This window comes from Prunus persica, chromosome G2, assembly GCF_000346465.2.
Source record: "Prunus persica cultivar Lovell chromosome G2, Prunus_persica_NCBIv2, whole genome shotgun sequence".
Classification (NCBI taxonomy): domain Eukaryota; kingdom Viridiplantae; phylum Streptophyta; class Magnoliopsida; order Rosales; family Rosaceae; genus Prunus; species Prunus persica.
Genome location: NC_034010.1, coordinates 2767312 through 2838600, shown reverse-complemented (window position 1 = coordinate 2838600; position 71289 = coordinate 2767312). Strand labels below are relative to the sequence as shown.

At 35.9% G+C, this 71289-nt stretch overlaps 6 protein-coding genes across 15 annotated transcripts; 2 read left to right on the top strand and 4 right to left on the bottom strand.

Moving 5' to 3' along the window:
• On the bottom strand, positions 22465 to 23644 carry LOC109947220. 2 transcript variants are annotated; one of them, XR_002270183.1, is made up of 4 exons: positions 23435 to 23644; positions 23288 to 23357; positions 23006 to 23199; positions 22465 to 22666 (listed from the first exon to the last, which is right to left on the bottom strand). XR_002270183.1 is itself a non-coding variant. In XM_020557108.1 (3 exons), the coding sequence occupies exons 1-3, from the start codon at positions 23460 to 23462 to the stop codon at positions 22619 to 22621; spliced, it is 417 nt and encodes a 138-aa protein (XP_020412697.1). In that variant the 5' UTR covers positions 23463 to 23644; the 3' UTR covers positions 22465 to 22618. The 2 variants fall into 2 exon arrangements, 1 of the variants encoding a protein (XP_020412697.1); XM_020557108.1 differs by having other exon boundaries at positions 23288 to 23644.
• Positions 33737 to 45389, bottom strand: LOC18787501 (probable disease resistance protein At4g27220). 7 transcript variants are annotated; one of them, XM_020557103.1, is made up of 8 exons: positions 45152 to 45387; positions 45005 to 45074; positions 44772 to 44916; positions 43521 to 44023; positions 36841 to 39781; positions 35267 to 36130; positions 34370 to 34940; positions 33737 to 34028 (listed from the first exon to the last, which is right to left on the bottom strand). In XM_020557103.1, exons 5-7 carry the CDS (start codon positions 39697 to 39699, stop codon positions 34416 to 34418), a joined length of 4248 nt encoding a protein of 1415 aa, XP_020412692.1. In that variant the 5' UTR covers positions 39700 to 39781; positions 43521 to 44023; positions 44772 to 44916; positions 45005 to 45074; positions 45152 to 45387; the 3' UTR covers positions 33737 to 34028; positions 34370 to 34415. The 7 variants fall into 7 exon arrangements, with proteins under 7 accessions (XP_020412692.1, XP_020412693.1, XP_020412691.1 ...); XM_020557104.1 differs by having other exon boundaries at positions 43521 to 44016; XM_020557102.1 differs by having other exon boundaries at positions 43521 to 43603.
• LOC18787273 lies at positions 53790 to 55954 on the top strand. The gene is made up of 2 exons (XM_007220900.2): positions 53790 to 54228; positions 55507 to 55954. Exons 1-2 carry the CDS (start codon positions 53956 to 53958, stop codon positions 55618 to 55620), a joined length of 387 nt encoding a protein of 128 aa, XP_007220962.2. The 5' UTR covers positions 53790 to 53955; the 3' UTR covers positions 55621 to 55954.
• On the bottom strand, positions 56054 to 59334 carry LOC18784856 (pentatricopeptide repeat-containing protein At4g20740). Of its 2 annotated transcripts, none has more exons than XM_007220672.2 (3): positions 57071 to 59334; positions 56797 to 56907; positions 56054 to 56698 (listed from the first exon to the last, which is right to left on the bottom strand). In XM_007220672.2, exon 1 carries the CDS (start codon positions 59247 to 59249, stop codon positions 57084 to 57086), a length of 2166 nt encoding a protein of 721 aa, XP_007220734.1. In that variant the 5' UTR covers positions 59250 to 59334; the 3' UTR covers positions 56054 to 56698; positions 56797 to 56907; positions 57071 to 57083. The 2 variants fall into 2 exon arrangements, with proteins under 2 accessions (XP_007220734.1, XP_020412572.1); XM_020556983.1 differs by having other exon boundaries at positions 56054 to 56694.
• On the bottom strand, positions 61668 to 64464 carry LOC18786004 (bifunctional endo-1,4-beta-xylanase XylA). Its single transcript, XM_020556984.1, has 2 exons — positions 64250 to 64464; positions 61668 to 63053 (listed from the first exon to the last, which is right to left on the bottom strand). Exons 1-2 carry the CDS (start codon positions 64350 to 64352, stop codon positions 61993 to 61995), a joined length of 1164 nt encoding a protein of 387 aa, XP_020412573.1. The 5' UTR covers positions 64353 to 64464; the 3' UTR covers positions 61668 to 61992.
• Positions 67802 to 70767, top strand: LOC18785551 (protein IQ-DOMAIN 14). 2 transcript variants are annotated; one of them, XM_007219393.2, is made up of 6 exons: positions 67802 to 68308; positions 68454 to 68569; positions 68655 to 69008; positions 69355 to 69573; positions 69767 to 69898; positions 69992 to 70767. In XM_007219393.2, exons 2-6 carry the CDS (start codon positions 68498 to 68500, stop codon positions 70592 to 70594), a joined length of 1380 nt encoding a protein of 459 aa, XP_007219455.1. In that variant the 5' UTR covers positions 67802 to 68308; positions 68454 to 68497; the 3' UTR covers positions 70595 to 70767. The 2 variants fall into 2 exon arrangements, with proteins under 2 accessions (XP_007219455.1, XP_020414243.1); XM_020558654.1 differs by having other exon boundaries at positions 67805 to 68308; positions 68652 to 69008.

Sequence of the window (71289 nt, the reverse complement as noted above, 5' to 3'; positions counted from 1 at the left end):
TCTATCTAACTCTGTTTAAGAGATGCCAGATTCACCTATTTTAGTGACAATACATTAGGAATAATTGAGTCCAGTTTGTTTAATGGTCCAATTCATTTTGATTGTTATCTAGATATAACAGTAAGTCTCAGTGATCCCCACATATTAAAAACTCTGACTTTAAATATTAAAACTTCCAGGTACAAAGCCTTACCAGGAACCCAGCCTCTTGCCTTAGTTGATAGAATCTACTATAAAGTCACAGGAACCAATATGAATTTCCATGCCCTTAATAAAAGTCCCAAAGATCAAACTTTGCTAATTCAAAGTAGTAAAGCAAATGCCAACATAAGAGTTCCCCACACAATTAAATGGTCAGAAGTCACCCTTCCTTTAGATTGGACGCTAACAACTGAGAATCAACCTGCTCCTATTCAACATAGTTTAAATAATTTAGATTATATCCAGCAATACTTAGATGGCATAGTCAAAATTAATTTTGAAAATCAACCTCCTCAAAAATCCCCAGTTCAGTTACATCAACTTCCTACACCTAGTAAATCCCAGAGACATGCCCCTACTAGGCATTCCTTTACAGCATCCTCTTCTACTCTAAAACGAGACCTAGAGCTAGAAAAAACCCTAATTGATCTAAAGTTAGAATCTCTAAGGAAAACTTCCCAAGTCAACCAACCTTGTTGTGGTAAACAACCAGTCAAAGAAGAAGAAAAATTAGGTTCCCAAAATTCTCCCACACAAACTGATTTCGAAGTCGGTTCTTTCAATATAGATAATCAATTACGAACCCTTAATAGAAAATTCAAAATCAATTGGAAAAATTTAGATAGTCATCTCCATGCCCCAGAAAATTTGGAAAGACGAAACAAGTATCATACAACGTACCCTAGTAAAGAACAGTGACTACAAATCTTTAATGAATGGAAAGATTATATGCGAGCCGCTAAGTCAGAAATTTTTTATCTTGATTTTATTGAAAGTCGCTACATGTCCAAAGATTTGAAAACCCTAACACAAGAAAAATGGGAAAAAGAAGATAATACTGAAGTCTTAGCTTGTCACCCCCTGTAGAAACAATAATTATTAATCACAAAAAGCCCAAAATAGCAGCCAGTCCCCCGACCAAAATGATAGAAAATTAATTGAGCAAAATAAATATACAAACCAGAGTTTAATAGTCATTGAAAAACAATTAGATAAGATTGAAAGATTTTATGGATCACTCAAACTATACAAGAGTTCATCAGGGTAGTAGTCCTGAGAGAACTTTGAAACTGAGAAAAGTAAAATTTACTTCTGATTACAAATGAGGTCGAAGCCTCCTTAAAAAAACTAAGGCTACCAGACTGTTGGTAGCATTGGATGCTTGGAATCACGATATATATATATATAGAGGATTTTGAGTATCTTCATTTATTCATTAATTTCATTCATGCATAAGCTCTACCTGTTTTATTATCTGAGTCTTTATACTTATCTATGCTTAAGCCGTAAGTGTTGAAGAGTCAGTCTAAGTCTGCAATTCATCCAACCCAAGTGGCTAGTTTAAGATTTTTGAGTTGAAGTCTTCAGTTTCTTTTTCTATTAATTCATTGTTTTTCAGGTTTCCTGTCCTTTTCACTTTGGTCCAAACAGTAAGTCCTAGAGTCCAAACGATATGTCCTAGGTAGAGGCACGAGCGGTTGCAGCCTGAGCGGAGAGAGAGAGAGAGAGAATCACTAGGTTCCCTGTTACGTTGTGAGTTAGTATTAGAAGTTTCTGTTTATCTTCCTTCTTTAGAAGTCTGAACTCAGTACCTTGAGTAAAAATGAGTCGCTTATTTAGAACCAACTCTTATAACTCTAGTAGCTCTAGAACTAGTATCAGTCATCCTCCTGAGATAGTTAATGAAGAACAATTAGAATAGAATACTAGCAATGAGTTACATTTTAGAGATTTGAATATCCCTCAAATGGTAAAATGGTCAGAAGTCACCCTTCCCTTAGATTGGACCTTAACAAATGAAAGTCCACCAGTCCCAATTCAACATAGTCTAAACAATTTAGATTATATCCAACAATATCTAGATGGCACAATCAAAATTAATTTCGGAAACCAACCACAACAAAAGTCCTCAGTCCAGTTATAACAACTTCCCACACCTGGTCAATCCCAGAGACACGTCCCTGCTAGACACTCCTTTGCAGCCTCCTCCTTTACTCAAGAATGAGACCTTGAGTTAGAGAAAGCTTTAATTAATGTAAAATTAGAATCGTTGAGAAAATCATCCCAAGTTAGTCAACCCTATTATGGTAAAACACTAGTCAAAGAAGATACTAAATCCGAGTCCATTGAGTCACCCACACAAACTGACTTCGAAGGCGGTTTTCAAATTGATAAACAATTAAGAACCCTTAATAGAAAATTTGAGATTAATTGAAAAGAAAAATACCATACAACCTATCCTGACAAAATCAAAAGACAACAAATTTTTAATGAATGGAAACAATTTATGAGAACAGCTAAAGTTGAAATTTATTATCTTGATTTTGTAGAAAGCCGTTACATGACAAAAGAGTTAAAAACTTTAAATCAAGAAAAATCGGAAAAAGAAGACAAAACAGAAGTCTTAGCCAATCATCCCCCAGTTGAGACAATAGTTTTTCACCATAAAAAGTCAAAAATTGTGGCCAGTCCTTACAAAATTCATGACGAAGACAATAAGATGATTGTAGAACAAAACAATTACACCAACCAAAGTCTAGTTGTCATAGGAAAACAGTTAGATAAAATAGAAACAAAAGTCGACAAATTACTCCCTAATGAAGTCAAACCCAAATTACAAAAAGAAAAACCTTTAGTCAAATTTCAAGACTTAAAGTCAAGCCCAACCTTTAAGACAAAACCTACAATGAGAAAAATAGAAGAAATGCTTGAACGATTAACCCCCTGAGAAAGCCAAGAAATCCGGTGTTAAAGTCTTAGGATCCTCTGAGCTACCCTTCGCTTTAGTCAACTCCTCTGATTCTGAGTCAGTCACTAGTATGGAAACAGAAACTAGTAACATTTCAAAAATTGAAAATGCGTTTAAGAATTTGGAATTAGAAAATGATTTGAAGGTTAAAATATTAACTAATAGAATCAGTCCAACAAGTTTAACCAAAAATTGGTATCCCAGACCAACCCCTCTAGATATCCAATTTGAAGAACAAAACTCCCAGAGTCAGTTTTCCATTTCTTCAGGTAAGTTATATGAGTGGAATATAGATGGTCTATCTGAGCAAGAAATTCTTAATAAACTTCAACATATGTCTATGGTTGCCAATAGTTACAATACCAATCACAGTTTTAGACAGTCTGAAATTGTGCCTTTGTTAGAAATTGGTTTCACCGGAACCTTACGTTTTTGGTGGGATAAACATTTAACGGATGAGTCTAAGCAACAAATAATCCATGCAGTCAAACTTAATGAAGAAGGTCTTCCTATTTTCGACGAACAAGTAGGTCGAGGTATAGAAGATGGAGTCAATACCTTATTATACATAATAATTGAGCATTTCATTGGAACACCTAGTAACACCACTGCTAGAATTCATGATCAGCTTAGTAACCTTAGATGCCCTAAGTTATCTGATTTCCGTTGGTATAAAGATGTCTTCATCTCCAGAGTCATGATTAGAGATGATAGTAATCAACCATTTTGGAAAGAAAAATTCATTAATGGTCTCCCTAATTTGTTTGCACACAAAATACGCACAGTCCTTAGTAATGGTCAAGGTCATATAGATTGGGATAATTTAACCTATGGTAATATAATTAGCACAATTAATCAAGTCAGTATGAAAATGTGTGTATATATGAAAATCGAAAAACAAATTCAATCAGAAAAGAATTCAGCTAAGTATGAGTTAGGTTATTTCTGCGAACATTATGGTCTAATGTCCATTCCCCCATCTAGAAAAGCCAAGTCTAGTCACCATGACTGACAGTTTAGTAAGCGTCGTCATTATTCATGAAGAAATCAATCTTTCTCACAGAATAATGAGTTTTACAGTAAAAAGAGATTTCACCCCCATAAAAATTGGAAAAAGAGTCACGGAAAATATAAGAAAAGTCACCTTAAGAAAACTACCAACAAAAGAAAAGTTAAATGTTATAAATGTCAAAGTTTGGTCACTATGCTAATGAGTGTAAAGTAAATAACACAATCAAACAATTGAAAATCACGGATGAAGATAAAGAAAAGTTAATCAAAGTCTTTGAGTTAAGAAACTCAGAGTCTAGTGAAAACGAGACCATGGTTAGAACACTGAGTCACAGAGTTTAATTCCTCAGATTCCCAGATAAGTTCACCTAGAATTCAATTTGGTTGTCAAGATAATTGTTGTAAGTCTAAGTCAATTAATGTCCTTACTAAACAAGAAGAACAAGAAGAATTATTAATTGATTTAATAAGTAAAGTTGAAAACCCAGAGTTGAAATCTGAGTACTTAAAGAAATTAAGAAAAGTCATCAGTCAGGAAGAACCGAGTCCGTCTACCCCTCAAAAGATAAGTTTGAACACTACTTTAGAAAGATTCAACAAAAGAAAAGAAGTTACTTGACAAGATTTACACCTAGAAGTAAAATTACTCAAAAAAGAAATAGTGGAACTAAAACAGATAAGTCAAAAGTTACAGGTAGAAAACTATGAGATTAAACAGGATTTAATTAATCTAATGGAAAAATCTGAGTCTATGCCAGTTAGCCCTACAAATTCAGATGGTGAACCCTCCAATTAGGATCAAGCCGTCAATTTAATCAAACAAGTAAATTTTAGAAAATGGTATTCTAAAGTCAACATATTTATCCAAATTTTTGAGTTAAACACAATTGCCCTTTTTTATTCAGGAGCCGACCTCAATTGTATCCAAGAAGGTCTAATTCCTACTAAGTATTACAAAATATCAAAAGAGTCATTAAGCACAGCCTCAAGAAAGTCACTCCAGTTGAATTATGAGATTCCTAAAGCCCATATCTGTCAAGATAAAATTTGCTTTAAAACCTTATTCGTCTTAGTCAAAAATATTACTGATGAAGTCATCTTAGGATTACCCTTTATTGCCCTACTGTATCCTTTCCAGGTAGAATACAATGGAGTCATTTCTACCTATTTAGGAGAAAAGGTTAAGTTTGAATTCCTAAGTAAACCAGAGATACATAATTTAAAAGCCTTGCAAAAGAACGCAGTCACCAAAACAGTTAAAATAATTGAAAATAAAGATAAGCAATTAAGATTCCTCCAAGAAGAAGTCAAATTCAAAAGAATTGAGGAACAACTTAGTCTTGAGTCTTTGCAAACACAAATTCGCCAATTCAAAGAAAAATTAAAACAAGAAGTTTGTTCTAAGATACCCAATGCTTTATGGCATAGGAAACAACACGTTGTTAGTCTTCCTTATGTCAAATCCTTTAGTGAAAAGAATATCCTCACTAAAGCTAGACCAATTCAAATGAGTCAAGAATTAATGGAATTTTGTAAAATTAAAATATCAGAATTACTTGAGAAAGGAATAATTCGTAAGAGTAAGTCACCTTGGTCCTGCCCTGCTTTCTATGTCCAGAAAAGTACTGAGTTAGAACAGCCCCAAGATTAGTTATTAATTATAAGCCTCTTAATACAGTATTAGAATGGATCAAGTACCCAATACCCAATAAGAGAGATCTAATTAACAGGTTAGAAAAATCAGTCATTTTTCTAAATTTGATATGAAGAGTGGTTTTTGGCAAATCCAAATTCATGAGTCTGATAGATATAAAACTGCTTTTGTCACCCCATTTGGTCATTATGAGTGGAATGTCATGCCTTTCGGTCTTAAGAATGCGCCCAGTGAGTTTCAAAATATAATGAATGAGATATTTAATCCCTTAAGTCATTTCACTATAGATTATATTGATGATGTTCTTATCTTTTCTCAGTCGATAGAACAACATTGGAAACATTTGCATAAGTTTATGCAGATAGTCAAACAAAATGGTGTAGTTCTTTCTGCTAATAAAATTAAGTTGTTTCAAACTAATATCCGATTCCTTGGTTTTAATATCTGCTAGTCACAGATTAGTCTAATTGATCGAGTTATCCAATTTGCTGATAAATTCCTAGATCAAATCCTAGACAAAAGTAAACTCTAGAGATTTCTAGGATATCTAAATTATGTTTATGATTTTTACAAAAATTTGAGAAAACAATGTAAGCCTTTATTTGATCGCCTCCAGAGTAATCCTCCTCCTTGGTCACCCATTCATACAGAAATAGTCAAACAAATCAAGGTCCATATCAAAACACTCCCTTGTCTTGGCATTCCTTCAAAATAGTTGAAACTGATGCCTCTAATATTGGTTATGGAGGTATTCTCAAGCAAAGAGTTGATTCTAGTCAAATTGAGCAAATCATCCGATTCCATTCCGGTATTTGGACACAGTCACAAAGTAATTATAGTACTATTAAGAAAGAGATATTATCTATAGTATTATGCATTACTAAATTTCAAGATGATTTATTAAATCAAATTTTTTTAGTCCGAGTTGATTGTAAGTCTGCTGAGCATGTATTAGAAAAAAATGTTCAAAATATTGCATCCAAACAAATATTTGCACGATGGCAAGCTATTATAAGTATATTTAATTTTAATATTGAATATTTGAGAGGAAGTGAGAATTTTGTTCCTGATTTCCTTACTAGAGAATTTCTACAAGAAAAACAATGGCAGATAGAAGAAAAGATAAATAGAAAGAACAAGCCAGTCAATCCAGATCCAGTCAATGCAGTCAACCCCAGTCACTCAAAGTACTCCCCCCATCCATGAATCCACCCAAAACAGGGTCACCATCCCAGATCGTCCCTTACACGGGATGTTCCCCAATCTAAATAAGCAACAAATTCGCCACTTTAGGAGCCACAATAGGCCAAATTCGTCCCAGTTTCTAGTCTGCCGTAGTCTCTAGTCATGATTCTTTCTAAGACACCACCCAGTTTATTCCTCTAGTTGCCTCATACCAAAAGTCACCCCCTACGTGCTCAAGAGTAATAGTCATCTCTTTATCTTTGAGTCAAAATACAATGCTATTGCCAATCCAGTCACCATCGCCACGTCATACTTCCCTCATAATAGCCATTTTATTCCCGAAGCGCCTTTTAAGAATTTGAAATTCTACAAAGACATCCTTCATGAGACCCAGTCCATCACAATCAAACCAATCAGAGACCGTGAGAATCCACACATAATCCTCTACCATTCCTTATACATCCACCGAATCCTCAGTGAAAATGAATGGAGCAATCACCCTTGTGATATAAAAGTTCTTCAGTCAGAACTCCAATACAGTTACTATGATTACATTGAAGCTTGGTATTCCATCTCGCTTCATCAAACAGTCGATTTTAGTCACTCCTGATTCCTTAATTTTGACAATAAATTCAAGAGTCCTTTTCCCTTTTGGTTTCTTCACTGGTGGGAAAAACATGGTTCAGTTATTGATCTCCTTCCTCCACAAATGCAAGATCTAGTCAATTATTTCACCAATAAACACAAGTTTAATGAGTCTGAGTTATTCTTCCCTAATCTACTCCATTTCATTGCTAAATATAAAGTCCCCTGGATCTTAAAATGGTCCTACCAAGTCAATTGGGAATCGAGAGTCCTGTCTCGCCAATTTTCAATTCAATAGTGGGATAAATTCAAAATTGAGAGAATTGCAGATTATGTTTATTCAGACATTCCTCCAGTCAGGAATCCCCAGTCAGACAAAAAGTCATCTCCTGGTACTTCCCATTCTTCTCTCCCAATCGAGGGAAAATCTAAGTCTGAATTGCAGGAAACTGGTCGCCAATTAATGTTACAAGCCTCCCAAATGAATGAAGAAGATGATAGTGATTCTTCCTCAAAATCCTAGTCATCCACTTGTCAACCAAGAATGTCATCCAGTCAGAAGACTCCAATCCCCAAAATGCGGTGGAGTGATTATTACTCTTGACTCAATGATAAAGAGATGACTATTACTCTTGAGCATGTAGGGGGATGACTTTTGGTATGAGGCAATTGGAGGAGTAAACTCGGTGGTGTCTTGGAAAGGATCATGACTAGAGACTAGGGCAGATTGGAAACTGGGACGGATTTGGCCTATTGTGGCTCCTAAAGTGGCGAATCTGTTGCTTATTTGGATTGGAGAACATCCCGGATAAGGGATGATCTGGGATGGTAACTCTATTTTAGGTGGATTCATGGATGGAGGGAGTACTCTGAGTGATTGGGGTTGACTGAATTGAATGGATCTGGATTGACTGGCTTGTTCTTTCTATTTATGTTTTCTTCTGTCTGCCATTGTTTTTCCTGTAGAAATTCTCTAGTAAGGAAATCAGGAACAAAATTCTCACTTCCTCTCAAATATTCAATATTAAAATCAAATATTCTCAAAATAGCTTGCCATCGTGCAAAATTTGTTTGAATGCAATATTTTGAACATCTTTTTCTAATACATGCTTAGTAGACTTACAATCAACTCGGACTAAAAAATTTTGATTTAATAAATCATCTCGAAATTTAGTAATACATAATACTATAGATAATATCTCTTTCTTAATAGTACTATAATTACTTTGTGACTGTGTCCAAATACCGGAACGGAATCGGATGATTTGCTCAATTTGACTAGAATAAACTCTTTGCTTGAGAATACCTCCATAACCAATATTAGAGGCATCAGTTTCAACTATTTTGAAGGAATCAACTGAAGGAATGCCAAGACAATGGAGTGTTTTGACATGGACCTTGATTTGTTTGACTATTTCTGTATGAATGGGTGACAAAGGAGGAGGATTACTCTGGAGGTGATCAAATAAAGGCTTACATTGTTTTCTCAAATTTTTGTAAAAATCATAAACATAATTTAGATATCCTAGAAATCTCTAGAGTTTACTTTTGTCTAGGATTTGATCAGGGAATTTATCAGCAAACTGGATAACTCGATCAATTAGACTAATCTGTGACTGGTAGATATTAAAACCAAGGAATCAGATATTAGTTTGAAACAACTTAATTTTCTTAGCAGAAAGAACTAGACCATTTTGTTTGACTATCTGCAGAAACTTATGCAAATGTTTCCAATGTTGTTCTATCGACTGAGAAAAGATAAGAACATCATCAATATAAACTATAGAGAAATGACTTAAGGGATTAAATATCTCATTCATTATATTTTGAAATTCACTGGGCGCATTCTTAAGACCGAAAGGCATGACATTCCACTCATAATGACCAAATGGCGTGACAAAAGCAGTTTTATATCTATTAGACTCATGAATTTGGATTTGCCAAAAACCACTCTTCATATCAAATTTAGAAAAGATGACTGATTTTTCTAACATGTTAATTAGATCTCTCTTATTGGGTATTGGGTACCTGATCCATTCTAATACCGTATTAAGAGGCTTATAATTAATAATTAATCTTGGGGCACCGCGTTCTAACTCAGCATTTTTTTGGACATAGAAAACAGGGCAGGACTAGGGTGACTTACTCTTACGAATTATTCCTTTCTCAAGTAATTCTGAAATTTCAATTTTACAAAATTATATTAATTCTTGACTCATTTGAATTGGTCTGGCTTTAGTGGGGATATTCTTTTCACTAAAGGATTTGACATAAGGAAGACTAACAACATGTTGTTTCCTATGCCAGAAAGCATTGGGTATCTCAGAATAAACTTCTTGTTTAAAATTTTCTTCGAATTGGCGAATTTGTGTCTGCAAAGACTCAAGACTAAGTTGTTGCTCAATTCTTTTGAATTTGACTTCTTCCTGGAGGAATCTTAATTGCTTATCTTTATTTTCAATTATTTTAACTGTTTTGGTGACTGCGTTCTTTTGCAAGGCTTTTAAATTATGTAACTCTGGTTTACTTAGGAATTCAAACTTAACCTTTTCTCTTAAATGGGTAGAAATGACTCCATCGTATTCTACCTGGAAAAGATACAGTAGGGCAATAAAGGGTAATCCTAAGATGACTTCATCAGTAATATTTTTGACTAAGACGAATGAGGTTTTAAAGCAAATTTTATCTTGACATATATGGGCTTTAGGAATCTCATAATTCAACTTGATCCTGATTGGAGGGTTCACCATATGAATTTGTAGGGCTTACTGGCATAGACTCAGATTTTCCGATTAGATTAATTAAATCTTGTTTAATCTCATAGTTTTCTACCTGTAACTTTTGACTTATCTGTTTTAGTTCCACTATTTCTTTTTTGACTAATTTTACTTCTGGGTGTAAATCTTGTAAAGTAACTTCTTTTCTTTTGTTGAATCTTTCTAAAGTAGTGTTCAAACTTATCCTTTGAGGGGTAGACGGACTTGGTTCTTCCTGACTGATGTGTTTCCTTAATTTCTTAAGTACTCAGATTTCAACTCTGGGTTTTTAACTTTACTTTATTAAATCAATTAATAATTCTTCTTGTTCTTCTTGTTTAGTAAGGACATTAATTGACTTAGACTTACAACAATTATCTTGACAACCAAATTGAATTCTAGGTGAACTTATCTGGGAATCTGAGGAATTAAACTCTTTTGACTCAATGTTACTAACCATGGTCTCATTTTCACTAGACTTTGAGTTTCTTAACTCTAAGACTTTGACTAACTTTTCTTTATCTTCATCCATGATTTTCAATTGTTTGATTGTGTCTTTTACTTTACAATCATTAGCATAGTGACCAAACTTTTGACATTTATAACATTTAACTTTTCTTTTGTCGGTAGTTTTCTTAAAGTGACTTTTCATATCTTTTTCGTGACTCTTTTTCAATTTTTACGCGGGTAAAATCTCTTTTTACTGTAAAACTCATTATTCTCATTATTCTTCGGAAAGATTGATTTCTTCATGAATAATGACGATGCTTACTAAACTGTCGGTCATGGTGACTAGACTTGGCTTTTCTAGATGGGGGAACAGATATTAGACCATACTGTTCGCAGAAATTACCTAACTCATACTTAGCTGAATTCTTTTCTGACTGAATTTATTTTCCAATTTTCATATCTACACACATTTTCATACTGACTTGATTAATTGTGCTAATTATATTACCATAGGTTAAATTATCCCAATCTATATGACCTTGATCATTACTAAGGACTGTGCGTATTTTGTGTGCAAACAAATTAGGGAGACCATTAATGAATTTTTCTTTCCAAAATGGTTGATTACTATCATCTCTAATCATGACTCTGGAGATGAAGACATCTTTATACCAACGAAAATCAGATAACTTAGGGCATCTAAGGTTACGAAGCTAATCATGAATTCTAGCAGTGGTGTTACTAGGTGTTCCAATGAAATGCTCAATTATTGTGTATAATAAGGTATTGACTCCATCTTCTATACCTCAACCTACTTGTTCGTCGAAAATAGGAAGACCTTCTTCATTAAGTTTGACTACATGGATTATTTGTTGCTTAGACTCATCAGTTAAATGTTTATCCCACCAAGAACGTAAGGTTCCGGTGAAACTAGTCTCTAACAAAGGCATAATTTCAAACTGTCTAAAACTGTGATTGGTATTGTAACTATTGGCGACTATAGACATATGTTGAAGTTTATTAAGGATTTCTTGCTCAAATATACCATCAATATTCCATTCATATAATTTATCTGAAGAAACGGAAAACTGGCCCTGGGAGTTTCGTTTTTCAAACTGGATATCTGGGGGGGTTGGTCTGGGATACCAATTTTTGGTTAAGCTTGTGGGGTTGACTCTATTAGCTAGCCTTTTAACTTTTAAATCATTTTCTAATTCCAAATTTTTAAACGCATTTTCAATTTTTGAAATGTTACTAGTTTATGTTTCCATACTAATGACTAACTCAGAATCAGAGGAATTAACTACAGCAAAGTGTAGCTCAGAGGATCCTAAGACTTTAACACCGGATTTCTTGGCTTTCTCAGGGGTTAATTTTTCAAGCATTTCTTCTATTTTTCTCATTATAGGTTTTGTCTTAAAGGTTTGGCTTGACTTTAAGTCTTGGAATTTAACTAAAAGTTTTTCTTTTTGTAATTTGGGTTCAACTTTATTAGGTAGTAATTTGTCGACTTTTGTTTCTATTTTGTCTAACTGTTTTCCTATGACAACTAGACTTTGGTTGGTGTAATTGTTTTGTTCTACAATCATTTTATTGTCTTCGTCAGGGATTTTGTAAGGTCTAGCCACTATTTTTGACTTTTTATGGTGAATAACTATTGTCTCAACTGGAGGACGACTGGCTAAGACTTCTGTTTTGTCTTCTTTTTCCCATTTTTCTTGGGTTAAAGTTTTTAACTCTTTTGTCATGTAACGGCTTTCTACAAAATCAAGATAATAAATTTCAACTTTGGCTGTTCTTATATATTGTTTCCATTCATTAAAAATTTGTTATCTTTTGATTTTGTCAGGATAGGCTGTATGGTATTTTTCTTTTCTAGACTGGTTTTCTGGGGCACGTATGACTATCTAATCTTTTCCAATTGATCTCAAATTTTCTATTAAGGGTTCTTAATTGGTTATCAATTTGAAAACCGGCTTCAAAGTCTGTTTGTGTAGGTGACTCAGGGGACTCAGATTTAGTATCTTCTTTGACTAGTGTTTTACCATAACAGGGTTGACTAACTTGGGATGATTTTCTCAACGATTCTAATTTTAAATCAATGAAAGCTTTCTCTAACATGAGGTCTTGTTCTTGAGTAGAGGAGGCGGCTGCAAAGGAGTGTCTAGCAGGGACGTGTCTCTGGGATTGACCAGGTGTGGGAAGTTGTCGTAACTGGACTGAGGACTTTTGTTGTGGTTGGTTTCCGAAATTAATTTTGACTGTGCCATTTAGATATTGTTGGATATAATCTAAATTGTTTAGACTATGTTGAGTTGGGACTGGTGGACTATCATTTGTTAAGGTCCAATCTAAGGGAAGGGTGACTTAGAAAAACATGTTTTAGAAAAAGATGTTCAAAACATTGCATCTAAACAGATTTTTGCACGTTGGCAAAGCATTTTAAGTATATTTGATTTTGATATTGAATATTTGAGAGGAAGTGAGAATTCAATTCCTGATTTTCTTACTCGAGAATTCTTGCAGGATACACAATGGCACCCAAAAAAGACAAGCAAAAAGAATCAGCCAATCAACCTAAGCCACCCCAGTCGCTCCGAACCCTTCCTCCATCCATGAGTCAAAATAAGCCAGAAATGCCAGAAATGCCCAAACAGTTGATTCCTTTTCCTGGTTGCACTCCCATTTCAGTTGCCACGCCAATATCAGTTGCTAATAGGTTTTCTACCCTAGGATCCACAGTTGGCCAAATCCGCCCCAGTTATCAGTCAACCCTAGTCTCTAGTTATGATCCTTTTTCAGTAGATACCCCAGTTGGCCCCTCAGTTGCCTTCAAAAAATCATCCCCTTATTTGCCCAAAAGCAATTCTCACTTGTTTGTTATTGAGCCTGTTTATGATATCCGTACTGATCCCATTGAAATAGCCAAACACTATTTCCCCCCAGGATTTCATTATATGCCACGCAGTCCATACAAGTCTCTCAAGTATTATAGGGATATATTACTTGAAACCTAGTCAGTTGAAGTCAAACCAATAAAGGATCGAGATCACCCTGAGATCATCCTTTATCATTCCCTTTATATTCACAAAATCCTGAGCCAAGAATCTTTTAGTAGCCGCCCTTATGAATTAAAGCTCCTTAAGTCAAAATTACAATATAATTATTCTGATTATATTGAAGCCTGGTACTCTATTTTCCTCCACCAATCTGAGGATTTTAGCCATTCATGGTTTATCAATTTCGACAATAAGTTCAAATGCTCTTTTTCCTACTGGTTCCTCCATTGGTGGGAAGAACATGGTCCAATTGATGAAATTTTGCCTGTTCAGTTCATGAGTTAATTCCCCATTACACCAAAAAAGCCAAATTCTCCAAAGTTGATTTATTCTTCCCAAAACAGTTGCTCTTTATTGCCAAATATAAAGTCCCTTGGATCCTCAAATGGTCCTACAGAATAACCAAAGTTGCCAGAATATTTGCCCATCAATTCTCTGTTAAATGGTGGGACAAATTTGAAGTTAAAAGAATTGCCAAGTATGTCTACAATGATCTTCCCCATGAGCCTATTCGGCACCCAGTTTCTCCCACTAGTTCAGTTCGATCTTCTCTCTCAGTCGAAGGGAAATCAAAGTCTGAACTTCAAGAAATTGCTCGCCAGTTGATCATTCAAGCCTCTCAAATGGATGATGATGAAGACAATGATTCTCCTTCGTCATCTAGTTGCCAGCCAATGCAGAGCCCTACCAAGCCTAAGTCCTGGTATGAAGATAGTCAAGACCCCTATGATGCCTATGACTTGCACTCTGATTAGGCTCCTAGTTGCAGACACAATAATTGCCCCAAGTTGCAGACAAAATAATTGCCTCGGTTTGAAGCATCCATCCGCTTTCTCATCACTTTACCAAAAGTGGCATGAGCAAAAGAATAGTAAAAGTTATTCCTTCATAAAAAGACAAGAGTGAAAGTTGAATCAGTTCCTTCCCGTGCCTCTACAGTAGCATTAACCGTAGTTGCTTTTTACTATAGTTGCTTAAACTGTAGTTGCCTCTACCTATTTAAGATGGCCTTGGCCTCAGTTGTAAGCAGAACTAAAAAATTTCAGAATTCAGTTTTATAGATTCTCTCTGAAACACTTTTGGAGAAATCATCCTTGTAAATACTGAGTGTGAAGCTTGAAGTTGCAGTTGCTATTTTGTGAGTATAAATAAAAGTTGTTATTTTCAATTATCTCTATTTTGAGTAATTTAGTAAAAAGCAACTATGGTTAATGCTACTGTAGAGGCACGGGAAAGAACTGATTCAACTTTCACTCTTGTCTTTTTCTAAAGGAATAACTTTTACTATTCTTTTGCTCAGGCCACTTTCGGTGAAGTGATGAGAAAGCGGATGGATGCTTCAAACCGAGGCAATTATTTTGTCTGCAACTTGGGGCAATTATTGTGTCTGCAACTAGGAGCCTAATCAGAGTGCAAGTCATAGGCATCATAGGGGTCTTGACTATCTTCATACCAGGACTTATGCTTGGCAGGGCTCTGCATTGGCTGACAACTAAATGACGAAGGAGAATCATTATCTTCATCATCATCCATTTGAGAGGCTTGAATGATCAACTGGCGAGCAATTTCGTGGAGTTCAGACTTTGATTTCCCTTCGACTGAGAGAGAAGATCGAACTGAACCAGTAGGAGAAACTGGGTGCGGAATAGGCTCATGGGGAAGATCATTGTAGACATACTTGGCAATTCTTTCAACTTCAAATTTGTCCCACCATTTAACAGAGAATTGACGGGCAAATATTCTGGCATCTTTGGTTATTCTATAGGACCATTTGAGGATCCAAGGGACTTTATATCTGGTAATAAAGAGCAACTGTTTTGGGAAGAATAAATCAACTTTGGAGAATTTGGCTTTTTTGGTATAATGGCGAATTAACTCATGAACTGAAACAGGCAAAATTTCATCAACTGGACCATGTTTTTCCCACCAATGGAGGAACCAATAGGGAAAAGAGCATTTGAACTTATTGTCGAAATTGATAAACCAGGAATGGCTAAAATCCTCAGACTGGTGGAGGAAAATAGAGTACCAGGCTTCAATATAATCAGAATATTTATATTGTAATTTTGACTTAAGGAGCTTTAATTCATAAGGGCGGCTACTAAAAGATTCTTGGCTCAGGATTTTGTGAATATAAAGGGAATGATAAAGGATGATCTCAAGGTGATCTCGATCCTTTATTGGTTTGATTTCAACTGACTGGGTTTCAAGTAATATCCCTATAATACTTGAGAGACTTGTATGGACTGGGTGGCATATAATGAAATCCTGGGGGGAAATAGTGTTTGGCTATTTCAATGGGATCAGAATGAATATCATAAACAGGCTCAATAACAAATAAGTGAGAATTGCTTTTGGGCAAATAAGGGGATGATTTTTTGAAGGCAACTGAGGGGCCAGCTGGGGTATCTACTGAAAAAGGATCATAACTAGAGACTAGGGTTGACTGATAACTGGGGCGGATTTGGCCAACTGTGGATCCTAGGGTAGAAAACCTATTAGCAACTGATATTGGCGTGGCAACTGAAATGGGAGTGCAACCAGGAAAAGGAATCAACTGTTTGGGCATTTCTGGCATTTCTGGCTTATTTTGACTCATGGATGGACGAAGGGTTCGAAGCGACTGGGGTGGCTTAGGTTGATTGGCTGATTCTTTTTGCTTGTCTTTTTTGGGTTCCATTGTGTATCCTGCAAGAATTCTCGAGTAAGAAAATCAGGAACTGAATTCTCACTTCCTCTCAAATATTCAATATCAAAATCAAATATACTTAAAATGCTTTGCCAACGTGCAAAAATCTGTTTAGATGCAATGTTTTGAACATCTTTTTCTAAAACATGTTTTGCAGATTTACAATCAACTCGTATTAAAAACTTTTGATTGAGCAAATCATCTTGGAATTTACTAATACACAGTACAATAGCTAATATTTCTTTTTTAATAGTACTATAATTATTTTGCGACTGAGTCCAAGTTCCAGAATGAAAACGAACAATCTGTTCTGGAGATTTTGAACAAATTCTTTGTTTGAGGATACCACTATAACCAATGTCAGAGGCATCAATTTCAACTATTTTAAAGGAATCAACTGAAGGAATACCAAGACAGGGAAGTGTCTTGACATGGGCTTTGATTTGTTTGACAACTTCAGTATGGATGGTTGACCATGGAGGAGGATTACTCTGTAATCTATCAAACAAGGGCTTACCATTGTCTTCTCAGATTTTGGTAAAAGTCAGAAATGTAATTCAAAGATCTTAGGAACCTCTGGAGTTGACTTTTATCAAGGATTTGATCAGGAAATTTGTCAGCAAATTGAATGACTCAATCAATTGGGGAGATTTGTGACTGGGAGATGTTGAAACCAAGAAACCTGACATTGGTTTGGAATAACTTGATTTTCTTGGTGGAAACAACTAGACCATTCTGTTTGACTATTTGGAAGAATTTATGCAAATGTTTCCAATGCTGTTCTATAGACTCAGAGAAGATAAGAACATCATCAGTATAAACAATTGAGAAATGGCTGTAAGGATTAAGAATTTCATTCATAATATTTTGGAATTCACTAGGGGCATTTTTTAGACCAAATGGCATTACATTCCATTCATAATGACCAAAGGGAGTAACAAATGCAGTCTTATATCTATCTGACTCTTCGATTTGGATTTGCCAGAAACCACTCTTCATATCAAATTTAGAATAAACAACTGCCTTTTCTAATCTATTAATGTGGTCTCTTTTGTTAGGTATGGGGTACCTAATCCATTCTAAAACTGAATTAAGTGGCTTGTAGTTGATAACTAATCTCGGGACTCCTCTTTCTAGCTCAGCATTTTTCTGGACATAAAAAGCAGGACATGACCAAGGGGACTTGCTTTTGCAGATTATTTTCTTTTGAAGCAACTCGTGAATTTCTTTTTTACAAAACTCCATTATGTCTTGACTCATCTGAATTGGTCTGGCTTTGGTAGGAATGTGTTTCTCATTAAAGGTTTTGATATAAGGAAGACAAACAACATGTTGTTTTCTATACCAAAAGGCATTAGGCAACTCAGAGCAAATCTCATTTTTCAATTTATTTTCAAAATGCTGAATTTGCAATTGCAGAGATTTATCAGCAATCTATTGTTCAATTCTTTTAAATCTAATTTCTTCTTTAAGAAAATTCAACTGGTTATTTTTCCGAATGATTTGTATTGACTTGGACACTGACTGTTTTTGCAAGGTTTTTAAATTATGCAACTCTGGTTTAGACAGAAATTCAAATTTGACCTTTTCGCCTAAATGGGTAGAGATGACACGATCATAGTCTACCTAGAAGGGATACAATAAGGCAATAAAAGGTAATCCCAAAATGACTTCGTCAGTGATGTTTTTGACTAAGACAAATGAGGTTTTGAAACAGACTTTAATCTGGCAGATATGGGCTTTAGGCAGTTCAAAATTTAACTGGAGTGTTTTTCCCGAAGCAGTGCTTAGGGATTCTCTAGACTTCTGGTAAAACTTAGTAGGAATTAGACCTTCCTGAATACAGTTAAGATCAGCTCCTGAGTCAAATAGGGCAACTGTGGTAAATTCAAAGTCTTGGACGAAAATCGTCACTTTCGAGTACCATTTTCTAAGGTTAACTTGTTTAATTAAATTTACAACTTGTTGGCTATTAGAAGGTGAAGGTTCATCATCAGAGTTATTTGGACTTTCTGACTGGCTTTTGGACTCAAAAGACTCTTTTTTCAAAAGATTGGCTAAATCTTGTTTGATCGTGTAATTCTCACTTTGTAACTTATGACTTATTTGTTTTAATTCAACGATCTCTTTTTTAATCAATTTTACTTCTAATTGGGGGTCTTGTAAGGTAATTTCTTTCTTTTGAGCAAATTTCTCTAAAGTAGTATTTATACTAATCGACTGGGGAGTAGAATGAGTTGGGCTTTCTTGGCTAATGACCTTTCTTAATTTCTTTAAATATTCTGATTTTAATTCGGGATTCTTAACTTTGCTTATTAGGTCTATTAGTAATTCCTCTTGTTCTTCTTGTTTGGTAAGAAAAGAAATAGATTTTAATATGTTACAACACTTATCTGTGCAACCAATTTGGATGTTGGGTGAACTTAACTGTGATTTTGAAGACTGGTCAGAATTAGACTCAGAGTTGGCCACTAAAGTGTCATCATTGCTTGTTTCAAAGTCTCGCAACTCCAAGACTTTTAGCAATTTTTCTTTTTCTTCATCTGCAATTTTCAACTGTTTAATAGTATCTTTTACTTTGCATTCAGAGGCATAATGACCAGACTTTTGGCATTTGAAACATTTGACCTTAGTTTTATCAGTATTTCTCTTGGAATGACGACTCTTTTGACCTGTTGGGGCTTTCGACCAATTTTTCTTGGGGAAAAATTTCCTTTTCTTATAGAACTCATGATTATCATCATTATGTCGAGAAAATTGTTTTCTTCGGAAAGAATAACAATTTTTTCGAAGGTGACTAGGCTTATTTTTCCTGGAAGGAGGGATGCTGGTAAGACCATACTGTTCACAGAAATTACCTAATTCGTATTTGGCTGATTTTCTATCGGACTGTATTTGTTTACTAATTTTAAAGTCAATACACATTTTCATTCCAACTTGGTTGATTGTACTTATGATATTTCCATACGTCAAACTATCCCAATCTATGTGACCTTGTTCATTACTCAGAGTTGTGTGTATTTTATGGGCAAACAGGTTTGGAAGACCATTAACAAATTTTTCTTTCCAGAAAGGTTGATTACTATCATCCCTAAGCATAACTCTAGAGATAAAGACATCTTTGTACCATCTGAAATCAGACAACTTAGGGCATTTGAGGTTACGTAGTTGGTCATGGATCCTAGCAATGGTGTTACTAGGGGTTCCAATGAAATGCTCAATTATTGTGTAAAACAAAGTGTTGACTCCGTCTTCTATACCTTGACCTATTTGTTCGTCAAATATAGGGAGACCATCTTCATTAAGTTTTACAGCATGAATGATCAGATTTTTGGACTCAGAGGTTAAGTGTTTGTCCCACCAATACCTGAGAGTACCAGTGAATCCAGTAACTAACAGGGGAACGATTTCAGACTGTCTGAAACTGTGATTGGTGATGTAACTGTTGGCAACCATTGACATATGTTGTAACTTATTCAAGATTTCTTGCTCAGATAGACCATCAATATTCCATTCATACAATTTTTCAGAAGAAACTGAAAACTGGGTTTGGAAGTTTCTTTCTTCAAATTGGATATCTGGAGGTGTTGGTCTAGGGTACCAATTTTTGGTTAAGCTAGTGGGGCTTATGTGTCTATCTAATCTTTTGATTTTGGGTTCAACTTGGACTTCTAAATTTTTTAAAGCATCTTCTATTTTTGAAATATTACTAGTTTCAGATTCTGTTGTCTCAGACTCAGAGGAGTTTATGACTGCAAAAGAATCTAGTGTTTTAAGACCAGATTTTTACTTGGGGTCAACTGTTCTAACATTTCTTCAATTTTTTTCATTGTGGGTTTTATCTTAAGCGCAGGGCTTGACTTAAGATCCTGAAACTGAACTATTGGTTTTTCAACTTTTGTTTTGGACTTAATCTCAGGGGAACTTATTTTGTCTATCTTGGTTTCAATTGTATCTAATTATTTTCCTATGACGATTAAACTCTGATTGGTATAATTATTCTGCTCAATAAGTCTTCTATTATCATCATCGTTTTCAAAGGTTTTGAAGGGAGTGGCAGGTATAGGTATGTGTATTCTTATGGTTGATGATTATGGTATCAACTGGAGGATGACTAGCTTCAACTTCTGACCTGTCGATCATTTTCCATTTTTCTTTAGTTAAAGTTTTTAACTCATCATTAGACATATAGCGGCTTTCAATAAAATCAAGGTAAAAAATTTCAACTTTGGCTGACCGCATATAATATTTCCATTCATTAAAGATTTTTTGGCGGCTTTCACTATCAGGGTAGGCTTGATGATAACTGTCTCTCCTGGGTTGATTTTCCGGGGCTTTGAGGTGGTAATTTAAACGCTTCCAATTAATCTCAAATTTTTTATTAAGGGTTCTAAGTTGATTATCGACTATTGCAAAGTTTTCAACTAAGAAGTCAGATTGTGTGGGTGATTTAGGCGAATCGGACTTATCATCTTGGACTGGTATCTTGCCATAGCAAGGTTGGTTTACCTGAGAGGTTTTTCTCAGGGACTCAAGTTTGAAATCAATCATGGCTTTTTCTAATTCTAAATCGCGCTCCAGAGTGGAGGACGAAGCTGCAAAGGAATGCCTGGCAGGGGCATGCCTCTGGGATTGACCAGGGATCGGTAGCTGTTGCAACTAGACATTAGATTTCTTCAAGGGTTGATTTTCAAATCTAATTTTTACTGTGCCATCTAAATATTGTTGGATGTAATCTAAATTGTTTAGACTCTAATCTTTTGGAAGGGCAACTTCTGACCACTTAATGGTTTGAGGGACTTGGATATGGGCATCTGAAGTATGACTCTGGATTAAAACAGTTTGGTCTTTTGGGCTTTTATTAAGAGCTTGAAAATTCATATTAGTACTTGTGACTTTGTAATAAATTCTGTAAACCAAGGCTAAAGGTTGGGTTCCTGGGAGGACATTGTAACCTTCAGTCTTAATGTTTAGAGTTAATGTTCTTAGTATATGAGGATCACTGAGACTTACAGTGAAATCAGGATAACAATTAAAATGTACTGGGCCATTACATAAACTGGACTCAATGACTCATAAGGTGCTGTCACTAAATTCAGTAAATCTAGCATCACGCAAACAAAGAAGAATTGAGGCTTTCAAACCTAATCTTGTTAGGGGTTTTACATCAACTTGAACTAATCCAATAAGCAGAAAGTTATTACCATCATTCTTATGTTTCTTAATTGAATCAAGATTAAGCAATTGGCAGGTTTCATGTTCTTTACTTAAAGCATACACTTGTTCAACTGTTTTCACATGAGTTGTGCTATTAAAACTAGAAGGCAACCAATGTTTCTTATATATTTTTTGATTCGGGACTTTAGGTATATTCCAATCTCTAAAGTCTAGTTGTTCTTTACTACTAGAATCATATTCAAATTGTTCTTCATTAACTATCTCTGGGAGTCGGCTTATATTGGTTTTAGAACTGTTTGAACTACAGGAATTCGTTCTAAATAAACGACTCGTGACTACTCAAATGATTGGATTTGGCTATCTGAGGAAGAAGATAAACAGAGACTTCCTAAACTGACCGTTTACTCAACAAGGAACCTATTAACCTCTCTTAATTTTGTCTCCTGCCCACCGCTCAGGTCCTCTACACTGGGGACTTACTGTTTGGAAAAAGGACTCACGGGTCAGACCTTAAAGAAAGATTAACAAATAACTCAAAGAATAAAAGGGAAGGAAAGGAAGAAATTGAAGAACTTCTACTCAGAAGCTTAAACCAGCCACTTGGGCGGGGATGAGTAGCAGACTTAGACAAAGACCGTAACTCTTATGGCTCTGATACCAAGAAGAGGGATAAACACACCAGAGATAGAAGAGAAACAAAATAAAGAATGAACTTCTATTTTTGAAATAGAGCTTTCTTTATTTTTGAAATATATATATATATATTTGTGTTGTAAGATGAGAGAAATAGAACAAGCAAAGGAAGAAAAGCAACGAACCGGAGAAAGTAAACAAATAGGACCTTAATCCCCAAAATAAAGAAAGATTATTACCAAAGTTATGAACAAGAGTTTTCCTACTAAAGTGTAAAGGAACCACTTGTATTTTGCTCACCCAACAAAAAAAAAAGTAAAGAAAATAAAAAAAACTAAAGTGTTAATTTAGGCAATCACAAACATTACAGTTTTCGTTTTCGCACACAACAATATATACAATGTCATACATACACAAAAATACAAGTTCAGGAGTGAGTCCCCCTACCTGGAATCCAAAGCTAATGCCTCACTTGAATTCTACACCTTTGAACTCAAATTGTTCTTGCTTGGGTAACTGATTCCTAGGCCAACATTTTAAAAATGTTACTAAAAACCCTCATTTGCAATTCAGTCATTATAACTAGCTTTAATTGCACTTTAGTCCTCACACTTGTCAATAATTTCACTTTTGTCCTTATACTTTCCTTTATTTTCACTTTGGCCCCTATACTTTTTCCAATACATTTCAGTCTTCAGACTTATCCATAATTTCACTTTGGTCCTTACATTTTCCTTTATTTTCACTTTACATATACTTATTTTAAATTATCTTTTGGTACTTCCACTTTCAAATTCGGCTTCGGCCAACAACTCAGACACAAATTTCCAGAATCAAAGCATCTTAAAACTTTACCTTAATATTGGTGCGAAATCCTACGTGAAGCTCCCAAAGAGAAATAACCAATTCAAACAACACTTGAAAACTACCAAAAGCTTGTTTCAGGTGTACCACTGCCGAGAAAGCTACACTTGTTGGACTGCCGCTATTTTTGGATATATTGTAGAGAAAAGAATTCTGAACAAGCTTCATGAAGGAAGTATTGTCATCTGAGCAAGGGAAAAGTGACATACAAGAGTGAATAAGGTACTTTACAGTGATAACAGCAGAATCCGAGGAAGTGACGAACATGCTTACCACAGACATAGTTAGAGTAGTTGGATTGCTCTGATTTTTGGATGTCAAAGTTCTCCAACTGAGGAACAACCTTAGAGAAGGACGTTTTGTCAAACAAGCAATGGAGATTAAAGAAAACTGTTGAAAACCGAGCTGCAGAAAACTCACCAGCCATGGATAAACATAAAAATGTCATAGCCGGTTCGAGGTAGCTAGACCGGTCTGATGATGCTCATGTTTGGGTATGTTGTAGTATTCGAACAGATGAACAACTTTGATGAATGAAGTTTTTTTATTTGAGCTTTCGAAATTGGACTTCTAGAGTGATGAATAGTACCCTCGAGTTTGGGTTTTATGAAGAAGAAGAAGAAGAAAAAGATGAACGTTGGTGGTGATAGGAAAATGAAAGAGAAAAGGAGCAGAAGAAGAATAAAAAGTAGGTGTCGGCAGAATGGACCCAAAAACGAAAAAAAGGCAAAAAGTCACTTTTATTGTGACTAACTAGTATGTTATTTGTTTGGGTGCTTCTTGTTTTGTTTTTTTTTTTTTTGGGTTAAACGATGGGAATTCTTATCTTTAATTGTATGTGCATTTGTTTTTAATAATTTATTTCTGATTGTAAATAATTTAATTTGAAGTACCTGTGCTTCAGGCTCTCATGCCTGGAGAAGAACGATCTTGTGATGTTGCTGAAGGAGTGCAGAGAGCTTGTGCTTCTGGATGTGAGGGAGTGCGAGGGTTTTGATGAGCGTGATGAGGAGATTTTGAAGCTTGTTTCTCATATTAGGTGTTGGAAACTGTAAATTCAATAAGAATTATCAAGGAGCTCAATAAAGAAACTGGGCCAGAAATCCACTGCTGCTGTTGCAATTATGGCAACGGTGACTATTTTTCAAGTGATTTTCAAGACCTAATCCCTTTGTGAAATGATTCTTTTACCCTTAGTCAAACAGTGCCGATCAGATTTCCCCTAAATTCTCCATTAACGGTTTGCACTCTGATCCGTTTGTTTTTCAAATCACTACATCTTCGTCGTCTTCTTTCTTTTTTAATTTGATTTTTACAGTATTGGATCTCTTGATCTGCTCAGATGCAGCATGGTTTGTTGCACCACGACGATTACACTCGCTATCGGTATATTCATAGTCATTTAGTTTAGTTTAATTTCTGTTTTATTGTTTTTCATGTATGATTTATAGATTGTATTTGCAAAATGTGTGGCTAAGGGTGATATGTGCAGATTAAGTTTAATTATGGGTGGTAACGAATCTCTTGAGTAGAGCTTTCTCTTAATCCGTGCTCGGCTTGGAGAGGTGACACTCCTGCCACTTTTTTTATAATAAGAAAAAAAGGTAAAGCATAGGAAAGGCATGTGGTCAATTTTAAAGAGTGCTGATATTTCCACTCCCTTATCTTATTTCCCCACTCACCTTATCTTCAAAATTTTAAAGACAAATTTACCCCTTTATAAAATGTAAAATGTAAATATTTTTTTTTTAAAAAAAAAACTTTAACTAAGGGAAAAGCTTTAAAATTGAAAATTCATCTCTAGCTTTTCATAAAAATAAAAAATCATCCCCAGACTTCACATTCTTCCCTAATCCGTCTCCCTCTTTCGCTCTCTCTTCTCCCATCTCTCTCTTTGAATGAACCCACTCATCCCTAACAGCCCTCTCCAAACCCTAGCACCCCACCATCTCACTGCCACCCACCCCCACCATCTCCTTACTGACCCGACCTCAGCCTCTCTCTCTCTCTCTGCAAGTTCTTGTTACCCGCTATTGGATTTTCTGTTTTGATCAAAGTAGGCTTTATTAACGAAGAGGACAGATAGATCATACAAAGTTAGGTTTCCAGAAAGGAAAACCACATGAGCACTAACACCCAAAAAAAAATGTAAAACTAAAGTACAAAGAAACTGAAATACAAGAAAACAAATTTGTTACCCGCCATTGGATTTGTGATGCAATGTTTATGGTTTTCAACTCTTCCCAAATTTGAAGTTAGTTTCAATTCTTCAGTTTCTATCTACACAGACAACTCCCAAACTCGTGTTCAGTATTTAAATTCATACATTGATTATGGATGATTTACAAAAACAATGGCTGGATGCACCGTAAAGGATATTTTATGGTGGGCGGAAAAATAGGATTACCTTTTGCAAATTTATATGGTGGGTGGGAAGATAAAGTGAGTGAAAAAATATGACATGTGGGTGGAAATAACAGCACTCATTTTAAAATGAGATTAGCGGAACAAAAGGAGGTGCGAACCGAAAAAGGAAAGAAAATAATGCTATTGTTGTAAAGAAGAATAAGTAAAGAAGAATAGGTGAAGCCCACATAGCCAACTAACACCCACCAAACCTAACCACACACCCACCAAACCAAACCACTACCCAATTGATTGAAGAATATTAATGATGTTGTTGATTGAAGAATATTAATGATGTTGTCTACCAATTATATTGTGAGGTGAACAACCAATGTCTTAGGCCTATAAATAGATACCTCCATCAAGAGAAGTTTACACATATAGAAGAGGAAGAGAAGGAAGAATGAGGGTGAGTGAGTTGAGAGGAAAGAGAGCAAGAGAGAAATTCTCCAAGAGAGAAAATTGAGTGAGCCATACATATTGTAAACACAAAGTTGTAGCCCTATTATTTTACATAGTGAAAAGTTACTGTTACTGCTCTCCGAGGACGTAGGCATAACCGAACCTCGTTAAATACTGTGTCTCATCTACTTTACGTGCAGCTCAATATTCGCACATATCCCAGTTATTTTATAACACGTTATCAACACGAGAAGCTCTCAGGTATAATTTTTGTGTTGCACTATTATCTATACTACTAACCCTTATGTCGATGTAAGGAAGAAAAGTAGTGGAGGAGCTGTGGTCTGCAAGAGAGATATACGAGCAAACCAACTGTAAGGATAAGCTCTATGCCTCTTACTTTTTTTTATTATTTTATTATTTCTCTACACAACAAGTTCAACTTAATTGCAAGTGAAAAGAAGAAAAGCCAACATGATATGTCTTGCTTTCCACTAATATATTAGTATAATAATATCATATTATTTGATTGTGGTGTTGATATGAATGCACAAATAATTGTCTTTACTTTATCCTTATATATGGTAATTATATGGACAGTTTCACCTTCTATATTTTTTTGTGGTGGTTTTTATCCCCACATTTATTTTATTTACTGTATGGTGTAGGTTTATTACCCATACAACATTATCTATTTAAAAGGGTGGTGCGGGTTTATCGTCCACGCCTTTACTTTTATTTAAATGTATGGAGCAGAATTAATACCCATACAAGCACATTTACTTTACCGCACATTTAACATTTATTTAAGGTATTGTGCGGGATTAACGTCCATACAACAAGCAATTTAATTTATGAATTTACTTTACCGCACATTTAATTTTATTTAAGGTATGGTGCGGGATTAACGTCCATACAGCAAGCAATTTAATTTATAAATTTATTTTACCGCACATTTACATTTATTTTAATTTATAAATTTATTTTACCGCACATTTACATTTATTTAAAGTATGGTGCGGGATTAACGTCCATACAGCAAGCAATTTAATTTATAAATTTATTTTACCGCACATTTATATTTATTTAAAGTATGGTGCGGGTTTATCGTCCATACCAGTAATTTATTTACCTGTAATTTATTTTATGGATTAATTGTGCTGTATGATGAGTTTTTACAGTATGCAGATCAGGACCAGAAGTTCCTTGATCTTCATCATACAATTACATCAGGACTTGAAGATCCTTGATGATGACGTTGATATGAGAGCTGGCAGTCTCTCCGGTACTATATTTGTAAACATGTGATTGGACTTGAGGGTCCTTGATCCCTGACATGTAAATAAGGACCTGGGGTTCCTTAATGATGTAACAGTACCGTATTGGTTCATAATGCCGTACACATGGATGATAACTGTACTGGCAAATGTACTGTACACATGAATAGATACGTATTCATGACTTGATGAATAGTACCGGATATATGAATAGTAACGTATACATAAATATTAACCATTTTGGGTAAACCATCACTATTCAAAAAGGGAACCTGCAGTTCCTTAAACTCATGAATGAGCAATTAAATGAGATGCCAGAAGTTCCTCAAGATATGGACAATTATGTAAGGGCTTGAAGTCCAGAAATATGTACAGAAAATTTTAAAAATGTCCATACCATGAGAACATGTGATTTTAGCTTGAGGTTCAAAATCTAACAGTGTTGAGAACCTGAAGTTCCAACAATTAAATGGACAACCCTTGAGGTATTATTGCAAATTGTGGTACGCCACATATTTCTTTGGCATAAGAGAATGATGAATTGAGGCTCCCCTCACATTTTGTTATATCTGGGCCGGAAGCTCATGAACCCAAATATATGAGATATTAGCATGGCTTTTACTCTATTCATATTTCATGTCCATTTGAAAAGGGCGAATAAATTCTGAGTTTGTGTTTAGCCCAGGCCAAAAGTTCCATACATTGAAATATGAAATTTGGGAGAGTCGATGTGGTTATTTGAACCTATAAGGCACAAGGTTCCAAACCGTCATTTTGAAAAGACGTATAAAAAAAAAATAAAAAAAACCACAAGTGCAAGTTTAAGAATGTGCGCAATTATTATAACATGAAAGGAACATACAACAGATAGATTTTTCCACCTGCAATGAAGGTGCAGGCCCTGTAAAATCTATAAAATTACATTATGTTCTGGAAGCTTCTGAAGGAAGAGGACGACGCCTCTTAAGCTTAGCCATGAGCCTCTCGTGGTCTCCCAAAATTCTTTCATTGGAGACCTGCAGCATGTCTAGCCTTCTCAGTGTATCAACAGAGTACGAACTCACCAGTTTCAACAAGGCATTATTCTCTCCTTTAAGTTTCTCAACCTCCTGTTGAGACTCATGAAGCATTCTTTGGAGAGACGAATTTTCAGTTGTTAGCCTCTCAACCTCGTCTGCTCTAGCACGCAAACGATCAGCCATGTTAGAAACAGAAGCAGCACACTGAATGCTAAAAGCCATTGAGTCATCAATAGCCTCTTCCTCAGACCTCCCTGTTAACAGCATTTCATCCATTGGAGTAATGAAATTCCTAGCTACTATGACAGCAGTAGCATCATTCATCATCACAGAATCATTAACTGTGAGATGACGATTTTGGGATACAAAGGATGGACGCCAAACTTTGGCGTCACTGGTTGTTGTGGGAGTATCATTTAAATTGAAATAATTTGGGCAGGAAGAAGAGGAAGCCATTTTTAAGAAGGTTTCGAAGAAAGTCTTAAGAAAACTAAAGTTTCAGAAAATGAAGGAAGTTAAGTTGAAACGCAGTTGCTCCAATCAAGTTTTGCAAAGGCAATATCTATAGGAGGAAATATGGCTACAGTTTTTCAGGATCCCAATATCTTTTCGGATCCCCATATTCTCTTTTTCTTTCCAGATTCCAAAACTTCACGTGGCCTCCATTAATGTTTGTCGGCACTTTCGGCGTTTTCAAAGTATTATTTTCGTCAAAAGCCGATCTTGCTTTGCGGATTTCACGGAGCTATTTTTTCAAAAGCACCCCGAGAATCTCGCAATTTTCCTATGGTTAATTTGAAATTCACCGGTTCTACCTATTCCTCTTATTTGTGTATAAATGTGTTACTAACGAAATTTTCTTTGCAGAAGACATCCAGTTTTTCTCCATACCTAGTGATGCGATATCTACTTGTTTTTCTTATCAGTGAGCACTTAATATGCCCGAGAAGCAAGACTATCTCTAATCATCCATTCAGGAAGAGAGACTATCCCTGATCACGTTTCCGCCACATCAGGGAACTGTGAAGGCAACCTTATGCTCTAATCTCCGGAAGTTCTTCTAGACTAGAAGAAATGAGAGCTTGTTGTTTGCTCCCACCAGCTTCCTTCCTTGATTGCTGAGCTTGTTGTCTGCTCCCACCAGCTTTCTTCCTTGATTGCTTACCTTCTCTTGCAATCAATATCACATTATTTTTGCATTTTTTCTCTTTTTATAACTCTCTGTTCATAAGAGATTTTATTTCTTTAGAATGAACATCTGAAGAAAGAATCCATGGAGTGATCCTAACTCTGAGGGTTATTTGTTTTTGACAGAGAAAAGAGTTGTGATTTTGCTCTTGCAGGATATAACTAGATCATCAAGCGCTACATTATATTTACTGGGCCGATACGAGCTTGAATGATACTTGAGAAAAGTTTCTCCCACCTAAGGATGTAAGCAGTATTTGTGCTTATATACTTATTTGATATTTTATCTTGAAAGGTAACCAAATGGGGAGATAAGTCTGTTCCAAAAGAATGGCTTGTATGTATCCATGAATTATTAATGCAAATTTTACAGATTGCAAGTTGGATACATTGATAATACACTACACAGATTAAATTCCCATAAGAACAGGATATAGGTATAGCAGTGATCAATATGATGCACGCCTGTTGCGTAGCAAATGATGTGGATTGAAGTCCCGAAAGGACAATCCTTTGACATGTCAATATTGATATTGTGCACGCCTAATGCGTATGTATGGGTTAGTCCCAGAAATTAATTGACATGTATGTATTAATCTGTGGCATGCCTGCAGCATGACAGATATATGGGTTCTAAATGTTCCAACTCCCTAAAATAGAGATTATCCACGCCCGACTGTAAAATAACGCTCCATTGGAGGTTATAATCCACATTCTCACATAATAAAAGCCCCATGAAGTGGCTTGGGTACCCAAAAGCAAAGAAATGCTTATAATTGATGCATGCACGTGCAAATGAGAATGATGAGATCATGAATTGATGAATGACAATTTTTAGTTTTGGAGTAGCTACTCAAATCATCAATGGGCTGTGTTGATTGGAACCACGTTCAGTTATTAAATGTCGACAATATCCTTGGCCAAAATGGAATGAGGTAATTCCATTATAGATGAGAATGAACGTGAAAGAACAAACCCACAATACGAACCCCAAAAGATGTTAATACTGAAATTTATACTTGGGTGTTCAGAATAAAAGGGAATATACCTACTTTGTATGACACACTGTTTCTGGCAGAAACAAAGAATGTTGGGTTTTCTCCATATTTACAGATTCAATTGTGCCCCCCTTATTACACAATTACGGAGACCAACATATTATCTTTAAGGGTTATTAAATGCACGGAGCATATCGCCAGAAGCGATTTCCTAAAGATGTATAAATAGCTGGGTTAAAGCTATATAATGTGTCATAAAGTTTAATCCCTTTTAAACAAAATCCGTTGAGAGGATTGACATTGCATAAAGCAAGTCCCTAAAGGACATGTGCTTGAAGCACAAAATTTGTACTCAATATTAATATGCATAAATTACCTCAGTGAGTACATTGATTATAATGTGTTTGCAACACATTAAAGCTTCTGAAGAGTTCAAGAAATATTTGTCTCGACTTAAGGATCGAGCATTATGCCAACGAGATTCTTGCTTATACTAAGAAAGTATTGAAGCATTTTTATGAGGATTATCCGTTGGACACTTTAATGATTTTCCGGAAGTATATTGGACCGGACATCATATTTTCCAGATATGGCTCAACTCCATCACCATCATTTTGGGATGATGTGAGGTATATTTGATGCTATCTCCGCATAACACCATGTACGGGCATATTCTTTCAAGTGAACTTACAAATAGCCCAAGTTTTGTTAGAAACGCGGACTCTGAAAATTTATATGATTTACATAGAGATAGCTCACTGGAAATATATTTACTTACTCAACTACGAGAATTATTAATGGCTATATCCTCCACTCACTCCGAAAGATTCTCACTCCAAAAGATAGTCATGAAGACATCAGGGGGAGATATTAATCAGGGGGAGCATCCAGAAGTATGCTATACAGATTGCTGTACTCTTTTTTCTTCCTTCCATCAGTTTTCTACCTCACTGGGTTTTTCTCCAAGCATGGTTTTAATGAGGCAACCAATCTAGGGACATGTGGTCTCCAAGGGGGAGTGTTGTAAAGAAGAATAAGTAAAGAAGAATAGGTGAAGCCCACATAGCCAACTAACACCCACTAAACCTAACCACACACCCACCAAACCAAACCACTACCTAATTGATTGAAGAATATTAATGATGTTGTTGATTGAAGAATATTAATGATGTTGTTGATTGAAGAATATTAATGATGTTGTCTACCAATTATATTGTGAGGTGAACAACCAATGTCTTAGGCCTATAAATAGATACCTCCATCAAGAGAAGTTTACACATATAGAAGAGGAAGAGAAGGAAGAATGAGGGTGAGTGAGTTGAGAGGAAAGAGAGCAAGAGAGAAATTCTCCAAGAGAGAAAATTGAGTGAGCCATACATATTGTAAACACAAAGTTGTAGCCCTATTATTTTACATAGTGAAAAGTTACTGTTACTGCTCTCCGAGGACGTAGGCATAGCTGAACCTCGTTAAATACTGTGTCTCATCTACTTTACGTGCAGCTCAATATTCGCACATATCCCAGTTATTTTATAACAGCTATGAGAAGATAGTACAAAAGTAAGGGAGACCACCGAAAGAGAGGAGTGGACTCGCTGACCGAGAGGGATTAAAGATAAAAAAAGGTAAACAATGACAAAGAGAGTGTCTACGAGGAAATAGACAGAGAGATAAAGGGATGAATATTGGTAGGTAGGGTAGTAGATGTTGACAAATGTGAGAGGTGTGGAAAAAAAGAGGCAAATTGTGCAACACAAGACAATAAAGTGAAAGGGGAAAAGAGGGCAAGTTACTGGCGTGAAAGAGAAGAGGTAGCAATTTTTCTGCATTTATTTATTTTTATTCTTTTTTATGAAGTAATGGGTAGATGATGTGATTCATTTATTTATTTTCATTTTCAAAATGGAGTAATATAAAATAAATGAAAGTAAAAAGAATGTAAATAAGAAAGTACCCCCCGTTTGGATTCAAATAAAAATACTAGAAATCATATTCCCACCAAATCAAAATATGAAAATTTGATTTTAGTGCAAAATACGATTTAGACTAAAAATTATGGCTTATTAAGTCAATATATACTTCATACTGAAATCCCATAAAATCAAGTTTTCTTATTTGATGTGTAAGGAATAAAAGCAGCCAAAAATTATCTTGAGAAAAAGATTCTTCTGAAAAACCATTTTTCATACTTAGCCAATATTTTTACATAAAATAATTTTTCATGTGTGATATGAATGCATGAAGGGACCTAAGGTCAATCTAGGTAAAAAACCATAGAGGTTCAATCCACAAAGAGTTTTATAAGAATAACCTAACTCTTACGTATTGAAGAAATATTTTGCTTGAGTAAGCTCCCCCTAAGACAATACTCATAAGAACCCAAAGTTTGGGAGCTAGAACCCAAAAGAAATGCAGATAAAGCCCAAAGTCAAACCTACGACAGACCTAAAAAATGACGCAAATGCCCTAAAATCAGCAGGATTACGCTAATATATGCCAGTTCTTATGTCGAATAGGTCGAGACGCTTTGGGAGACGAAGAGGATTATGCTAATTTTTGGTTTATTATCACATTCTTAGAGATATTTCCAGTGTATTGCAATGTGTGTTTATTTTTTAAAGTTGATGTAGTTCTCTTTGATAATGAACACGAGTATTTTGTTTGGTTTTATCTATTAACTATGAATTAGAGTATTATCGTTTCATTTCAATAGGTCTATTTTGTATGGACTTTTTTTTAACCTTTTACACGTTGACCCCCGAAATGAAAATTCCTAGATCCGCCACTGCTGCCAACCACTCTCACTTATAGGGTTAATTGCTTGCTTACAATTCTGTGTTTTGTGACATTATTCTACTTGCCAAAGACCAACTCCAGAATTGCCTTAAATACGGGGGGAATTTCTCTCTTAATTCAAATTAAATGTTTAAAGTGGTAATAAATGAAGAATATAAATGTTTAGTGTGAACAATTTTCTATCAAATGTTCGGTACAGTAGACTAACTCCCCATTGCTTTGGAACAGTTTGGGAACGAGTTCTATATATTTTATGCAAGTCTCTGTCGTCTTCCTGAGTTATGACTAGTTTTGTTTTGTTTTTTTTTCATTTAGTTATGGACTTAGTTTTGGCGGGATCTTGATTGTGGAGCCAATTACAACCTTTGGATCATCTTATTGAATTGATTGAAAATACAGGTACCAAAATCTTGATACCGCTACCATACCATACCCTATTGGTACGGTACGGTATGGTACCGAATATCTCTCCATAACTAATGAAACGGTATGAAATCGGTATGGTACGGTGCAGTTAGAGTATGGTTTCGGTATTTCGGTTTAAGATGCCCACCCCTAATGTTTAGTATGAGTTACACGGATCTTTCTATTAACAACTTTGGTTAATTTATACATATATATAATTTAAACTATATATAATTTAAAACTATGATGCTTGTAATTTGATTAACTAGATACCAACAGTTGAGCCAAACATCCAAAGATTCAATATGGTAATATTACATACGAAAAGGAAGGTCCAAATAAATCCAGTTTTATAATACAACTAAAGATAATAACTAAATTATCTGATCAAAGAGATGCAATGGCAGGATATGAGGAACATTAATCAAAAATATCAACAGTAACGAAATTGGTATGTCATGTAGATGTGCACCGTAACATGTCATGTAGTGTTGTCCCTAGCTTCTTGGCTTCTGATGATATTCTTCTCAAAGATTATGCAAAATAAAGAATAAAAAAATTATTATCTATGATTAAAATAGAAAATGCATGCTGTTGGAAAAATATTAATGGTTAAGTACTACTTCAAAAAATGATACCATCCTTAGAAGCATTTTAACGAGCCATATATAAATAAGCATTTTAACGAGACATATATATATATATATAGCTTAAACACGTGGAGATGGACTAATGACATGAGAAAGATAAGGCAAAGAAAAATAAAAAGCAACGCCAATTCATGAAAATATATTAAGCTATACATATATCTTCTACTGATTTTATAGTGACCGACCAGAGTGCTTGGTTGAATTGAAAACATACCTTCTTTTCTTTCCACGTGGACGCTTCATAGACACATGTTGGCTGCTTATGCATATAGAGACTCAGGAGCAAACGCTTTTAATTTTGGACAATTTTGAACTTCGACTTTCTCCAAGGCTGGCCACTTCAAAGTATAAGCTTCAGAGCAGAAAGATTCAAGTTCGGGTAAACGCCCAAGTAAGATGGAATTTACGTGCGGAAATGTCAATTCATCCTCAATACTTTCTCCTCCTCCTTCTGCCTCTCCAACAATTTTCTCCATCGCACTACACCAGGAAACTTCTATTCTCTCAAGGTAGGTAAGAAGTTTGGCTATGTGCGGTGAAAACAAGTATCTCAAATTGTGACAGGACTGTACTTTTAGTAATCTCAGGTTTCCAAAGCCTGAGCTAACTTGTAAACCCTTTTCCCATATGTGGCTCAGCATTGGTAACCTCCACAAATTCAATTGCCTCAGCTTATCAAATGCTTGAGTAGAAGGGGTTTCCTGAACCAAAAATATCACTTCCAATAAATCGCACTTTTCTACAAAGAGATCTTCTAGATTGTGGGTAGCACTTGTCGGCGTTACCTGGAAAAATGGTAGAAAAGTAATTGTATATTAATTTGTTAGTATTTCAATCATAAACATATGGGATATTATCACATTCTAGAAATCAAGAACGTTGTTTACCATGACATTCTAGATATTAATAAGACTGTTTGCGAAAATAATGGTGATGATTTCCCAAATGAAAATTAACAAGTGTTTACAATTGTCATGGCCCGTGCTTGGGGCAAGCCCATTTAACTCTACTTTTTTGTTTTATTTTTCTTTTATTTTCAATGACATCTGTACGTAAGACCAATTATAGACACTAAATTGAGAAGCATAGTCTAGAATAATGACATATGTACCTCTCTATTTACAGGGCGGGGCAATATTTGAGTAAAGTTGCGAGTAGATGGACGACTTTGTAAGCAGACTAGTGGCGCACATCCAAATCCAAATCCAGATCCAGTTGATGATGCGCAGTCAGATCCTAATTCTTCTCTACCTCTTACATGATCATCACTCAAATTCTCTGCAACTGCTGCAGGTAGATTTTTGCTTACTAGTTCAAAACCCAATGTCTTTAATTTGGGGCAAAATTCCACACGCAGAACTCTCGTGGAGGAGGACCATGCAAAAGAATGGGCATCAGGGCAAAATCTCTCGAGGTTTGGCAAGTTGTCTAGTATGATGTTATTAATTAGTTTGGGAAACAAAGTCATCGAGCCACTGCCACCTGTCTCTTTCCCTTCTTCATGTACTATAGTTTCCATATTCTCACATTCATATATTTGGACTTCTTCGAGATTCACAAGGAGCTTGTAAATTTCATAAGGGCATAGATATTTTAGACTCCTACATTCTTGAATATCTAAAGATCTTACATTTTGAAAACCTTGGAATCCAGGTTGAACGTTCTTCCACAAATGTTCAACTCCATATAAAGAAAACACTTGGAATGTTTGTAATTGAGAAAATGCTGAATTATGCCCTTCTAAATCAAATACCACATTGAATACTAGTTCTTCTGAGCCTTGCTCACTTGTCGAATCTATCAACACTAGTTTCTCTAGATTTGGTAACCATGAAATGCAATTTGAAGGAAATAGAGCATTACAACTTGCTCCCACTTGTGCTACTTTTGATCTAGATGAGGTCGACCCAGCAACTTGATTGTCATTCCTAGTCTCTTTCGTCTTATTCACACTTTCATCATTGGGCTTTATAATCTGTACATTAATTAATTCTACATAAATAATGAACTTACACATGAGCCAAAAAGAAAGAAATACATAAGTAATGAACTTCCACAATTTGTCTTATTTCCAAATTGCCTTAATTATATTCCCACATCCTGTGTCATAAATTTTGAGAAATAATAATACTCCCCTTTTCCTACCGTCAATTACTATTTACCAATAAACATTTTTAACTCTAAGGACATCTCAACTTAAATTTTCAAATGAAAATCATAGGTGTGAAGATTTAGAAATATAGTCCCCTTCTATTAAGGGACATTCTAAACACACTACAAATTGTTTTTCAATTATCCAAACCGCCTATTTCTCAAGTCTATATTCATAGATTATACTTACAAAAAATTAGACAATTCGGAAACCGTTTCGATATCTAATTATGTTCTACAAAATTGATGAATACAATGCTTCAAGAAAGTACTAAAATCACAATAATTTAATTGAGTGGTCAAATGATATATGATTCAAGTGATTTTTTCAGAAATATTTTTTTATTAAATATCTATAAAATAGTTGCAAAAAATTGAAATGCATCTAAAATCTCTAACATACCAAAAATGATTAAGTTTTACCCAAACCAACTTCTAGAACTGGAACGACAGTATTAAACACAACAAAAGTAGCATATTCCAAAGAGTAACAAGTATATACCATTCAAGCATCAAAAGTTTATACATACATACCTCATAGGTGGAGTCCCGTTGGTTTCCCGTGTAGAAACCAAGGAGCTTGGGTAGATCATAAAGCTTCAAAACAGTTAATCTTGGGAAACTTATCCTGTGAGATGCATTATCATCTTCCATTCTTTCCCTTGATATGATATCTTCCACTTTCTGACAGTTTTTAACAATTAATTTCTGGAGTTGTACCAAGTTTTGTGCTACGGATAGTGAAAAGACATATTTTAACTCATGACAATTGTCAATTACAATAGATTTCAGGTTCATAAAAGAGCGCTTGTCTGGTAGTTTGCCACAACACAAAACTTTTAGTTTGTCAACATACTCAAAGGTAGCTGATTTTAAGATGGGAAAGGCAGGTTGACCACGACGAGTCCAATCTGTTCCATTCATAAGATACTCTATGTTGTTGTCATACATGATTGATAACACTTTCAAGTGTTGAAAGCCCCCTTGATCGTCTAACTTCTCGATGACATACTTTAAATTGTATGTGTGGCGTAGGCTTAAGTCTTCAGATTGCTTCAAGAAGTATCTAACTGCTCCAATCTCCAAATATTCCTTTACATCACCACGAAGCATCAAACTATTTTCGAACAGATAACCACGCATTCGATTCTTGAAACTCTCTTTTTTGTATGACCAACTAATATTGATAGATACATGAAATCTTATAGGCTGACTTCTTAAAAGAAACTCATCATTCCGCAACATCTGAACATCATGGATTTTTATGGCTAAGACATTTAAATGATCAGATAGAGACGTCACCTCATCAAGGCTTGCCATGCTCGTTTCATCCTTGCTTCCTGTTGCTGGAGCCCAATTGAGAAAGCTTTCTGCCATGTACAACTCTTCTAATCTCCTTAACTTGGATAAGACACCATGAGGAATTTCTTCAAGTCCTTCACAATCTGTTGTATCCAGCATCCTTAACCGATGAAGATGTCCTATTTCTCTAGGCAACTTACTGATTTCAGAGCGAGCAAAGCTGAGGATCTCCAAATTCTCCAATCCTCCAATGACATGGGATATGTCTCCCAATTTGCAATCCTCTAGACACAAGGTATGAAGGTACTTGGGTTCTCCAAGCAGTAGAGATTTTTCCGAGGCCAAATAGCTTGACATATTCACCTCTAAGAAAGCCAAAACCTTGAGTTCTTCCATTCTTTTAAAGTGGTTCGAATATTGTGAACTACTTGAGGAATTTTTCAGTTGTAGAAGCTCAAGTTTGGGGCACTCCAAACCATCAGTAATATTTTCATCCAATTTAACATCAATTAATGAAATTGCACTGCAATGTTCTTGGTTTGTAACTTTTTGTACCCCTGGTCGTCCTCCACCTCCACCTTCAGCATCAAATGATCTTACCATAAATCTGTGAGGATCTTTTGAGGCAATTGATATAGCAACATCACGAACTATGTCATGCATTTTGATACATTCTTCCTTTTCACTATCCAGCAACAAATACCTTCTTTTTAGTTGTCCAACGAAAGAATGCACTTTGTTTCTTACATCTTCGACTGTGTTGGTGTTTCTGAAAGTTGCTCGACCCAACCCATACCTCACCAAATACTCAATCGGAACATCATAATCTTCTGGAAATAAGCAACAAAGTAAAAAGCATGACTTGACTTCATCACTATCCAATTTATCATAACTCAATTTTATGCAAGAATAAACCTCAGGTTCCATTCCAGGGATGTTTTCAGGGAGGGAATTTTTCAGTTCTTGCAAGGCAGTATTCCATTCATGCTTGCCATTACTTGGTAGAAGCGCTTTCCCAACAGTTATGATAGCAATGGGTAAACCTTTGCATTCATCAACAATCAATTTTGCAACATGAGACAAATCAGGATTATTGTCCAAGGATTCACCTACAGTCGCCCTGAAAAGCTCCCATGCTTCTTCTTTATTTAAGGCTTGGACTCCAAAAATGTCATCTTTACAACCCATTACTTTACAAACTTCTTCATTTCGAGATGTCAACAAAATTTTGCACCCTTCATGAACTTGATTAGTTGTAGGTCCAACACCAAAAGGGATTCCTACATCCTGTAATTTAAGCTCTGACCATACATCATCCAATATAATCAGGATTCTTTTACTCTGCTTGATTCTCTCATGTAGCCTTTGTGCTCTTATAGATTCACTTTCCTCGACCAATTTCATATCTAGTGACTCTGCAATTTCAGTTTGAATTTTCCTAATGTTTACAGTTGCGGATATAGTTGACATCACAACATCATCAAACAGCTTATTTGTTCCTTGTAATCTCTTGATGATTTCTTTGATTTCTCTCACCATTGTGGTTTTACCCACACCTCCCATCCCGCAAATCCCAAATATTCTTGTCTTTTCATTCCTCAAAGCACTAAGCACATCATTCATGACATCTTTTCTGGATTCAAAACCCTTAAAACCTTCACTAGAGATAATTGACCCCAGCTGTTGCAGAGGTGCAGGATTGGCAACATTATTACTCAGTCCTTCGTCTAGTTTGAGATCAAGGGCACACTTAGCAATCTTCTTGGCTTTCCTACTCAGAGAATACCGCGATTTCAAACTTGGGCACCGCCTTTGCATGTTGAGTTTGGTTTCAAGTTCTTCCGCTTCACGAAATATTTTGCTTACTTCCTCCAACCAACTCTGAACTTGATCTTTAATGATTGCACCATTCCTTTTTGCAGCATCCACAGATCTTTGCACATCATTTTTCTTGTCATCAAGGTTTTTAAGCACATCCTTTAGACTTTCTATGTTAGAATCGTAGTATATTAGATAGCTGAGTTGTCTCCCAATTAGTGCCACTGGTTCTTCTACAATTTTAGATACAATTGAAGCACCAATCTCTTCCATTTTCTGTTGCCTTTTTATATAAAGCCACCAGAGACTAAGGAAATTCTCAAACCAAATGAAACTGTTGCAAGCGATTCCACACCTACAATTTTTATTATGAAAAAGTAAGGTAAACCAACCAAAACCCCACCAATCAAGTCTCATAACATTTAAAAAAAAAAAAAAATGCATTGTCATAGTTACAAGAACAAACAGTAAAATGTGCACAATTTTGGGTCGAATTCCAACTCATTATTTATGGATACCAGTCATTGATTTTATTGTTATCATTTTAGCTCAATTTTAAAATGTACAATCACTATGGCTCTAAATCAAATCGATACAGTTTGAGTCGGACTCATGTTCAGCTAGTTTTTGGCTGGTTGAAGCTTGGTTGGAATAAAAGATAAGGCTTGTTAAGGTGACCCAAGATTGAGCTCACAAAGGCCGTTAGAAACTCACATCTTTTTATAAGATATTGTTTCGTTAAAGTTTGGTCTTAAATGTCAGGCTTTACAATCTTACAATTAATTGGAAAGATGTCATGTAGTGGTTGGGGAACCGCCTGTTTGGGGTTTCCTTGCCCGCCAAAGATTGTAGGGTTCGGCAGTTTGGGACCTGAATCAGCAAAGCTGGAAGTGGAGTTCTGGGTTGTCAAAAAAAAAAGAGACCAAGGAAATTCTCAAATGAAAAATGCAAGCGGTTCAACACTTACAATTTTAACTATGAAAAAGTCAAGTCAACACTTGATTTGCTCAAGGTAATGGGATTCTTAGATCTCTCAATCATCCCATCATCAGTGGATTCATATGATAATGATATACAACCGACGCGATGCTCTGTTTCAATTTAATTTGAAATCCTCCCATCTAATTTCAGGTTGTTTTATGGATGGTGATTTGGTTTCATTAGATTTGAAACTAAGTGTTTCTAGATATGCAACTAAACTTTAGTTTCTATGTCAATCACAGCAGGTTTGAAACGATGATTATGAGCGACGAGAGTAAGGTGGTTTTCTGGGCTTAGGTTCTTGGGGTGTTTGGGTTGTTATACCAAACTTCAGGGAGTCTAAGTGAAATACTCCCCTTGTTAAAATGACCCAAGCTTGAGCTTTGGTGTGCCCAGCTGACAAATCTCGTTAGCAGCTCACATCTTTTTATGAAATAGCTTGCGTGAGCATGTGTGAGCATGTGCCAATTGATTTTCCTCACAGGGATGATCGGTCTTTTAGCTTAGCCCCTTGTCACATGCGTGAGCATGTGCCAATTGGTTTTATTTTTTATTTTTTATTTTATTTTTAGAATTAAGAAAAGATAACATGAGTAGTTATCTATATATATAAAGCAAAAGACAGAGAATGGTGAAACATTCAAAATACCAGAAAATGCCCTTGGTTAATTCAAATATTAAGAATTGAAATTATTAATAAAATGAGGATAACATGGTAAATTCACATTTTTTTATATTAAAAAAATTAAAAATAAAATCAGATAATATGTCCTATTTTTATGGAACATAACTACCCATGTTATCTTTTCTTAATTCTAAAAATAAAATAAAACAAGAAAACCAATTGGCACATGCGTGGTGCCCAAGGGGCTAGTATTCCATAAAAATAGGACCTATTATCTAATTTTGTTTTTTATTTTTTTTTAATATGAAAAAAATGTGAATTTACCATATTATCCTCATTTAAATAATAATTTCAATTCCTAATGTTTGAATTAACCAAGGGCATTTTCTAGTATTTTGAATATTTCCCTATTCTTAGACTTTTGCTTTATATATATAGATATATATATTATCATTCTTATTTGCATTTGGTTTATTTTTTAATAAACTCAGGCTAAACTTGAGTTTAAGAGCATCCACAATCATGCTCAATATTTTTTTAATTAAAATTTAGCTAAAAATGCTAGAAAATTATTTTAGGAGTTCTCTAACAAATTTCAACTCCAACCATACTACTTAATTTAAAGAGTCAGAAATATTATTAATATTTTTTAATTCAATTTTTGAATAAAGTGCATACACAAAAGCCACAACAAAAAATAGTTGACATTAAATAAATGGTTAAAATACTATTAAAATAAAGGAGTATTAAATTAAAGGGACTCTCCTTAAATTTAAAATTTGTCTAAAAAAGTATTTTAGGAAGTCCATTGTAGATGCTCTAACCTCCCTTAAAAAATGAGTTCAGTCGAGCCAACCATAAACACTCGATCAATAGATGGTTAGTGAAGCCCAACTCATAGGGCCACCTATAATATTGTTCCACTATATATTGTGTGGGAAGTATCCCATAAAACCTAATCATTTTATGTAATCTTTTATGGATATTACCTATATTTACTTGAGCATCCACAATGGGCTCCCTAACCCACCTCATCGGACAAATTTTTGAGTTGAATTGGAAAATTACAATTCCAACCAAGCTCCCTATCCACCTCCTAAAATAGGGAGACCTCTAGGAGCTCCTAAATCTGAAGAGAGAGAAAGGACTCTTAGTGACTTCCTATAATTTAATGCCGCTTTGTTTTATGCATATTTTAAACTTTTAATTAATACTAAATAATTTTATATTTTCTTTTATAGAGATTGACCAATTACATTGAATCAAAAATATTTATAGTATTTATGACTCCCTAAACTAGGGAGTATGATTGGAGTTCAAATTTTATAGAGAGCTCCCAAAATAATTTTTGTGTGTTTTTAGCTATATTTTAACTAAAAAATAGAGAGCATGATTGTAGATGTTCTTAGAAATTAAATTAAATTAATGACGAGACACTAAAAAAAGTATGCATGTGCTCGATAGATGGTTTATTTACTAAATGCGATCAATCAATAGTTTTTTATGGAAATTGTACTTATATGTCAAACAAGAATATTAAGTCGCAATAATGAAGACTAGTCCTTAAATCTTAAACACCCTATTTGTCTTATGAGTAGATTGTGTATTATTGGGTTTGCGATTAATCCATACAAGTATGTGTGTGTACACCCCACCCTCTATCTCACCATAGTTGTCACCCCATATCCCATTTTACCTAGGGCTGCAATTTAAAATCGATGGACTGCCAAACCGACCAAACTGAATAGGTTGGTTTGGATTTTTTCACTTAATTTTTGGTTTTGGTCAACAAATCGAACGGAACTGGTTGTGAAGAATGTTTCAAAAAGTATGTGCCAAAGGGGACTCAAACCTTTAACCTACTTGTTGGAAAGAAGCACTTCTAACACTTGTTTGGGACTGCTTCTCTAAAAAGCAATTCTGCTCACAAGGGCTTCTGGCAAAAGCGCTTTTAAAGATGTTAAAATTTTCATAAGAAATCCAATTGCTTCCTAGAAAAGCACTTGTAAGTACTTCATGAAAAAGCACATAGTAGGTTCTTCTCTAGAAAGCGCTTCCACGACCTAGAAGCACTTATAACATTTTATGCCAAACATTGTCAAAAGTGCTTTGTTTGTCAGAAAGCGCTTTTAGCACTCCCAAATAGGCCCACCACTTTTTTGTGAACCCCTAAAACAAAAGTTTAGCATGCACGGTTTTTTTTTTAAAAAAAAAAAATCAAATGTTCTTTGTAGTAGATCAGCTTCACAGTGGTTTCAAAGAATTTGGGAGCAATTTCTGTACAGTTTATGCTAATTTTTGTCATCAATAGTTATGGCAACCCTTTTATATATAAATGTATATTTACTCTAACACTTCGTTGTCAAAGAAAGTGATTTTTATCAAAGTAATCAACGTCAAATGAGCACTATTTGATTTCTCCCTCATAGTTAAAAAACAAAAAACAAAAGTACAAAAGTCAAATTTAAAATGTCTGAGAAAAACAAACCTGGAGTTAGCGGCAAATTAGCACTATCCGCAATCCGAATGCCCAGTATACCACTAAAGCCATACAATAACTACCTACAAAGACTGGAGAAATAAAGATCGATGTATAAATATTTGTGTTGTAAGATGAGAGAAATAGAACAAGAAAAAGAAGAAAAGCAATGGAACCGAAGAAAGTAAAAAACCGGCCCTTAATACCCAAAATAAAGAAAGAATATTACAAAAGTTACAAACAAGAGTTTTCCTACTAAAGTGTAAAGGAACCACTCATGTTTTGCTCACCCAACAAAAATAAATAAATAGTAAAGAAAATAAAGAAAAACTAAAGTGTTAATTAGGCAATCACAAACATTGCAGTTTTCACACACAAAAATATATACTATGTCATACATACACAAGAATACATGTCCGAGAGTGAATCCTCCTATCTAGAATCCAAAGTTGATGTCTCACTTGCATTATGCACCTTTGAACTCAAATTGTTCTTGCTTGGGCAACTGATTCCTAGTCGAACATTTAAAAAATGTTACTAAAAATCCTTATTTGCAATTTAGTCATTATAACTAGGGGTGGCAATTTCGGGTACGACCCGTTACACGACTCGAAACCTGCAATTGAATTTAGCAAGTTCAACCCGCACGATTAAAATTTGAGTAATTTTCAGGTCAACCCGCCATGACCCGTTTAATAAACGGGTAGGTTTTGGGTCAACCTGTCAACCCGTTGAAATACCTATATAACCCGTTTAACAAAACGAGTTATGGAGGGTCAACCCGCCAACCCGCTAAAATACTTATGTAACTCGCCAACCCGCTAAAAAACCCTTGTACCCCGCCAACCCACTAACCCATTTATTTGTTTATTCTTCATTTTTCTAATTTTTTTTTATAAAAGTTTTTAAGTTGCTACCACTTAGCGGGTCAACTCAACACAACCCGAAACCCGCACGAGAACTTAACAAGTCAACCCGTGCATAACACGTTTATTAAACGGGTCAGGTTTGGGTTGAGCATTCCTGACACATTTTGTCCTTATACTTACCTTTATTTTCACAGTGGCCCCTATACTTTTTCCAATACATTCTGGTTTTCAGACTTATCCATAATTTACTTTGGTCCTTACATTTTCCTTTATTTGCACTTTGGCACTTACACTTACTTAAATTATCTTTTGGTCCTTCCACTTTCAAAACCGGCTTGGGCCAACAACTCAGACACAAATTTCCAGAAATCGAAGCATCTTAAAACTTTACCTTAATATTGGTCCGAAATCCTGGGTGAAGCTGCCACAGAGAAATAACCAACTCAAACAACACTTGAAAACTAACAAAAGCTTGTTTCAGGTGTACCACTGCCGAAAAGACTTCTGAACAACCTTCATGAAGGAAGTTTTGTCATCTGAGCAAGGGAAAAGTGACATACAAGAGTGAATAAGGTACTGTACAGTAATAACAGCAGAATCCGAGGAAGTGACGAACATGCTTACCACAGACATAGCTAGAGTAGTTGGATTGCTCTGATTTTGGATATGTCATAGTTGTCAACTGAGGAACAACCTTAGAGAAGGACATTTTGTCAATCGAGCACCGGAGATTAAAGAAAACTGATGAAAACTGAGCTGCAGAAAACTCACCAGCCATGGATGAACACAGAAATGTCATAGCCGGTTCGAGGTAGCTAGACCCGTCTGATGATGCTCATTTTTGGGTATGATATAGTATTCGAACAGACGAACAACTTTGATGAAGAAAGTTTGCTGATTTGAGCTTTCAAAATCAGACTTCTAGAGTGATGAATAATACCCACGAGTTTGGGTTTTCTTTCTGAAGAAGAAGATGAACGTTGACCCAAAAAGGAGGAAAATGAAAGAGAAAAGGAACAAAAGAAGAATAAAACAAAGAAAGTTTCGGCAGCCTTACCCAAAATTTAATTAAAAAGTCTGGCCAGCTCACGTGTGAACAGTACCCACTAGTTGAATTGAATGATGGTTGCAACAGAGAAAGTCATGCATTTTTCGCAACTTTTCCCCAAGATGGAGATAAAGATGAAGTTATGAGTGAACAAAACTTTTCACCTCTGCATTTTCCTCATTTCAGAATCTCTAGTCAAAATCTTTCAGTCTGTTTCAATGAAACTGTTTCTCATTTCCTCATCCAAAATGAAAAGATGTCATCAAACTCGCCTGGTGCCCTTTCCATGATGTTGCTAGTTTCCGTAATTCTCCGAGAGCTCTATAAAATTTGTAACTTGCTTTGAAATTGCATCATCTTTGCTAATATTAGCTTCAATGAAGTTATTGACGAAAGCAGAGCATGCTTGATGAAACGAGCTACCTTGTGAGAATACTAGATTAAAAGGGGAAAAGAGAAGCTCATCCTTCGAAACTGTAAATTCAATAAGATTTATTTTTAATGTTACCAAAAATACAATAAAGAATTTTTTCTTTTCAAGAAGTATTATTTTAAACAAAGTATTCTTACTTGTACCGTTTTAAAAACATATTTGTACTTATATAGGTTTAAAACCATTGGTAAAAATGCACTATCGAAAGAAAAAAAAACTCCTAAGAGTAACTCTACCGCTCAACACAAAATCGGGCAAAAGGCTGCCCTCGCAAGCCCAAGGCCCTCCAGCGCGCAAGATTGAGCCTGGGCAATCAGTGGGTCCCACCAACCCGGGCAGGCCCAAGACCAAGTCTTTCCTGGGCTTCAGCTTGAGGGCGATGACGTCAGGGCACGATAATTCAAAATTTTTTTACCGTTCACTCGTCAACGGTAAAAATATTTGACTTCCGCCCGCTGACGTCATCGCTGACAGACTCCAACGGGCATTTGACACGTGTCGCAACCGGGCTTCTCCGATGGATTGTTTTCCAGAAATCCGACGGTCCTTGTTTTTTTGGCTAAAAAAATCAAAAAAATTCTGAAATTTTTTTTAAAAAATACCAAAAAATTCTGTATTTTTTCCCTATAAATACCTAACAATTTTATTTACTTTCCACACTAAATCTTCATACAATTTCTTCTCCATCCAATATTTTTTACTCTCCACTCACATTATTCACTTCCCACACCAATTCTCCATATAAACTCTTCTCCTTCCAATATTTTTTACTCTCCACTCACATTTTTCACTTCCCACACCAATTCTCCATACAAACTCTTCTCATTCCAATATTTTTTACTCTCCACTCACATTTTTCTACTACTTTCCATTTGTATAAAAAAAAAACAAAAAAAAAAAACAAATGGCATCTTCTGTCGAAACCGGAGGCTCGTGGTCAACTCAGAAAGATATTGCGTTGTGTCAGTCTTGGGTGAACTTTAGTCATGACCCTATCACGGGCAATGGGATGAAGTTCCATCATATGTTGAGCAAAATTCATGGAGAATTTTGTCAAAGATCGGGCTCCATTCGAACCGAAACGGCGTTGTCTAGTAGATGGAAACTTCTGAATAAAGAGTTAGGAAAATGGAGAAATGCCTTGACAAAAGCAAGGGAGAACATTCGAAGCGGTCAAAATCTATCCGATGAGGTAAAATATTTATAATTGCCATTTTCATCAATTTAATGTAACTTTTTTTTTGTGCATATTCTATTTCTTTTTCTTGCATAATCTTTTTTTCTTTCTTTTTGCATTTCCAATTTGTCTATATTTTCTTGCATAATCAATTTTATTCTTGAATTTCAAAATAGTTTATATTTTCTTGCATAATAATTTTTTTTTTCTTGCACTTCCAATTATTTATTTTTAATAGATCATACAAGCACAAATGTGGTTCGGTGCCATGGGGCAAGGCAAAAAAAGTTTCGTGCATTTCCAATGTTGGGAAGTTGTGAAGGATTGTTCGAGATTCAAAATTATTCCCACCGGTCCGCCGGTTGTGTTGAATGAGACGCCGCTCCACGATTCACCATCAACCGATTCGCTATTGGACTCCCCAATGGAAACGGAGTCACCACTCCCACGTCCGCCGAGACCTATTGGGAGAAAGGCGGCAAAGGCCAAGAGAGGGGGCACTTCGAGCAATGAATGTGTACAATTATTGGAGCAAATAGCTAAGAACACCTCACTAAGAATTGAGAGAGACTTGAAAATAGATGAAGTAGACAAGGCACAAGAGAAAACATTTGCAATTCAACAGCATCATGCATAAGAAAAAGACATGGATGATAGAGAGATGAAAATTATGGCCATGGATACGAGCCATATGTCTTCTGAAACAAAGGCCTATTGGAAGCATAGACGAAGGGATGTGATGAGAAGAAAACTTTTCCATGACGACGGACCTAGCAATATGGATTGGTTAAATGATGAAAACCATTAGGTTGTATTGAAACACCTTTGCCATATGTTGTATTGTTGTATTATCCTTTAATTTGTTATATTGTTTCCTTTTCATTGAATAAAAAAAGCATTAAATAATATGACTATTTGTTAAAAATATTTGAGCATCAAAACAAAGATTAATTAAAACCAAACCATAATTTATTGCAAACAACACACAAAACAACCCATACATAAAAGCATAATAATAATAAATAAAAGCATAATTCCAAAAAACACCACACACAAAATAAAGTATAATTCCAAACAAAGCACTAATCTTGACTTCATCCATTGTGATTGCCTTTCATCTCCCACAAATGTTCGATCAAGTCAACTTGACGTCTCTCGTGAACATATGAAGATTGCATTTCTTCATAACGATCAATCATGGGGTTGTTGGATCGACCATCCCGAACTAACGGTTCGGGCTCCATTGGTAGTCCATTTGGTCCCATCGGCCCTTCATATATTCTTGTCAACGCCGTGTTCATGGGATCGGGTTCAAACACCTCTGGAGCATCGTAGTCATACTCATCCTCCACAATCATGTTGTGGAGGATAATGCAAGTCATCATAATACTCCGCAGCACCTCCTCGTCTAGCATCCGAGCAGCACCCCTGATAATTGCCCAACGAGCTTGCAAGATACCGAAACACCTTTCCACGTCTTTCCTGTAACCTTCTTGAAATGAAGCAAAGCTTCTTTCCTTCTCAGATTGGGGATTCGGAATTGTTTTCACGAATGTCGTCCACCTAGGATAAATTCCGTCGGCAAGGTAGTACGCACCATAGTAGACGGTATTGTTGATTTGGTACGTGACCTGGGGGGAATGACCTCACAATACCTCGTCAAACACCAGGGATTGACCAAGGACATTGAGGTCATTCTGAGATCCGGCAACCCCGAAGAAGGCATGCCAAACCCAACAGTCGAATGAAGCTACGGCCTCCAAAATTATACTTTTTTGGCCCTTTCGATTCCCGTACTCTCCTTGCCAAGCAGTACGACAATTCTTCCACTGCCGGTGCATGTAATCAATGCTTCCAATCATGCCTGGAAAACCTCGAGCCTCTGCTTTTTGTAGCAGCTTTTGCAGGTCCCTCGGTGTGAGTTTGCGAAGGTACTCCCTCGTGTACAAATTTTTCACTGCATCACAGAATCTCACCAAGCACTATAGGATAGTTGATTTTCCCATCCTTGCAATCTCATCCACCTGCTCTGCAGATGCCCCATAAGCAAGCATCCGCAAAGCAGCTGTAAGTTTTTGCTCCGGGATAAGACCCAAAACTCCAACAACATCATGCTTTTGAATGAAGTATGTGTCGTAATTACAAATATCATGCATGATTTTTTGAAACAAATGTGGCTGCATTCTATATCTCTCTCGAAACTTATGAGCAGGATATAACGAATTTGGGATAAAGTAATCCTCCAAGAGATTCTTACCCCGAGACTCTCTAAGTCTGTCCACATTTGGGGCACGAGGACAACGGTGTTGCCTTGATTGATTAAGCATACACACCGCTGCTGCAAGCATTTGTTTCTCTTCTTCATCGGCGTCACGATCTTCTTCAGCACGTCTACGCCGGATTTCTTCCCTTTCTTTCTGTTGCCTCTCTAACACCCTCTTCAAGTTTGACATTGAGAGTAGAATGTGTTTTGTAAAATCTGAGAAATGAAGGAATAGATAAGAGATGGTGTGAGAGGTATGAGTTGATGGTGTAGTTTTATAGAGTGATTCAGAAGATAGAGATGATACGTGGCACAATTTTAGAGGATGAAAATCTTATCTGAAATCTGAGATTATAATTTTTTAAAAATATCTGAAAATCTTATCTGACAGAGATGACACGTGGCACAATTTTAGAGGGTGAAAATCTTATCTGAAATATGAGATTATAATTTTTTTTAAATATCTGAAAATCTTATCAGACATGGGACACGTGGCACAATTTTAGAAGGTGAAAATGTTATTTGAAATCTGAGATTATAATTTTTTTTTAATGAATATCCGAAAATTTTATCTGGAATAAGACACGTGGTAATTGAGATTCTCATCCGAAAATCTTTTCTGAAAAATAATGGACACGTGACAACCAAAAATATTATCCGAAAATTTAATTACAAAAGATTATCAAAATTAATGGTTTAAAGTATAAAAAAATAGGAAATAAAGTACAATGAATAGTATTTGCCTTAGACTTGCCCTAGACTTAGCCTTCAGAGCAACTCCACCCCTAAGGGCAAAGTCTAAGGCAAGGGCAAGCAAGGGCTGTCACTATTCACATGAATAGTGGCAGCCTTGCCATTTGTGGTTCCACCCATGAGGGCTAAGTCTAGGGCAAGTCTAGGGCAAATACTATTCATTGTACTTTATTTCCTATTTTTTTAATACTTTAAACCATTAATTTTGATAATCTTTTGTAATTAAATTTTCGGATAATATTTTTGGTTGTCACGTGTCCATTGTTTTAAGAAAAGATTTTCGGATGAGAATCTCGATTGCCACGTGTCTTATTCCAGATAAAATTTTCGGATATTCATTAAAAAAAATTATAATCTCAGATTTCATATAACATTTTCACCCTCTAAAATTGTACCACGTGTCCCATGTCAGATAAGATTTTCAGATATTTTAAAAAAATTATAATCTCATATTTCAGATAAGATTTTTTTTTTCTTTCTACAAATGGAAAGTAGTAGAAAAATGTGAGTGGAGGATAAAAAATATTGGAAGGAGAAGAGTTTGTATGGAGAATTGGTGTGGGAAGTGAAAAATGTGAGTGAAGAGTAAGAAATATTGGAAGAAGAATAGTTTGTGTGGAGAATTGGTGAGGAAAGTGAATAATGTGAGTGGAGAGTAAAAAATATTGGGGATGGAGAAGAATTGTATGAAGATTTTGTGTGGAAAGTAAATAAAATGGTTAGGTATTTATAGGGAAAAAATACATAATTTTTTGGTATTTTTTAAAAAAAATTTCAGAATTTTTCAGAATTTTTTTGCAATTTTTTTAGCAAAAAAAACGAGGACCGTCGGATTTCTGGAAAAAAAATCCATCGGAGCGTCCCTGGCGCGACACGTGGCTTGTTACAGTTGGTTGCTGTCAGGGATGACGTCAGCATGACGTCATCCAACTCGGGCTGAAGCCCAGGCTGAAGTTGCCCTTGGGCCTGCCCGGGCTCGTGGGACCCAGCAGCTGCCCGGGCTCTCTTCCTCGCGCTGGAGCTGTGTTGGGCTCGCCTGGGGGCCCTTCTACCCGGGTTGGGTCTTGCGCTGCCAGTGCTCTCATGGGTGGAACCACAAATGGCAAGGCTGCCACTATTCATGTGAATAGTAGCAGCCCTTGCTTGCCCTTGCCTTAGATTTAACCCTTATGAGTGGAGTTGCTCTAATACGAGGCTTATGCTGTATAACCAAGTCAAGGAGCTCAATAAAGAAACTGGGCGCCAGGATGGGCCACTGCTTCTGTTGCAATTATGGCAGCAGTGACTCTTTCTCAACTGATTTTCAAGACCTAATCCCTAGTAGATGTTGACAAATGTGAGAGGTGTGGAAAAAAAGAGGCAGATTGTGCAAAACAAGACAATAAGGGCCCGTCTGGTAACGTTTTCGGAGTGTGTTTTTTGAGAATATTTTCAGAGAATGAAAACAAGAAAACAAATTTGCATTTTCAGGAAATGAAAATGTGTCTGGTAGATTAATTAGAAAACAAAAACAATAAAAACGTGTCTGGTACTACAATTTGAAAATAATAATATGTGACTTATTTTCAATTGTATTTTTGCTAATTTCAGTTTTTTTTAATAAAAAAAATCTGCTATTTTTCAAAGACAAAAATTTATAAACAATAAAAAAAATTTATAATTTAACAAATAAAAAATTCTAATATTTTTTTTAAAGACAAACTATCTTATCTCATTTCTTTTTTCTTTTTCTCTTTCTTTCTTCCTTTCCTTCCTTCCCAGGCCCGTGCCTTTCTTTTTTCTCTTTTTCTTTCTCTTTTCCTTTTTTCTTCTTCTATTCCTTCCCAGACTTTCTTTTTTCTTTGTTTCTTCCTTTTTCTATCTTTTCTCTTCTCTTCTTCTTCCTCTATATGATTCTTTCTCTTCTTCTTCCTCCCTTAATTTTTTCTTTTCTTCTTCTTCCTCTCTTATTTTTTCTTTTCTTCTTCCTCTCTCTGATTCTTCCTCCTCTTCTTCTCTCTTCATACCCATCCTCTCTCTGTTTTCATTTGTTAATGGTTGGTGGTGGTTCGATTGGGTGGTGATAGTGGTTCAACTGGGTTTGTGGCAGTTATGGTTCGATTGCTTTGGTGGTGATCGTGCTTTGGAGGTGCCGGTGCGGCAAACTAGACAATGGGTTTGGATCAGGGGAGATGGGTTTCCACAGTTGTGCTCCTCAGTTGAATTTTTTTTTTTTTTTTTTTTTTTTTGGTCTGGTGCTTGATAAGTAAATCAAGATTTCAGAGATTTCAGAAGAAGAAGAATAGCTATGGAAAATTTCAAAGACAAGAATCGATGTTGATTGGAGAAAGAGAGATGGAAAAAATGAATTATCGTATGGACTGAAAACGAAAACGTTGAAAATGAAAACAACATAATATCGTTTTCAACTTTTGTTCATGAATTGGATTTGTTTTTGAAAAATATTTTCAGGGAAAACAAAAACATTCCACCAACAAGTTTTTGCCAGAAAACAGGAAATGAAAACAGAGAACGGGCAGTGAAAATGATACCGAACACGGCCTAAAGTGAAAGGGAAAAAAAGGGGGAGTTATTGGCGTGAAAGAGGAGGTAGCAATTTTTCTTCATTTATTTATTTTTATTTTTTTATGGAGTAATGGGTAGATAATGTGATTAATTGCAAGTAGACAATATCGCTCAAATTAATATAATGGTAAATAGAGTATCTTTCCAACAACATGTTGATAATCGTAGCCTTAGTAAAAGAAATTAGTTCATAAAAAACTTATTGAGAAACATGATGGTTGATGAAGACATGGAAGGTATTGAATTCTCCAAAACGTACAAGAAATTTGATTTTGCGCTTGATTAAGTAACTTGCTGAGTTAGATCATAGTCATCGGATTTTATTTAGAAAAAAAAAAAAATTTATTCAAACAATAATGAGATGAGTTGTAGTTGAGAAAAATTGACTTTCAAAGGGTTAAGCTAAAGAGATGGGTTATAGTTGAAAATACAAGGTGTCAAACATTATTGTTATGAAAATGGAGATATGATTACTACTACGGTTTGATGGTTAAGTGCATAGACTCAATTAAAACCTAGTGGAACTAATTAGTTCTAAATCTAATTGTTTCGTTCTTGTGTTGGAATCACCTTCTTTGTCAATAAAAAAAATTTAAAACAAAAAACTACTTATACCCCCAAAAAAAAAAAAAAACAAAAGGGATTTCTTCTTTAAATACGACAAAAAACAAGAAAGATGAGAAGGAAAAGTTGCATCTGCCCCATGTCCATGAGTTCTTAAACCACTTTAGAATATGTTATTTTTTCAATGTGGGATCTTGAGTCCTAACACTCCACCACGATTTCATACTCAACTATAGGTATTCATGACTCAATATTATGCCCATAGATAACGCTGGTCATCTTAATTTAGCCTATAAGTCATCTCTGTCGTGGAATTGGGCCCAGTTGCGTGGTGAAACGAGGCTCTGATACCAAATGTTAAGAACTCTTAGATAGAACTTGTCCCTAAAAAATGGCTTGTAAGGGAAGAGTGCCCATAAGCTCTTAAACTACTCTAAGATATGCTTATTTTTCCAATGTGGGATTTTGAGTCCTAACACTAACCTTGATGCTTTTACACCGGAGTTTCTTTGGTCCTATGTGCATATCAATGGAAGTACACATTGTGCACTTATTGTTGCCGGTGGACTCCTCCGTATGACATTTGTGACTGACGTCTGAGCGTATAAATACAATCTATTGTCTTTCTCTAAATAAATAATTAAAAATTATAAAAATTATAAATTAAAAAAACAACAAAATAGACAATGTTAACGTGACCCGCAGTGATTTTATAAAAGCGAAATGATAACATTATCCACTCCGAGCGGAAAAGCTAAGCTGCTACCATATCATGGCAAGGCTTCTCATCTCCAACACAGCCTCTCTCACTCTCTCTCCACCAGCCCCGTCCTCACGTGCTCTACTCAACCCCCCGCACGTGCCCATATCGCCGGCGACTCGATTTTCCAGCCGGCAAGCCAGAGGCCTAACGGTGGTGACACGTGCCGGTCCCACCACGAACCAGTACGTGTTCGCATTCGTTATGCCACTCTCTCTGATCGCTGTCACTGTCTTCACCTCCATGAGAATCGCCGATAAGCTCGACGAAGAATTTCTTGAAGAGGTTTGTGAAATTTCTGCAACTGGGTTTTTGTCTTTATTTGCATGCGGCTTAATGCTTCTGAGATGTTAAAGTTCATGTGGGTTTTGGGTTTTGTTGAAGATTGCAAGTGTTTTTATTTTTATTTTCGTTTTTGTGGTGATTGGAATGAACAAGATTGCCAATGATTTCTTTCATATAGAATATAAAGTGGCAATTGAACTGCTAGGCAAGCCTTCAATGTTTTCCCATCAGTTTTATATTAGTTGAAGTTCAAATGGATTTAATGTATGGTGTCACTTTGCTCTGTCAAGATGTTTTTTTTTTCTCTTATGTACTCTGTTTTCTAACAGCGCACAATATGTAGTGTATAAATGTTCTATAGTAGTTTTCTCATTATGTTTAAATTTTGATGTCGTAATCACCCCGAAATGGAACAATAGCGAAAATTAGGAGCTTTTATCCACATGTTCCTCTGAAATATAAAATGTATGTTCACATTCACATATAATCTCAATTTTGTTTTAAATCATGATTTCGGTTATATCTGGCATTGTCTGATGGCATGTTCTTAGAGACATGTTATGCAACTCCAATGGCATGTTCTTAGAGATGTGCCTTAAAAAGAATACTCGGTTTAAAATTAAGATATTTATCATTTTTCTGTGCTTTATCCCTAATATAGTATTAGGGACAATATATCTTCTGCTGCTGTTTTGACAGAAGACTTTATCTTTGTTTTCTTATATTTCTTTGAAGCCATCCCATGATGACATGATTCAAATATTTGAGTATTGATTCCATATTGTAATGGGAACAATCATATGTTTTCCTCTTTTCGTTAATGTAAAAAACTATCTTCGGAACCCCAAGGTAAACAGGAGGGACTGGAAAGTGAGAGTTTTGCAAGTACTGCTAAAAATAGATCATAATCTGTTTGTTTGCTATGTTCTTTTTCTTTTTCTCCAATTAGTTGTTATGTTTATGAACTACCAGATTCTGGAAACTCAATCAACAAAGCATTGTCCCAGATACTTGTGGTCTGCCAAGCAAATTATTTATTACATTTGCGATTATAGTAACTGTTAATTCATGGGATAGCATGTCTGTTCTTCACAGCTTGACTTTTGTTGGTCTCACATTATAATTAGCCTTTGAAGAAAATTATGCCACAAGAAATATGGAAAACCTGCTGCAATTGTCATTGTCCTGACTGCTTATATTTTCGTATGCGCGCATGTGTTTCTTTTTTTCTCTCTATATTTTTGTAAGTAGGTCATAATGCTTGTATTGTTGATGTAGATTGCAATTAACCAAGCGATCAGGGAAACTGATGAGGATGATGAAGTTGACATGCCTATAGAAGAAAAACCTGCCCTTCCACGAACGCGTAACCGACCCAAAAGGGAAGTCTAGACTTTCTTTTTGCTGCTTGGTAAGGTTTAGTTTTATATTTCAGATCAGCGTGCCGTCGTGAATGGTGATTCTTTGAATGTAAGGGAAAGAAGGGGATGCAGGGAAACTTAATAGGCTTTGACAATTTTGTATGTCAAATGAGTATTGACATTAGAATGTTGCGCCGATAGCCTTCGAGCCTAATGGCACCTTCTCTTCCTTCCTTGAGAATTAGAGTGCATGCGTTGTGTTTCTTTTGTTTGTAAAAAGAAATATGGTATGAATATATAGAGTTTGTATAATAGGCAGAGGAGGTTTTGCTGTTAGTGTTTCCGATAAGCATGTTCTTGGTTGCTAGCAGAAGTGACAATCCCACCTGAAGGATTTTACAGGACTCGTATAGATCAATAGAATGATTTCTTTAAATTTCGAATCGTCGTAATTGAAATTATTGTCAATTCTGAATTTTTTTTTATAATTTATTTCAAGATACAGAATACAAAGTAGAAAAGGTTCATGAAATAAATCTACTATGCCAAAACTCAAAAGTCGCCTTGAATATTGCGGATTACATGAAATTGGCATTGCAGACTCCATTTCTCCCACATATTATGAACATTTCAGATCTGTCATCTTTGACCTACTGCAAAAAAACTTAGGAAACATTAACTCCTGCATGTTCAGCCCATCACTGTCATTGAAATGGGAACTTGGAGTTTGCCTTGAGAAAAATATCTCCCCCTGCTATCAATGGAATATCAACCCTCATAGACTTTATTACAAGAACAACAATAATTTGATTGATAGACTTGGTTACTGGAAGACAGATAACCATGTAAACGGCTTAGACCTGTACACAGAATGGAAGTTATGAACTAGGTTTTCTTCTCCACATATATCAAGAATCAGCCTCCCCATCCACATCCATACGAGGGCCTCTCTGCTGCCCTGAAACTTTTTCAACCCATCATCTCGGCCGTTTGAGACTTCCGTTATTGGTAACTTGAAGATAACTTTAACACCTCTTTGCACTTAATATCTGATAAACAAAATATTCTTGATTCTTTTCCAAAATATGCCGAGCTAAAGCACAATCTAGCTAGAAAAAAAAAACAAGAATCAGCTTGCTAAAGCACATTAATTGACAATAAAGGATCTCACTAGGTTTAACACAAGGCTTTAGAGAACTAAACTGACCTGTTGGAGAAGTTATGAGACACTGAAAAAACAAACCCCACTCATGATGCCCGCTGATATGAAGCCTCATAACACTACCCTGGAAAGGTGCACCATCTGCCACTCTGAAGACTACAACCACAAATACATACAGATCTTAATTGCAGTGTTCACCCGATACAACTTCATGCATTAAAAGCAAATTGCAACAGAAGGTACGTACTCTCCAATGGGTTATGGACTATCTCATACATATTAAACATGTTAAAAGCCAAATAACCAGTGAATTCAGTACCTGGCTTCATAATTCATCCCGACAGCAGTTTACAACCCTTTGCTTTCAACTTGGATTCTAAACCAAAAAACTTCAATCCTGACACCACCAGATCTGCCGTCTTCTTCTTCACGTGTTCAATTAATACTTCATCATACACAAACATGTTGGCTTCTGTTAAAAGTTTGCGCTCTTTCAAATTAGAAAATATCTTCATTGCCTCCTCTATTGTTCCATGCTTACACATGCCAGAGATTATAGCAGAGTATATAACATCATCCAGAGGACAACCCTGCTGCATCATCTCGTTTAGTACTTCAATCACCTTCTCAGCATTATTAGATTTACATGCATGGAGAATGGTAAGAGAATACTTGAATTCCATGGGCCCACTTGTCACACTGGCTAAGCAGTCACGAACAAGCAGCATAACTGTATCAATCTCGCCAACTTTGCAAAGACCTCTTGCAAGAGAACAGTAAGCAGAGATAGAAGGAACACAAGACATCTCAATTATCTTATTATGAGAGGCACAAGCCTCATGGATGTCCTCATCTTCAACAAAACACATAATTGCAATGCTATAAGTAGACGCATCGGGCTGCAAATCCACATCCTTCATTTCATTAAAGAGAGACAATGCTTTCTTCACTTTCCCAGATTTGTGGAGGGATCCCATAAGGATATTGTAGATTCCAACACTATAATAACCTTTAACCTTCAACTCCCCAAACACTTCCAAAGCTAACGGTACTCCATCCTCCTTTCCTACCATAAAGGAAAAGAATTTTGAAAGATCATCAATAACAGGAAAATCAAATTTCTCCATCTCTGCAAGCATATCGCAAAAGTTATCCATTCTTCTCATCTCAGCATAAGACACCAAAATGGGATTCACCGTAGCAAAATCTGGCTGAAGACCCTCTTGAACTGTAACTCGGAAAATCTTATAAGCTTTGTCAACCCGCTTCGCATTACATAAACCCTCAATAAGAGAATTATATATCCCCAAATCTGCCCTATACCCTGAATCCATCAAATCCTTCAACAAATCACATGCCGCTCCAACCTTCCTGTCTGCCACGAACCCCTCAATCAACACCCCGTAAATAGCTCTATCAATCAGGAAACCCTTAACCTTCATCTCCCTAAACAACTTGTATCCTTTCTCCACCCTCCCTCCCTTACACAGACCCGTAACCAGAGTTGCATATGCCATAACGTCTGCCCCTACCCTATCTCTCTTCATTTCCTCCCAAACCCTCAAACAGCCGTCCAAGTTCCCCTCTGAAATCAAAACCTTAACCATTGCCGTGTATGCAAACACGTCCGGTTTACACAAATTCACCCTCATTCTCTCCAAAAGCTGCAACATTTCATCCATTCTTCCCATTTTACAAAGACCCTTTATCAAGATCATAAAAGTAACACTCTCCTCGACCAGCCCATCACCCCTAAAGTCTTCGTAAACCGATAATGCCAAATCCAAATAACCCGACTTCACTAATGCATCCATGATCCTATTGTACAAGAAAACCCTGGGTTTAACCCCAAATTTCTTCATTTTTTCATACACGTAATAAACCCTAAGACCTCTATTGGCATCGGAGTGCATTCTGATGAGAATCTCAAACTGTTTCTCGCTGGGCGGTTTGCCCTGCGAGTCCATCAACTCTGGGACTTGGTCCGCGGACCGGAACCGGTTGGACCTGTTCAGACAATAGGCCAAGGCATTGTAGGAAGCATAAGTGTGCTTGAAACCCTTTTGCTTACCTGCCCAGTGGAAGAACTTGGAAGCGGAGACGGGGTCGTTTTGGACCTTGAGCACCTCGGCGACGAGGTCGGGCGTAACCCGGCGGAGCTTTCGGAGCTCCGAGACGACTGGTGGGCCCCAGTGGTTCTGGTTCTTGCGGAACGCATCGAGAATGAAGCGCGCGATAGGGGAGAGAAATGAGAGGAGTGTCGTGTCAGCAGGGTTGGATGATGAAGTGGACGGCGAGGATTGGGGGAGGTGTGGATCCCATTTGGAGAGTTCGAAGGGCTGAGGTTGGGGGGCGGCGATGGGGTATCTGCGGTTTGGGAGGGAGACGCGGTTGGAGAAGAGGCCGCCGCGGACTCTAGGGCGGTTCTGTGAGGGTTTGCGGTGGCCGTGGAAGAAGGTGAAGTTTTGGGGTTTAGGGGGTGGGGACTGAGGTGGCATTTTACAATTTGGGTCTGCCCCTTTTACTCTCTTTCAGTCTTTCTAAAATTCTTTCCACTTGACAAAATAGAGTTCAAAAATTCAATACAGGACCGGTTATGTTTAATTTTACTTCTTTGTTTAAATCCAAATCTACTAATATGAAAATCAAACTAAAACCAGACTGTGTATAAGTTTCAGTTTCGAAGCTAATTTGAGGATTAAAGTAAACTAAAAATTGGATTGAACGAGCACAGCATGAGATGTTTTTTCTTAACGCTCCAAGACTAAATTTTCAAGCTTTCTCGCATATTTTCTACTCGCTTCCACCTCTACCTATCACTACAACTATGTTTGGTGCTTAAGATTGGATAACTCGCTAAATTCAAGATATGTTGAAGGAAGAAATTGAGAAAAACATTCACATTTTGTCAAAGTTTAAGGTAGAAGATGAAATAATCATGAAGGAAACTTATCGTTTCCAAACCCACTATGTTGACGGGTATTTCCTTTTTATTTTGTGGGAATTAGAATGGATTTGATAATATTTTATACATCAACATATTTGTCAGACATCAATTCGACCTGCTCCAAAATATTGGCAATAATTGGATCTCAACATATGGGAAACAATTGTTGTCACAACAGCTCCAAAATATTTATTTGTGTGAATACTTTGCAAGAAAACCAGTGTAGAAGAAGAGAGAAAAATGAGCTAATGAAGCTACGGATTGGGTAGGAGGAAGGCAAAACCGATTGACTAGGTTATGTTATTCCCACCTTCCTCAATTGAATAACGTTCAGATACATAGGCCATTGAAGATTTTCCTTCCCTCCTATTTTCAAAGGGAATGAGGTGTATTTTCCAAATGTATTAACATTTCAAGAAATAGTTTACTTTTTTTCTAATAAAAATAAGATTTTGATTTGTTAATGAGATAATAATACCCAAAAAAAATTCATGTGCTCAATCCGATCATTTTTTATGTGTATTGCTGGTAACGCATTCATTTGTTATTATTCCAAATTACCGTTATCTACCTTATATAACCATATTACCTTATCATTGCCTTTTGTCACATGTTTTGATATTTTCTTCTCACTTACCAGGCTCATTGTATCATGTCTTACTATTGCGATTTTTTTTCCCTTCAAATGTTTTGTTAGTTTCCTTTTTTCCCTCCCTGGAGTGTTTCTGCACTCAATAGTCTCTTTTGTGCAATAATAATAAAGTGTCTCTACACTCGACAGTCTTCATTGTGCAGTAACAGTAAAATGTTATAGGACTCAACATTTTTTTTAAAAATGTGCAGTTACAGCTCTTTGACATTAAAATTGATGGTTGCCCTTGGTTGTTCAAAAAAATATGTTCAATGTCCTCGGTGTGGGAAAATATGAGAATAGAGGCAAAATGACGTGGGGATCAAAAGGATGCGATCCCTTATTTATTTATTTTATTTTTTTTGTCTCTCTATTTTGTTTAAAAATGTTCCAAGTTCGAGTTTCCTTTCTATATTTAAAAAAAAAAACATAAATCGAAAGGTTTACGAACCCTAAAGGCATCTTCTCCTCTTCCGTTTGTTGCCTCTTTTCATTCCATCTCTTTCAGACCAGCCGCTCTTTCAAATTTTCTCTTCTTTTCAGCGTCTTTGCCTCAATCAACCTTAACATTTCCCTTCTTCTAAGCCACTCTTCCTTTCTCGATCTCAAACAATCGATCAATCTCAAGATTTTATTCCACCCCTTTCTTCCTCAAAATCTCAATTTCACATCCAAAATCGAGAGGTAAGAAAATTTACTTGAGCTGCATTTAATTACTCTATTTTTATGAATGAGTCCATTGTATTAAATGCTTTGAAGATTATTACTTCTTATAATAGTTGAAATGTGGTTCTAATGTGCATGTTCAAAAAAGATATTTCATAACTTGAGATCCCATATATTTTGTTTAATTTCTGTTTGACTATTTGTTTAGATTTGAACTTGAGCTACATAGAGTATCAATGCTATTATTATAGGGGGTTTTTTTTAAAAAAAAAATATTTATGTATAGCCTGATGACGATTTGATTTGATTATTATATTAGCTTGATGATGATACCATGTGTATAAATATTAATTTCTATTTGAAAAAAAAAATTATTATTTTGTTAACTTTTTCTATTTTTTGAGGGGTGAATAGTAAGAGTTATATTGAATTTAGTAGATCCTTTTAGGAGGCCCAAAATCGAGCCCAAATCTCATTGCTAAAGAGACTGATATTCATAAGCAGAGAACATTGACTTGAACTCGAGCAATCCCCACATCATAGGATGAGAGAAAAACTTGGAACCATAAAATATGGGAAGGAAACACACAATAGCACAAGCACAAACATACACCACTTATGGGAAGTTATAAACAGAAAACTGGACACACCAATATGACAGTTTTTTTTTTATTAACTTTCGCATTCAATTTAATATTGTGAGCTTATCCAGTCAACACTACAAGTCTCACTTCTTTCTGGAAAGCAGGGGTAACATTACATTCAGTTCAAGAAATTCTACAATGATAAATGCCGCAAACGTTGAGTGTCCATTAAAATTAAAGGCCCCCAAACTATATCAATCAAATTGCACTCTGGAAGAACAAAATTACACACTGCCTATAGGAGATAGATAACAGAAATAATATGATAGTATATCATGCCTGCAAATCTGCTTCTATTGACTACAAGGATAGACGGTTTGAGGCCATTACATATACCGATGCCCCATTCTCTATCACACTCGGGCAAAACTGACCCTCTTTCTATTATTTCCCCTACTCCAGCAATTACCTGTTTGATAATCACTCCCTTGAAATCTTGAGCTTTTATAGCCTGATATATACTCGTGAGGACGTTCCCTCTTATGGCCACCCTGGTTCCTAGCTCCCGAACCACTGTTTACTATCCTAAAATCCAAATTATTTTTCTGGTTATTCTGGCTCCCCCACTGTTTCCAACCCCACTCATCTCCTCCACGATCTCTCCACCCTCTATCTTTTAGAGATTTATTGTTTTGACTAGGACCGCCCTCCCAACGATTCTCACTATGATCCACATTCTTTGACTCCTGCTGGTTGTAGCCCCAAGACTTACATATTGGATCAACCCATCTATTACCTTCCACAGACGCAACACCCTGACAGCCACCTTCCCAAGGTTTAACATCATTATCCCAACCCTTTGACAGAGTGATATTATCTCCCATCTGGTTCCATCCCCATGACTTATCCCTGCTATCTTCCCATGCATTCTTCTCCATACTTCCATTGCCCTGAGTACTTCCACTTTCCCAAGGGTTGTCACCATTAGTATTCCACTGGTTCCTGCCCTGAACTGTGTTTTTCAAATCTCCACTACCCTGAATGTTGTCACATTCCCAAGGATTTCTGCTGTTATTTGGAACCCTGTTATGTCCATCCGGAGGAACAACAGCTGAATATTTTGTGTTCTTGTTTCTTCGCCCGAACTTGCCATTCCCTTCTTCCTCATCAGGAGCAAAGTACTCACAATCCACTTCCTTCATGAGTTCGGGATCAATAAGAGGGTACCAATCTATTTCATCAATATAAATACTTGGATCAGGCAAAGAGATGTCACAGGAGAGGCCATTGATGTCCGCCCAAAAGCGCTGTTTTGCATTTTGAAATGCCTCCTCACCAGCTGAATCGTTCCAATTGAGTACATTACTATTTCCATACATATACCTCTTGGCATCTGCTACCTTCCACCATGGTATGGACCCAACCAAAGTGCAGAATTGCTTTTCCCAATAAGGTATACCATCCTTACAAAACCCTACAAATGAAAAAACGAAAAAAAGTAAAAAAGTAAGTAAGATTCCACTAGAATGACTCTTTCAACAATGATGAGATTACCAAGACGCGGAATTAATGCCCCATACGTCATGTGAACATAAAAAACTAATAATAATAATAATAAGAGATAAGCCACATGACCAACCAAAATAATATGAAAAGGAAAAAGGAAAGTACAGAACTCACATCTTTAACAATCTAGGACTAACGATATGATGCAGATGATAAGCGACTCCTATTTGAACAATTTCCAGAGTCTAAGCAATTATCATAGAAACCTCACAATGCTTGAGACAAAATTAGTTATGTTAAGGTTTCTTATTTTGTTCAAAATGAATTATAAATGGAACTGAAAGCCTACCGAAAATTGAAATAACGAAAAAAAATTCCATAGGTAACAAAGAAAACGAATTAGCTGGCTCTGTAAAATGTACATAAAACACAAAACTACACAGAAAAAAAAAAAATTTAATCCTCTTCTGCAAAGTTTAACTTTAGGAGACCAATTTAAATTTAGTAATCTACAATATGAAAAGGGTATTAGACATGGCTTCAGCACTATTTTCTCACATGTAAATCTGCTGTCAATAGGAAAGGCATTCCGAAGATAAAGTAGCACACTCAAGATAGTGAAATGGGTGAACAAATAGGCTAATGGGTTTAACATACACGACGGAAGTAACCTGACCAATTAAAGCATGCAAACTCTGTGCATTTTGAATGCACCAAAGCACATGAAGAAGTAATAAATGATGGGCACAAACAAATGTAGTTCTATTTCACGATAAGCCAATCAAAGTAGACCATAATAAGGTATCTATATCCAATTATCAGTCTTCAATCCTAACGAGTGTCTTATAAATAGGTGCTTTCTAGCATTGCTCCCCAGACTGTTATAATACCCGCCTGGAATTCTCAGTAAGTTTCTCTGCTGAACAAATAAACAATCTAAAATATCTAAGTGTTTATAAGCTTTGGTATTTTCTTAGGAACCATTTACTGAAAAAGTAAAAAGGATTTGATAAAAGGGGAAAAATTGGAACAACTAGAACATGTGCCATATAAAGAATTCAGATAAAACACATCAAGAAAAACCTACAAACCAACAATTCAAGAAGAACCCAATTCAAATTGATAGTAAACAAGTTCATAAAACAAAGAAAGACAGAAAATTACCTGAAGGGGGAGGAGGTTCGGGGTGATATGGTAGAGGGTATACGCTTGGAAGCTTTTCTTGACGGTAGATTCTACGAGGGGGACGATGTCTCCAATTGCCCATTTGCGCAATTCCCGACACTTCATAGAGAGATAAAGAGAGAGAATGAAGCTTTCGAAACTACTACAGGAGATTTTGTGAGATAAAAAACAAAGCTTTACTTTTACCACAGAGAGAGAGAGAGTCAAATACTGTTGAAGTTGGCGGGCGGCAGACTGACTGAGGTTTAGACAGCGTAAATGGCGGAACTCGTGCTCAACTCGATCCACTATTCAGGCCCAAGTTTTAGGTTGATGGTGTCCATTGGGCCTAGCCGAATTTGAAGTTTTCAGCTTAAGCTGGGAGTTTCTAAATGAACCCAACAATTTGATAATATAGGCTATGTAAGTTTGTGGAGTCATTCTATAGGGCATTAGATGAGGTCTTATTTCGTAATTGTTGGATTAATTTAATTAATTTAATTTAATAATTAATTAATTTGATTCAACGATTAAGAGATAGGGTCTCATCTAAGGACTTTAAATAAGGCCCTCATTATAAAATTCTTGTAAATTTATGATAGGAAGAGACTATCAGTTGGCCTGCGGGTCGCGACTCACGAGTTCTGCGGGTCGCGACTCACGAGTTAAAGAAGGTTAGTCCAACCCAATGAGCCAAAACTAAATATAGTTTGACCCCATTTTTTTTTATCAGGTAGGGCTTGGGACAATGTTTATAAACCAAGCTCAGCCGATGAGTTGGTCCATTTAAGTCCAATGTGGCTCAGTTCATCAAGCCATGTCGAATGTGGGACAATGTTTTATATTTAAAAATATATTGAGTTTGAATTGTGAGATAATTTATCTTTACGGTAAAAAAATCATTTTTGTTTATGTAGGGCTCGTTTGATAATCATTTCAATTTTCATTTTCAATTTTTATTTTTTGTGCTAGAGTTTGGAGAAAAATTAGAGTGAGGATGAGATTGAGAGAGAGGATGAGAGGAATGAGTAATAAAAGTGAAAACAAAAACTTGAAAGTGAAAACAATTTGAAATAGATTTCAATTTTTAGTTTTTGTTTTCACTTTGGTTACTCATCCCTCCCATCATCTCCTCCCATCTTCCCTCTCAATCTCATCTCCACTCTCATTCTCACTTCCATTCTGTCTTTTTCCTCTATACTCTAACACAAAAAATGAAAACTAAAAACAAAAATTGAAATGGTTATCAAATGGGCTCGTAGTTAATCATTTTTACGATCAAGGTCCCTTTGATAAATTTTGTCCTTGAAGTTTTGAATTCCAAGCAATTTAAGGACAATCCTTAGTTTTTGTTAAATTATTATAATTTATGTTCACATAGAGGGAAATTTCGGTCCATTCGTGTAGCCCCTCCCCAACCACTCCTAAAGCCACCCCAACAACCCCTCATGTAGCTTTTCTTATGTTTTCAAGTCTCAAAGTCCATTACCTCCAATCTTGAATAAAAAATAGTGTGACTTTTCAGTCTTAATGTTTGGTTTTGTTTTTGGGTTTAGGTCAGGAGGAGAGGTTTTTTTTTTTTTTTGGAGGGGGGAGAGAGAGAGAGTTGTCCTTGAATTGCTTGAAATTCAAATTACAAAGATAAAATTGATAAAATTGAAACTACAAGTACCTTGTAAATGTGGTAAACAACATTTAGGCTATGTCAGCCTTGTCCTTGTACCTTTCAAGTAGTCCCACTTGTAGCTTAGACTTCAAACTACGCTCTAGAAGAAGATTTTTTCTTCTAATTCAAAAAGGAGCGTATGGATTTTGAAAGGTATTGATGTCATGTTTTATTTATGTGCACTAAATAATGAAGAATTTAGATGATTAAATTGCAGCCGTGTCTTTCATTGGACCCATTTCTTTTTCTTCTTTTTTTTTTCTTCAAAGGTATGGTTGGAACTTTTTATTTGGAAGGTATCATTGGGACCATTTTTAAGTCTCTCCTTCATTTCTTTTGATGAGTATTTTTTTTATTTTTTTTTCCCTCTTTTTCACATCAATTTGTTCATTCACATCCTACCACATTACCTTTTGTGTTTCCTGGTGTTGTGACCAAATACGAAAAGATTGGGTAAAGACAAGATCTTTAACCTAACTTACAAATTCAATCATTTCCATAGATCTGAAAACATGGAAATAAATGAAGACTTCAAGTTATTGTTTACTTTTTTGGACTTTCTTGGTTAAAAAAAAAAAAATGCTTAGATGTGACGATTACATTGCAAAGTACCTTCATTTAGTGCTCGAGAAAAATATCGATTAAGGATCAATGCATTTATAGATTTTTGATAATCCTATTCTAATAATTCAATAAATAAAAAAGTTAAAATGAAATAGCTGGCTTTTTTCTTGCTTTATCACCTACATTAAATTATCCATGTGTGACTTTCGTTTGTCTATCCTACTTTAAGCCGGAAAACAAAAGAGGGAGCTCATAATGAAAGACATAATTATACAAAGTAATTAAAACCTATGACTTGTGAAAAGTGGATAGGATCATAGGAGGAGGAGGTCAAGAAATGTATTATACATTTGTACTTTTTGTTTTTCGTATAAGAATCAAATAGAACTAAACATATTATTCGTTTATTATACATGTATATATGTGTATTTTTCACTAATAATACACGTATTTTTACATATTTCACAATAATATACGTATTGTTTATGTATTTTATTAGTATTTTTCATGTACTATTGAGAAAAAAAAACTACACATAACAAATTAAAAAATAGTAAGTGATATTTTAATTTTTCTAATTTATTTCTTTTTTTAAAAGAATATTAATTGGTTTTCTAGATGGGGAAGAAAAATCATTTATCTTTATGACTTTTTTTGTAAAAGATGCATGAGATGAGAATATAAATATGACAATTCCTCTCTTTGGGCCCTTCAACAGCTGTCTTCCCTCCACATTCTCTCTTCTCTTGCACATTGTGACTCCCCCACTTCCCTCAATAATTAATCTCTCTCTCTCTCTCTCTCTCTCTCTCTCTCTCTCTCTCTCTCTATAGTGTTGTGTGGATTATGGGAAACAGTCTATATCTATACATTATTTTATTGAAGACTTTAACTCAAGTCACAAATGTACAACATCAGAGTAGTTGCCTGTGGTACAATCTCTCTTTAACCTAGAGGTCCCAGATTGTTGAACTAATTGTCACAACACAACACAACACTGTGTCACTGACTAGGATTTTACTCATGCCAACAAAAAAAGTATGGATCAAGGTTTCCAGTCAACAATGAAAAATAAATATCCAAGGTCTCCATTTCAGCAAATGAGCTGTCATTTTTTACCACTTTAAAAAAATGCAGCATGCATAAATTCAGTACCATTGAATCTTAACCATAGATGAACAACACAGATCCAACCAAGGATAGAGAATTCATCAGCAGAAAACTTATGCAATCTTATTGGAGAAAATCACCATCACCAAGCAGTGTCTTCATCATCCATGATGGACTGCTGTTGCATGGTATTATTACTTATTCAACTGGAGGAAGGGGATAGTTGAGTAATTTGATTCCCATCAGACATTTGAACATGTCTGCTGCAGTTAAAGAAAGATTGGGGGTTGCAGAAAGATGAGAAGGCCCCATCAAAAGTATTTCTCATAATTCATTTTGAGGCTCCTTCCCTGAACACAAAGCAGCTCTAACTTTTTCCAGTACAATTGCTATGCTTAGACCCACCCACACATATTGAACAGAAGAACTCATCATGAACAAGAGGAAGAAAAATGTGAATAGCTGAATTGACAAACAACAAACATACCCCCTCAGGATTGTTATCAAATTTGGAAACTTAACAACCTTCTTAGAGTTTGTGATTCAGTTTCCCAATAAACTATTCTTTTCTATATGAGATTATTAACTTGAGTGAAGTCCAAGTGATCTTCTTTCCTGAACTTTATAAAAGTTGCATCCAAATTCCCAAGAGCTGAAAGTTGCTGATGCTGTGAATTCGGGTTTTATAGATACACGGATCACTCGATTTCAGGAGATGGGTAAGATGCTGTTTAGATCTTACAAAATATCTGCATTGAATTTAGGATTTTTGATAACTGTTTCAAGTAATGATGTAAAAGTTAATTAACTTAATTTATTATTGTTTTCTTGACTATTTTGTGCAAATTGGTTTTGCAAAACCAGCTTCATATGTTGCCCATAGCATGATGTGATTTCTTGTTTCTGCAATGGCAAAGAGGAGCTGGTTCAATATAGTGAAGAGGTTCTTTGTTTCAGAGACACAGTCAAAGCAAAAAAATGTAAGCAAATCATTCTTCTTCTTCTGCTATTTTGTTCATTTCACTTTGAAGTCCCTATCCTAATTTGATCAATTACTTTTAGAAGGAGAAGAGAAGGAAATGGATTTTTGGAAAGCTTAAGATCAAAAGACTAACCTCATTAACTGCACCATCACCACCATCACCATTAAAACAAAGGGCACAAAATGAGGCAGAGGAAGAACAGAACAGGCATGCTCTGACTGTGGCTATTGCCAGCACTGCTGCAGCAGCTCATGCTGCTGCTGAGGTTGTGAGGCTCACTGGCACCCCACAGTCTTCTGAGAAATGTTTGGAGAAGGAAAAATCATTGTCAATCAATATTGCTCAAAATGAGGCCACTAAGTTGGCACATCAATGTGAGAGACAAGTACAAGAATCTGCAGCTGTGAAAATACAAACTGCCTTTAGAGGCTACCTTGTGAGTTTATTCAGGCTCTTCTCTCTCTCTTGCCAAAATTTCAATCAATTTTTGCTTTCACTGGGGTGGTTTGAATTGGTACAAAAATTCCATGAAACAATATGTACATATTGACAACCCTGTCATCATGGCTATGTTTATGCTTATCTGAGAATTTTGGTAGCATTTTGTGTTTTTTTTCCTCTTAATTACTCATTTATTTTCAGCAAGGTACCATTTCTGGCATGAAAGTAAAATTACTAGATGAAGTCTACAAACTATATTATTGTAAGTTATTTCTCATATCCTGCAAAGATCAGTTTATTAGACTTATCATTGTTACAAGTTTTGTGGGAGAAAATTGCAGGCAAAGAAGGCTTTGAGAGCACTAAAGGGAATAGTGAAGCTTCAAGCGATTATTCGAGGACGGGCTGTGAGACGTCAAGCAATGACTACACTCAAGTGCTTGCAATCCATAATAAATATCCAATCACATGCCTGCGCTAGGAGATTCCAAACGATCGAAGACGCTCCCCATTGCGATGAACATAATCAGTTCCAAAGTTTGAGAGACAAGATAATAAGGGTAAGTTTGGAAAGAGGTTCTTATGATGGAAACATACAAAAGAAAAAGAACACCTTTTCTCCATTTAGGACAATCTTTCTTGTGGAAAAGTATAGGCTGCAGGCTTCTATTTGAAAATTTACATAACCAGTGTCTTTTAAGTACAATTTTCTTTGCACAATGTGACATATGATGAAATCTTTGAAACTTTTAGATGGACTCAAACAGTCAAAGAAGGTGGGATGGCAGCCTCATTTCAAAGGAAGAGGCAGAGGCCTTGTTTCTAAGCAAGAAAGAAGCTATGCTTAAGAGAGAACGAATAAGGGAATACTCGTATACCCATCGGGTAAGTTCCTCTACTTTAAAATCTTTGGTTCATTCTTTATCTCTGCTCAAAAATAGCTTCTCCTACTAAGTTGTCAGCAAAAACATTTTGCAGAAGTCAGCAGAATCAGAGAGAAACAAGGTAAATGGAAGATGGAGATACTGGTTGGACCAATGGGTAGATACACAACTTTCTAAAAGCAAAGAACTTGAGGACTTGGACACGGTTTTGGATTTGAATGCAAAGCGTAAAGAAGAATTTGGAGGAAAACAACTTAGGCTGAGAAACTTCCAAAGACAAAAGATTCAGATTGAAGGAATGGATTCTCCGGTGTTTGTACCAAGAAGATCTTCATACCACAGAAAGCAGTGTTCATTGGGAGATGAGAATTCCTTCACAAGCTCTCCTGTTGTTCCAACTTACATGGCTGCAACAAAATCTGCCAAGGCAAAAGCAAGGTCTCTAAGCTCCCCTAAGTTAAGGGCAGGCAGTTTAGATACTTACTCTGAGAGCTATTCACCATGCAAGAACAACATCTCTCTTATATCTTCTATCACCAGTGAAGTCCCAATTAGCAGCACTGGAAAAATATTGGGCAAGTGTAGTAGTATCCAGCAAAGATCTCCAAGCATGAAGGGCCTTCCAAGCCCTTTAAGATTAAAACAGACGGCAAAGGATCGAAGCTTCGATTGGGATAGACAAACTGCTTTTAGATGATGATTTCAGTGGAATTAAAGACAGATTAGTCTGGTTAGTGTATTTGGTTTGGATTGCTGAAGTTAATTTGTAATTACAAGTTAACTAAGTGGATGAACATTTTCAGTCCTTTAACCATATATAGGTTCATTACTGCATAGATAAATAACACCTTACCTTAAACTTTACTTATACATACTGACTTAAGCAACCTGATCACAGGATTATTAAATCGTTAGTTGTGAGCTTGAATGCCATGTAACTTCATTTGAAATTTGCAACCTCGCTCAGTTGGAGAAATGATTGTTAGAATAGCTTCAAAATGGAAGCTACCTGTATTATGTTTAAGCCGCTTTCATCAAGTCATATATAACAAGAAGAACACCACCACATCTCAGAATAAGACGGAGAGCTTCTATAATGAGGGGCTATGTTGAGGGGTTACAATAAGGGGGTTCAATCCAACAGTCCAATAATAACTTTGCACTAGATCGAACGGCTATTAAAGACCCCCTCGTTAAAAATCCCTCATTCTAGCCTCCGTATTTAAAACTTGCAATTTACATATTTTAGAGGGTGCTGGCTGATGTCTCCAAAAGCCCAAGAGCCACTCAAACTGAAAGAATGCTACCCAAAGGAAAGGGACCTGACCTAAAAAGAACGAAAGCCTAAAGGAATGGCTGACAATTCTAAGCCCAATGCCTGACCTACAAGTT

Coding starts and splice junctions, on each gene's coding strand:
- LOC18787501 (XM_020557103.1), bottom strand. CDS start 39,699: ATGGAAGAGATTGGTGCTTCAATTGTATCTAAAATTGTAGAAGAACCA. Junction 36,131..36,840: donor AACGGGACTCCACCTATGAG/GTATGTATGTAT, acceptor ATTAATGTACAG/ATTATAAAGCCCAATGATGA. Junction 34,941..35,266: donor CCCGCCCTGTAAATAGAGAG/GTACATATGTCA, acceptor CCATTTTTCCAG/GTAACGCCGACAAGTGCTAC.
- LOC109947220 (XM_020557108.1), bottom strand. CDS start 23,462: ATGACATTTTTATGTTTATCCATGGCTGGTGAGTTTTCTGCAGCTCGG. Junction 23,200..23,287: donor CTACTCTAACTATGTCTGTG/GTAAGCATGTTC, acceptor TCCCTTGCTCAG/ATGACAATACTTCCTTCATG. Junction 22,667..23,005: donor GATTTCGCACCAATATTAAG/GTAAAGTTTTAA, acceptor CCTAGGAATCAG/TTACCCAAGCAAGAACAATT.
- LOC18785551 (XM_020558654.1), top strand. CDS start 68,498: ATGGCAAAGAGGAGCTGGTTCAATATAGTGAAGAGGTTCTTTGTTTCA. Junction 69,009..69,354: donor CTGCCTTTAGAGGCTACCTT/GTGAGTTTATTC, acceptor AGAAAATTGCAG/GCAAAGAAGGCTTTGAGAGC. Junction 69,899..69,991: donor AATACTCGTATACCCATCGG/GTAAGTTCCTCT, acceptor AACATTTTGCAG/AAGTCAGCAGAATCAGAGAG.
- LOC18787273 (XM_007220900.2), top strand. CDS start 53,956: ATGGCAAGGCTTCTCATCTCCAACACAGCCTCTCTCACTCTCTCTCCA. Junction 54,229..55,506: donor ACGAAGAATTTCTTGAAGAG/GTTTGTGAAATT, acceptor TTGTTGATGTAG/ATTGCAATTAACCAAGCGAT.
- LOC18786004 (XM_020556984.1), bottom strand. CDS start 64,352: ATGGGCAATTGGAGACATCGTCCCCCTCGTAGAATCTACCGTCAAGAA. Junction 63,054..64,249: donor CGAACCTCCTCCCCCTTCAG/GTAATTTTCTGT, acceptor TTTCATTTGTAG/GGTTTTGTAAGGATGGTATA.
- LOC18784856 (XM_007220672.2), bottom strand. CDS start 59,249: ATGCCACCTCAGTCCCCACCCCCTAAACCCCAAAACTTCACCTTCTTC.